The sequence below is a fragment of the Dicentrarchus labrax genome, unplaced genomic scaffold (assembly GCF_905237075.1).
Source record: "Dicentrarchus labrax unplaced genomic scaffold, dlabrax2021, whole genome shotgun sequence".
Taxonomy (NCBI): Eukaryota; Metazoa; Chordata; class Actinopteri; family Moronidae; genus Dicentrarchus; species Dicentrarchus labrax.
In genome coordinates, this window is record NW_026136724.1 from 10,939,075 (window position 1) to 10,996,615 (window position 57,541).

General features: G+C 40.8%; 1 protein-coding gene across 1 annotated transcript; it reads left to right on the forward strand.

The window, feature by feature from the left end:
- The first annotated feature begins 1,174 nt into the window (after positions 1–1,174).
- On the forward strand, positions 1,175–37,890 carry pdzrn4 (PDZ domain containing ring finger 4). The gene is made up of 9 exons (XM_051392866.1): positions 1,175–1,657; positions 22,107–22,378; positions 23,092–23,194; positions 28,950–29,048; positions 30,743–30,805; positions 33,167–33,268; positions 33,459–33,575; positions 34,931–35,998; positions 36,102–37,890. Exons 1-9 carry the CDS (start codon positions 1,589–1,591, stop codon positions 36,672–36,674), a joined length of 2,466 nt encoding a protein of 821 aa, XP_051248826.1. The 5' UTR covers positions 1,175–1,588; the 3' UTR covers positions 36,675–37,890.
- The last annotated feature ends 19,651 nt before the right edge of the window (positions 37,891–57,541 follow it).

Here is a 57,541-nt window from a genome sequence, read left to right on the forward strand (position 1 = left end):
AACCAAATACTGCCACAGGAAACACCTGTGAAGCTTTGACAATGTTTCCACATTCCAAATATTGTATTATCTTCTTTTGAAATATGGAACCTTACACACAGTTATGCATAATTTAAATTTACCTTAGGCTACATAAAATGTGTGGAAAGTAAAAATTTCAGTTGGACTTTAAAGAGTCCGATTTTTCAAGTCACAGTTTACTTTTTTACTATTAAACCAAGACCAGATTCTTTCCCAATCCAAGTGCTGTTAGTGAATAACCATAAAAATTTTCATTTACAACTTTTCCTCATTAAATTGGAATCTGGGCAGTACTGCGTTTCAGCAAATTAGCATACTACTACAATCTACTATGACAGGTTTGTAATACCATCACTGCTCTTTCCGTTTATCTTTGCTGCATCTATTCCATCTTCTTTCCATCACCTTCTCTTTCTTTCACTCCCCCTCTGTCCTCTCACCCTCCTAGAGAGAGGCCAGTTGGGCTGGAAGCTAATTTGAAGCCAATCAATACTAGTCTGTGTTTCTTCCTGTGTGTGTCAGCCCGGTCCGGTGCCCTTGTCTAACTGCCGGCAGAGAGTGAGAGAGCGAGCATCTGTTTGGTGACTATCGCGCTCTGACTGTAAATCTATGGCAGCGACTAAACACCACTCATCCAACCATTGTACTGAGTGCAAAAGGCTATCTGATTGAATCCAAATGAGATTGATTTCTATGCCAAATCCAGTTGTTGAAGGTGTGCACAGACAAACAGCCCTCTCAGTAACTTGATTAACTGTAGGGATGGCATTTTAACTCCTCTTTGGAGTTTGCTGTATTGAATTTTTTTTTGCACTGAAATGTAAGGGAGGTGGGATTTTGCATGTTGGTGGAATGTAAACACACAGATACCAAACAGATGCACTCTTGAGCATACAAATACAGATGCAGCCACTAGCACAAACACACATGCAGCATGTTCTTCACCTCGCCTGCAAATAACAACACTGATGTTCAGATACTGAATCTGCCACTAGATAACACCAGTCTCCTCCCTCCACTTCCAGCCCCTTTCCTTAAACAGCCAATAGGAACGCTGTGTATTCATGAGCCGGAGTAGGAGCAGGCATGTGTAGGCAGCCTGCCACAGGAGGAGGTGTGTCTCCATGAGCCAAAAGTGTGTGTGCGTACGAGTGTGTGCTCACACTGAGAAGAGGAGGTGGTGGAGAGAGGAGTGAGTGTATGTAGGCATGCAAGTGAGAATCAGGGAAAGGAGTGACAGGCAAGAGGGAAAGAGAAGCAAGGTGCTTTTACTCATCTTATCACTGATACACTCCACACAAACACACACACTGAAGGAACTACATCCACAGCCTCTACTATAGCAGTGAGTTGATACACGTGGGTGTGTGTGCGTGTGGTGTGTGTGTGTGTTTTCTGCGCTCGGAGCAACTAGAAGGGATCTCTGAGGATACACGGATGAGAAAGAGGTCTGGGGGAGCCAAGGAAGAGGAGCCCGAGTGTGTTTCGCCCCAGGGGGAGCTCACACACACCGCAGACAGCACACACACTCCAGCGGGCACTCAGCACTGTTTCCCTGACAACTAGAATGGGCTGCAATTTGTGCACCTTGCAGAAACGGGAGGAACACTACAAACTGCTGTATGAGATTGCACAGGTAAGTGAGACTTGGAGGAGAGGGAGGAGGTTTGATGATGGGAATGATCAGCGTGATAAAGTTAATGACAGCAGAGGCAGTGATGAAAAGAATTAAAGAGCAAGAAAGGTGACAGTGAGACAGAATAACAAGGAGGAACTGAGCAAAGTCAGAGTCATTTTGTGAAAGAGAGGTTGAATGTGGAAACAGTAGAAAAATGGGAAAGGGACATGAGAGAAACGTACAAAAATGAGTGACTTCCAAGCAGCAAGGCAGATTTCCAGTGTGTGTGCGTGTGTGAATGTATGTGTGTGAGTGTGTGTTCATTCCTTTCTCCATCAAAGTGAGAGGAGCTAGTTATTTCTCCTCAGCAGTAGGAGATGTGAGAACAAGTTCAGCTCTTTTTCCCGCGCTGGCTCCAGGGGAATTCATCACATCTCCTCTGCCTGCGACTGTCTAGAAGCGCTACAGTTCAAAGAACAACCAGCAAATCTCTTCTGCTGTTTTCTTCTCTGTTGTTTGTCAGAACTGGACTTTTTGTTTTTTCATCCTCTGACCTGAAATGACGGTTTTCACATTGCTTCTGTCATGTAAAAATACGATTCAGCTTCGGCGACATTATGACTTGAACAGTTTCATCGACCTTAAGCCCTTTTATTCATACATTTTCTGCAATATAAGAAATACTTGATTTATTTTAGATGCATTTTTGAGAGACAGAAGCCATACACTCGTCGTTATTACCCCCACAAACGATCATATTGTCATTATGAGCAGTAAAACACTGTGAATGTGTAACTTGTCATCTTGTACAGGGCTTGGCTGGAATGTGTTGATTAGATAGGAAGTGCGAATGTGCTGAGAAAACACATACCTCAAAGATGCCATTCCTTTAGAAATAGGAGAAAAATGATTGCTTTTTAAAAACTGTCGTTGGTATTCTAAAAGGTTTCATCTGTTAAACTGAGTCAGAGCAGAGGAAGATGAATGTGAAGTGTAGCAGGTACAGGGTTTTTACAACAGCGATATGGTTATATGCGTGGAGCTGATTGTGGGGAAACACGTGCTCTGGGTTTTCTCTGTTGTTGAGTAGAGCACAGGCGAATACGAAGCCAGCAGCAGCAAGGATTCATTCATCATTTAGTATCTTACACAGTTACAGACAGCGGGGAAACTGGATACAGCATAATGAGACTGAGCAGGTCTGTTGAATACTTTGTTAGTTTTGTATACTGTTATCGTATACTACCATCCAAAGTGTGTGCATTTATAGCCGTGGTGAGAAATAAACTTTTACTGTGTGCAATAATGATGACAGTAAGGCTTTTGTCAGTTTTTTGTTGTTGATGATGACAATGACAGCCTGTTTTCTGGTCATGGGCTCTGTAAAATGTAAGACATTATCCCTACACAAGCATTCACCGCTGCTTTCATGAACGTTATTCACACTGCTGCAGTCTCAAGCTCATTACGCTCGCTGACTAAATGTGCCCATGCTTTAATGAGACGGTGGATGTCTGTGTTGTCTGCCTGGGTGGAGTGAAAGAAAATTAGCCATGTCAATGAAAAGAAACCCTAGAAGGTCACGGCTCCTTTTGTATTGTTGAGCTGAACTGAATAAACTGCCCGGAACAAAGCAATAAGTATAGCATGTTAACCTGAGCAATTTGCCATTATCTAGTTATTTAAACACATATAGAAAGGAATAGCTTTGACATATTGTTTTTTTAAAGTTAGATCAGAAGACTGATACCACTCTCATGTCTGTACAGTAAAAATGTAGCTGGAGCCAGTGGCTGGTTAGCTTAGCACAAAGACTGGAAAAGGGGAAAAGGCTAGCCTGGCTTTGTTCAAGGGTAACAAAATCCACCTATCAGCACCTCTAAAGCTCACTATCTTGTTTTATTGAAGCTGTACAAAAAGCAAAGTTTAGCTTTCCCTTGTGTTTCCAATCCTCTATACCAACATATATGGTAACTGGTTGCTGCACAGACATAACTGCAGTATCTAATCTTCTCATATAACTCTCGCAAAAGCATGTTTCCCAAAATTCACATTTGGCATCTAAAGCTTTATAACAGCTATAGCACAGGCAATTTCCATTTGGCATAACATAACAGCAGATGTATGATTGTATTATAAAGCATGGTGTTTACAAGGAGATTGGCTGGAACTAATATAAAAATGACCCTTAGGGTTTCCTCCTATTTCCGCATCGCACTCTAGGTGTCCTGGCACTGTGGCAGACGTCCAAGAATACCGTGTGCATATGTGTGTCAGCGAGCACACCTGCTTTACTGTTAAACGCTCTGTGGTGTGTATGTGGCAGTCAGCGAACACCTACAGTTCTCATTACCAGTATGAAAGAAAGCGAGAAAGAGAGAGAAAGAGAGAAAGACGGAAAGAAGGAGAGCTCACCATGCAGTAAGTGTGTCAGTGTGACTTTGTCCCGAAACTCGAGGCTAAGGGGATTCTGCAAATCCAGAGAGACTCCTAGACAATCCCTCTGTCTCTTTTTCTCTTTTATCATCCCAGACTCATTTCTTTTCCTTCCTTTTCCCTACTTTCTCCTTCTCTATAACCTTCATTAGTCTCTCTCCCCCTCTGTCTTTCTCGCTCTCAGCAATCTGTTTCTCCCCTTTCTCATTTTACTTTGGCACACACACAACACTACAGATTCTAAAAGTGTTTTTGTTCTGTGGTACTTCCAACGGTTCTACACAATTGGAAACCACCTGCTCATTAGACCAGTGGAAAACCAAAGGATGCTGATACTGTACTATAAAGCAGGGCTAAAACAGGTGCACAATGGCACTGCACTGGAGGCTTTGGCCGAACTGTAACTGTAACCCACTCCCTTATGTGTTGGTCATTGAGTCCTGACCAATGTGATTTCTTGTTAGAGCAATGAGAAAAACAGTTTAACCTGTCTTTTCAGTTTGCATTTATTTCTCTGCTCTCTGCTTTGACGTCCACCTTAGGGAGGCAGTTGCCTGTGTTTGAACTGTACTGACCCAAATTTTTAGAGCAGCATTTAAACTGCATAAGTTAAATCTAAGTCTTGAAGCCTGATCATACAAACCAGCATTCAAAATAGCAAAATTTTATGCCAAAATCAATTCATTCAAATGGAATCGACATGCTTAGTCAATTCTCTTGTGTGGGCAAAGTAAATCAGTGCAAATGTCTCTCATTGGGTTTAACTTTGATGAACTTTGACCCACTAATTTGTGCCAATGGCAAGTAGCAAGCCATCTTGAAAGTGTTGATCTTTAAAGGGATAGAGATCCAGAGTCTCAAAAATGGAGGATACGATCTTAGCTTATTAGCTGTTGCACCATCCCATTTTTCACCTCCTCCTCTGTTAAAGTTTAAACAGTTTCATAGAAGAGAATTGGTTATGAGACAATGAGTTGATGGTGCAAAAACCTTTTTTGAATGAACTGTGTGAACTTATTGTCCCATTAGCGACTGAGCTAACAAGATTGCTAACTAACAGTAAGCAACTCAGAAAGTGTTTTCCCATTTCAACAAAACTTTTGACTGAAATAACGTACAATTCTGATGGCAAAACCCCAGCGCACAGTAAACAGCATGCATGACTCCCACTAGCTCGGTCCTAGATGGCTAGTGTGTTAGTGACTAGATTGCCATCTACACAAGTTCACCAGCTAGCCTTTCCGGTATAGTCACTATGTCACCAAGCCTCTAAAACCAAACATTGCGCACATTCGATTGATTCTTTTTCTATGCCACATTCAGACGTGACCAGGCCTTTGGGGTGATTTTTCATTTTAAAGATGTTAAATGTCTTTTGTGGATGAAACTATGACAATTCTACAAAAGTGGATTGCAGCTATTTGGGAGTTATGGTAATGACTTTCCCCCCAAAATTGATATATAGTGTTTGGAACAAACCTGCTCAGCACCTTTCATTTCGAAAAAGTAACAGAGCATTTCAGAGGCCAATTCCAGTTTTCAGCCTGCAGGCCTGCCTCGGTGTGTCCTACACCACATTGGCTATCTCTGTTCACACAGCTGCACCATTTTGACAGGACTGCTGGCTGCCCGACCCCAGCTGCCCAGCGGCCACAGAGAGATTTATGACTCTCGTCAGACCATTTACATTCAGCGTTTCATTTGTGATTTTGTGTGTGTGCATCTCTACACCGCGGGGCTCCATTCTGGCTGTGGCAATTGCCATTCCATGTATTTCGCTTGTGGCAGTCTTAAATTGTCCCATAGCCTCTGGCCTCCAGAGCCTCACAGGACACATGTGTTTTGTTCTTTCAGTTGTACCAAATTCAGCATTACTGTATCACACAACAACACTATACAGCCTATATACAACAGCCACTAACTACCCTTTGTATAATCATCCCCTGTATTTCTGCTAAGTAATAGAGAAGTGTTTTTTGTCTATGGAGAAAAAAAATTTAAATTTAAACCAAACAAAAGCATGGTTTGGTGAGTGAGAGCTGCTTGGATCTGGTTAATTTCCTCTTGTTAAAAAGTTCAGCTATTGGATGTTAGTTCATATATATATATATATATATATATATTTATATATAACCTCAAGGTATTATTGTCATTATATCAAATCCCTTACTTAAAGTACAACTATTTATGTCAGCATTTTTTCCAGTAATACCATTCAGTGTATTTGTGTTATGTAGTTGCCTACATGTAGCTTTCATTGTTCACAAATTCAACTTCTGTACCCACGCTCAAGGGATTCAGAGGAAATGATGCATGCATATAGTGGACTTAATGAGGAAGACAAAAGCTAATTCATGCAGGCATTTCACGTAATGTGGAACATAATATTTGAAAATACATTCTGTATTATTGTGTCAGAAGACGTTGTTAACCATTTTCTTTAGTCTTTACTATTTACAATTACAAGTAAGTTGCCCCTCTGCTGCAAGAGTACCCTCTCAAGACATTGGTTGATGCATTGTTAAGGTTAGGGAAAGATCATAGATAATACAAAGGCAAACATGAATTGCAATTATGTAATGGGACGCAAGCGCCAGTCTCATGCACAAAAGTCAGATACACAGCCCCCACACCTTTCTTTCTGCCTCACTTCATTTAGGACACACTGGTTCCCCACTGAATGTTGGCACTGGATGTAAATTGTGAGGTGCTAATGTAGACTTCCTAAAAACACTCGACTGGTCATATCCGATGGAGGCCTGTATTATTAAAAGGCCAGTATCCATGGGTGTGTCAAATGAACAGTTAAGGAAGATATTTCATATACTTTTATATTGTGTCCATTTTAATTCCCATTTGTACATATGTGGGTGTGTATGGTTGTGACCCAGGCCAATCTTTGGTGTGGGCCTGTCCTCCGGAGACAGATGCTGTGCCACATGTCCAGCCTGTTAGACAGCATGGAGGGGGCTAGACTTTCACCCCTTCATCCCGCCACCACCTATGGTGTCCAGAGAGTGCCACACAGAGCAGGGGAAGCTGTGGTTAGACCCACACAGCCGTCACCTCCATATGGCCACCTCAGACCTGGACCATGACTTCATCCAGATAGGGATGTGAAATATGTCGGTGCTATCGGTTACACAAGCTGGAGATGGTTGGGGAGGTTTTTCTTCAGCAGTGGAGAGACCTGGGAAGCAGAACATGAAGTTAAGGAAATGAGAAAAGCACCTGACTGCAGTTATCATGCAACTACAGCAAAGTACTCCTGTGATCCAAGAGTGAGCATGCATGACGGAGAAGTCTGGGATCCGTGGAATGGTGATTAATATAATCTTCTGCTCCCAGATCTCCCCTCAGAATGATGTGTTTGGGTCATAAAATGTGCCACAGATGACCAACAGGGGATGAAGGGAGGTGGTATCACCTGATTCATCAGCTGTCCACTTATCAGAGGGGCACAACACAGGCCTTGAACTCACTGCCTCCTTTTCTCTCTATCTGTCTCTCTCTCTCTGATGGGATTTGGAGGGTTTTCAGAAAGTATTGCATGAAGTGACCTTTCCACTTTTTCATGCATTTTTTGGCCAAACAAGTTGTCTTCCTGTCTGTGTGGGTCAGTGAGTTTGACCTTTTCACCTGTGAGTGTAATTCCACTTGACAAGTTGCACACAGACACACACACACACACACACACACACACACACACACACACACACACACACACACACACACACACACACACACACACATTGTAGTTTTGTATTGCATGTCAGAAAACAGACATCTCTCAAGCTACAATCAAAGCAACGCAGCATCATTCAGTTTCTAAATCTTCAGATTTTTCACATTTCTCAAAACATTCATCTGTACTTGCATTTAAATCTATCTTATTTTACTGTATATACTGTGTTTTCATTCCAAAATATGAAAGTTAAAGTTTAAAATCTAGGGGAAGAAAAGTAACAATTACACTTTAAGGCATAGAGGTACTAAATAATAAACTTGGCTAATGGTTTTTCTCCCTAAAAATGTTAATCTAGCATTATGGAAATGAACTCTGCCGCTGAACACAGATCATCTGGTGTCTTCCATCATGGTTATAGTTGCTCGTTGGAGCACAGCATGGTGATAATACCGCATGATTTAAGGGTGCATATGGCCTCGTCACCAGCGCCGTGGGTAGCACGTCTTCTGGTTGCTGGCCAAGACTGGAAACAGGAAATGGGTGATTATTCAGCGTCAGGTTAATGCCAGGTTAATACGGGCAACAGCACCCTGGTGTTGTGTGTTGGAACAGATTGATTAGGTATTTTTGATCATACTGTAAATGTAAAAACTGCACATTTGCGTGGATGTGTGTGTTTCCTTGCAGTGTGTAATTACGGTACAGAGTGACAGAAAGCTCATTCTGTAGATTGATGTCAATGCTGTGCTTTGTCTTTCTTTGTTTATCCGTCTGTATGCAAGCATACATACACACCACTTTATCGCTGAGTGTCTTTGTGTATGTGTGTGTATGTGGGGGGGTGTCATAAAGTCAGGGGAAGACTGGTTTGGTGTGCAACAGTCGCTGTTTCGCTCCACCAGCCAACAATCTCCCCCTGTGTTGGCTCTGATAAGCCCAGGATGAAAGCCCTTTCTGTGGGCATGAGTGACACTCCTCACCCCACCTCCTGTCTCCCCCACCAGACAAGGCAAAGAAATAATGCATGATGCATGTACACACAACTACATGGCAACATTAAGAGGTAGATATGCCTATTTGGACATACTGTGTACATTCATGTACCACAGAGAAGGAAAATCACACAGGGTCCATTCATTCATCAGCTTTATGGCCTTTTTCCTTTTTTTTACGACTGTGTAAAAATGTCATTCAAGCTCTTAGGACCCGACAAGAGGACTTATCAGTTATTATCAGCCTCTAGCTGATTACCATACTTAACCAATAGGCCAAGTGGCCTGGTCAAGATGATAGGCGGTAGGGAGAGGGAGAAAGATGGGGTTGAGGGGGAAATGGAAAGGTAGAGGAGGGAAAATGGAAAGGTAGAGAAGGGAGAAAAAAGGTGTGAGGAAGAAAGAAAATACAGGAAGAAAGTACACCGGCAAAGCACGAGGGGAGAGAACCAGAGCGAGTAAAGACATCAATAAGTCCTTTAAATCCCCCTATTCTTCTGTTTTTCTCCCCTTCTTAACCTCGCCCTTTCCAAAACAGAAAGTCTCGCCCTCCTCCTCCTCCCATCACTTATCAGTTGCCAGACACTGTGTCAAGTCCGTTCCATTCCACTGCCCCTGTCTGTCTTTCTGCCTGTTTGTCACTGTCTGTCTATCTGACTCATTAATACACTTTGGCACAACCCCATCCTCTGAGGTGCCACGGGTTTTCTCTGCGTGTTGCAAAAACCCTGGAAAGAAAAATATAGTGATGGAGGACACAGAGATGGCCTGTCTGTCATTCATGTGTTGGAGAGAGACACTAATTTTGTCTAGTCTCAGTGTGTGTGCTGTCAGCCAGTGACTGTTATACAGTTTGAAGCCAACCTTGTGCCAGAATAACCCAATAATACACCTTATGGCCACAAGCTGCAGGCTATGTTTTGTCAGCTTAGACAGATGTTACAACGAACCATCTGGAGTTGTTATGGATATGTTGCAGGCATTTGCTGCAACACGCTACTACAAAAATGCACACATACACATTGAATATGTGCACACAAAAAAAGATTCCCCTAGATATTTAGCCGTAGCAGGAGTAAAATGCTGAAAACACAACTTCTGAGACATAAAAAACCTCTAACATCCTTCATATTAGCATAACAATTCTCTCAGTCAGATCTTTGGATGAGTTTTTTGGCAGCGAAGGAGCAATTCTCATCTGAGACCAAATGTCAGTTAAAATATAAAAAGAACCCCCCCCCTGCTCTTCTTTCACTTTGCCAAGAATTTCTCCACCACACATAATCATTTGGGGAAGACAGGGGTATTTGTTACAACCGTTTTCAAAGAACAGTGGCTCTGAGTCGTGAACATTTACAGCTGGTTGCTTGTAATGTCAGTGATGATATTCTTCTCAGCCATCATGACATCTGCTCTACAGTTTGTTTTCAAATCTAAATCATTCTGCATACACTGTGTGTCTTGATCAGGCTGTTACCTAAATGCTTAAAAATGCTAATGCACTGTTGTACTGCCACTGTCAAGTGTGTTTGAACCCACATTGTGGATTCTAGGTCCAGGTGGTCTAAAGGGAGATTGGGTTACAGCAGGGCGCTGGTGTTGGATTCCCACTTAACCAACTTGGGTTTAGGAGTCATTAGGCCCACTCAGAGCCTGGCATCGAGTCCAGTTACAGATAGAATAACACTAAACCATCTGCATAGTAGGGGGGGTGATTACATTTAGAGTGGGGTGTAACCATAAGCCTTGTGTCGATTTGGGAAATGCCCTCAGGATGGAGACTGGCCGAAGCACTGTGGATGGGTTTTTGTTGTTGTTGTTGGTTTGGGGAAATGTATTTGATTGTCCTATCTGTGGTGCAGTTTCATTAAATGTTGTTAGGTTTGGGAAATTATCAGCGTAAAGGCAGAGACCACAGCAGGTGCAGGCAGCGCAAACTCACAGTCTTGCTCCAAGAATTGAGAGGCATGTAACTGGTATACCAAGCACCAGTTTTAGGGTGGCAATGGTGTTTTCCCTGAAGTGCAGGTTACATCTGGAATTGTTCTAGATGTCTTATAGTAAAAAAGAAACCTTAAAGAACAATCAAACAATGTGTGCATTTCCTGATCTAATGGTCCTTTGGTTTTTCTCATGATGGTGTCTTTCTTTCCTCATATGGTTGTCCAATCAGGGACAACTTTTTCCAACCCAGGATTCTTAGGAGTTACTTTCATATTGGATGATTCTGCACCTTTAAGTATCAAGGGGGAAAGTAAGGGGGTGGTGGATGGGCATGTAGCATATGTGACTTTTATGCATGGAGACTGGAGTTTTACATGCTGTCACACATGGCCAATAATGTGCACCTTAACCATACCATTTGCCATGTGCAGATATTGTAGAAAACAAGAATGTAATTCAAACTGTCCAATATCGACATGTCTGGCTATAAGGTTGAATATTTCTCTTTAAAAAGTTCAGATATGGGGCCACAACAAGCATCAGTGCTATCTTTCTGTCATCATTACAAAATGCTTCACAGCCGTGTTACGTGGAGACTCACACAAATTAGGCTTGTGACCCATTTTAAGAAACAACGATTTGGTTTAAAAAGTCAATCTGTGATTTGGTCTGAAAATTACCCAAATGCAGTCACCAATCATCACCTGGCTGATAATACGTTGGTAGCAGATGTGATTACCCATTCACTCAGTCATATTGTAGACTTATGCTCAGCTGCTTGAAACTGTGAATGAAGTCGAAGTCTTGATTGAGGCAGGTCGAATGAGGGGTAAATTGCACCATTTGTGTGTCTCTCACTTAACTAACCAACCATGCTTTTGGATGAAGGTATTTTTCATCGCAAAGAAGCTCTTCTTGCCTGCTCACAGTTAGTGGAGTGTGAAGTCGTTTTTCTTCTCCACCAAAGGGCGGACTGAGGAAGCTTCATGTTATGAATAATGCTAATGTGTTAGGTGCTTCCAGTGAGCATAAACATGCATCACTTCAAAATTAAAACGGCAAAGGTTTGGTGGGAGGAGGGAAAAGATGGTAAGTTCACACTCTAGGCTTCGTAAAAAAAAACCTTAATTTTATGCAAAGAGCATCACATAAATCTTTTATCTTCTGGCTCCCCAGTAAAATGTTTTCACTTTCCAAGCTTTAGCATGTTTTACTAATTATGCCCCTGCATGCAGAGCTGGCTCTTTTTGCCTTCAACCAAATCTGTGCTCATGTGGATAAGATAGATTCAAACCCAAGACGGCATACATCTAAAAAAGATGCTTCCTTTTCTGAGATCAACTGTTCTACATTTAGGATGATCATTATCCCACTGATTTATGGTGAAACTAGTGTACATTCACTCATTCCTGAATGATTTTGGATCCATAGTTTTTTCTCTAAGTTCCTGTTTTATTTCAAAGATTTAAATGGGCTATGCTAATTCCCTTGTGATGTATTCAGTCAGCGTTTATTCCGTCATAGTCAACCTTCCACCTCTGTCCGTCTCTTCACTGGTGTTTGCATGCGGTGGCACTTTAATGACACTGTTAGACCCCTGCTAGTGTGTCTTTACGGTTCACCCTCAGCACTGAGGTTGCTTAGACCCAGAACAATGAAAACAAGGGCAGCAAAACTGAATGGGATCTTGAAAGAGCAGCATTAACTGTAAGTAAAGTTTAAAAAAATGGACAAACTTTTCCACAAAACAACTCCATTTCATCAAAAACACTATAATAATGCATATTAATAAATAAGTAATGTGAAATGTAATGTAAAAAAATCTAAATATAAATGAAATGCTACTACTAAGTCCATCTCAGTACTTTTTCTTCTTTGCCACTGAACTCCATGCCCAGTGGTTCCTACAGAAGGAAATCTTTAAAATAGGTCGCAGGTATGTAGTTTAATATCTAAAAGCCCTTAGAATTTCCTTATACCTGGGCACTGGAGTTTTTAGCACAGATTACTCAAACAGGAGAACTTAGTGCATGTAGGGATTATTTTCAGCAGCGGGTTAATACACATTTGGTGTACTGGTGGGTATTTATGGCATCAGAATGGGGGTTGTGGAATTGACTCAAACAAACTACAATACCCAGATTCTTGGTAACGAAAGATGTGTCCCCAAGGGGATCGCTAATTTGTTTTTAACACTATTTTTTCGACAACAATGGCACATAAAAATGAGCTATATCAGGCCTACTTCATTTGTTAGCAGGATCAACCTGTTTAATTTGCTGACAATAAGAAAAATCTAGAACATCACCAGTCTTGCTCTTTAAACTACATACTGTAAAAGAATAGATGGCATGTATGATGTTCAGCTTTTCCATATAGAGGAGTAACACATAACCTCTTTGTGAACTCAGCCGTCTGGATGAATTATGTGGGTCTAATCGGTGACCCCCGAGAGCCTAATTCAAACTCATTGCAAGTATGTGTCGAGGGGCTGGAGGAAGGGCCCCTGTATTGTTCAGCCCAGCTCACTGGCTGTTGTTTTAATGGCAGATGAGAGATTAATGGCGATCTAATGACTGTGGGGAGGACACAGTGCAACAATAGAGTCCTGGTATAACGCAGGGCAAGTGCATTACTCAGTCAAGACAACTGTCTGCATGGATGCACACAAACACACATACAAGCATACAAGCGTAAAATGTACACACAAACACATTTGGTTAATCCCCAGACTCACAATCACAGACATGTGTACAGATGCACGCAGAGTGAGAACGAAAGTGACTTCTATTGATTTGTCAGTTGAGAAGTTTTGCAGTCATCTGCCATCAGTGCACCCCGTCTCATCACGAGCAAAACAAACTGAGCTAATTCTCAACCCGCCAACCCCCCAGTGTGACAAAAGAAGGCTAATTTATGCATTGGCGACATGGTGTGCGAGGAATAAGAGTGTGGCAGCGGGACTGGATGCTCACTCGTGGATCGCGGTAATTGTGATTTGGTTGCTAGGATGTTGAGGGTAATGAATGTCTTGTTGATGCAGTTTGTCATAACCCGTGCCATCCGTGGCTGCTTGAGGACACAGAGCCTATTAGTTAAACACAGACACATTGGCCATGCCATGATGTATGAGCCCACCAGACAAAAGGCATTAGTCAATTTATGAGAGAAAATGAAGGAAACCGGCAGGCTACGGTAGATGTTGAATAAGATTGTGGATTAGACTAGGCAGTATGAAGCAAACCTCTTGACTTTTGCCACTGGGTTTTTAGTCATTTTATAATAGCATACTGGGGTACGCATTAGAGAAAAGAATGTTTTAATTGGAGTTCATATGCTTCCGATTACCTCAGTTATGATACAGTAGGAGGCTGTTTTTCCCTTGGAAGTATCACTCACTAACACACACGCTGTTGTGGTTGTCTTATGAATAAAAGAAAATACTCATATTGTAATTCCAAAAAGCAGAATACAAGACAAATCATGTTTCATTCCAAGGTTTTACCAGTGGGATGTAGCTGTATTCATGAAGCCTAATTGAAAGGAAGCCCGCCTTGAATATGGAAGTGGTACAAAGAGCAGGAAATGAGATGGTTCTTAATGCGTTCACTGACAGATGATAACCTTTGATTTCCCCCCACTTACATCAGAAATGGCTGCTTGGAATGACAGTCACAAGTCAACAGTCTCTGATGTCTGCCTGTGTGTTTCTACTGCTGGTGTTGGTATGCTGGGTTGTGGAAAGATAGACATGTGAAGAGCGAGGCAGGAGAAAACCCTTGAGACACACATAAAAAACACATAGGTAGAAACAGAAAGCTCTGCCGTCTAGTGCTTTGGCAAAATACAGCCTTTTTACACACTGAATTTAAATGAAATTGACTGACTTACAGTGACAAAGACCGACAAAAAGGGAAAGAAACGCCCAGACAAAGAAAAAACACCTCACATAAAGAAGAATGACAATAAGATTAGATCAAAAATCCATGAGTCATTTTAATGAAAATAGATACATACACATGCTGTGTATCTTTTAAGCAAAGGTGTCCACCATAGCTCACCTTGTTGTGCCAACATTCAACATGTAGACACTCATAGTGACCATCGTTTGGCAGAGTGTACTGACACTGGCTTGCTATGCATGTTTACCAGATAACAGCAAACTGTTCATTTTGTCGTTTAGCCAACTCACAAAATAAATGTTGATGCAGCTTATAAAATGTAAAACACGAGAAGCCTGCTGCAGCATTAAATCCTAGCCTTTGTTTTATGAGGGACAATTAGGAACAGGAAGATCGTAGTTAGGAGACATTTTATGTTTTAAAGGGGTTATTGGCACAATGGTTCAAAATGGCACTCTGGGTATTATGAAGACTGTCTGAAATGATTCTGGGAAATGTAGGAAATAACCTTTTGTTTTAGCCCTCCATAGAGAGGTAGCAGCGTATGATCAGCTGTAGAGCGACAAAGTCGATCTTGTTCAAGGACACTTGAGCAGTGCAGATGCTTCATGTTGAGGGGCTTGGTTGCAGGATAACCAGTTGAAGGACAGTACATCAGCCTGTTACTTTTAGCAGATAATATTGAACAGGGACATGTGGGACGCACTGGTCCCTGCTGTTGCTGCGAGACTATGAAAAAGCATTTGAAGCACGCCACTCTTTTGCTAAAAGTACATACATTTTTAACTTTTAGCACTCCCTCTGAAGCTAAGATCTGACAGCTAAAACAAGCCAGCACTGTGAAGAGCTTTTCCCAGAAAAAAACACAGTCTAATCTACTGCATACAGATACTGTGTGCAGGACTGACCTGAGCGGGCTACTTAACATCCGTCCCGACAGCAGCTATTTAATCCACGTTTCATGTTGTCATGCAGTCTCCCTCCAAGCAAAACTAATTGGTTGTTTTTGCCTGTTGTGCAGGACCCATGTCTGTGAAAAACTGTGAAGGACACTCATTACAACTTGTATACACAATTGCAGGCGTGGACATAGATGCAATCATGAGTGCAGACGAGCACATAAACATAGGCAGCAAGAGCTGAACTGTGTTCCGTGAATAAGGGTCCTAATAAGAGCACTGAGCGGAATCTCCTTGAACCCGTTGCCATAGCTTATCACACACACATAACACACATATGCACACCCCAAGCTGGCACCACTACTACCCACACAAACACACATCTCTCGCAGCCCCTTCCACGCGCTCCTTTCCATCTGATTTGCATTTTGGTTAACACTCTAATTGCCTCTCATTAAATACCTTGTCACTTTGATTAATTGGTGCGATACAGAAATGTAAAACAGCGGAGCATTACAATGCATAATGAACAGTTGCTGATTGGGAAAGACGAACAAGCCGGGCTAAAAATGCAAAACAGAGGTGAAATCTCACTAACTCCTTGTGCACTTTTAAAGTTGAGTCAGGGTTTTTCTATTCCTGAAGTAAATAAGAGAGTAACCTGAATTCAAGATTTTGCATTTTCACTCATATTAATGCTGCATTCACATTGGATCAGGCAGACAGTAGACGACAGACAAACACCTTGCACGGATAAAACAAATATTGGCACAAAAAAGGTGTGATGAAATGTTGCTATGGTGATATCGTATTGTTTACAGAGAATGGAAAAAATATATTAAATACAATTATTTATTTGGGTATGTTATTTTATGGAATTTAATTATTAGCTTCTTCAGATTGCCCATCTTTTCTCCTTGTGTGGGAGATATGTAACATCCGGTTGTAAATTCTGTCACAGAGCACGGCAAAAAGTTACAATATTTCAACTTTAACCGCTTCCGTTGCCAGTATTCTATGCTGGCCTAATTTTACTGTCCTGCTCTCATCCACTAAAATGATAATCAGTTTGCCATCAGCCTGAATCCATGTGAAGGCAGCATTAGGCGTGTGCAATGACGTACTAATGAACTCTCCATGCATGTCACAATTAGTTTCTCCGCCAATCCATTTCTAGTGACAGGGGGAAGATAAATGCCAACGTTGCAATAAACTAAACAACAGATTCAGCCATAAAGGAAGACTATAAGTAGGCTGTGGTTGCTCTGGTCAACTACAACAGCGCTGAATGATTGGGATGCTGCTAAAATAGGACTCAGCTAATCTTTCCTGACTAAATATAGGTTAAAATGAATCAGATCACAGCATAACAGCAGTCATTTACTGCAGTCATCATACTCAGCTTGAAATTGGCTATAATTGTAGTGAATTATATATTTTCCTCTCTCAGCAACATCTTACACAAAGCTCTGGGTTTCTCTATCCATCTGAAATAGCAGTGCTGTAATTGTACAGTGAGTGAGAGGTAATATTAGCGTTGGGATTTTTTCACTCAGAGCACTTCAGAATCATAAAGAAACTAAACTTGACTTATATCTACTGTATTGTGTTAGATGATCTTTGAATGAGAACGGACTGTAAAATATGTAGGACAAACAACGGTGGCTGCAAAACTCAGGAAAAATGTACAGGGCCTGTTCTGGGATACTGTAGAAACATGGTGGTTCAACATGGCGGCTTCCTTGGAAGGCAGACCACAGCGTCTGTAGATAAAAACATCTCATTATAAAGTAATAAAAACACACTGATGAAAACATACCTATGAATATTCTATTCCATTTTTGATACAAGATCCTCCTAAATGTTACACACTGGACCTTAAAAGAGAAACTCTGTCATTTTTTTTAACCTGGGAGAAGTTAGCTAACAATGGGAGATGTTAAATTTGCACTTGCCACCGTTGTTGAGGAGAGTCAGGGAAATGCAAACTCCAGCAAAACGATGCATCAGAGCAAGAAAGCCTCCTAAAGCTTTCAGATAAACTTCAGTTTTAGATAAACCTCTCAAATCTTGTCCAACCGAAAGTAAACACAAAAATGAGCTCCCTGGATTAGTGACTGTAGCTGAGTAGGGAACTACTTAGGGACGACTTTGCTGCTTTCATTTGCCTCAAAATCATTAACTGACCATTTGCAAATAGTTTAGATCAATATAATGTAGAACTTGATAGTATGGTTGATTATTTTACACAGTCTGGAAAGAAAAAAAAAAAAAAAAGATTTTAACCTTTATTCTGTCTTGCTAGCTCGCCGCAGGTGCTTGTCACACAAGCATCAATAACATCACGGTATTCTCATCCCGCACAAGGCAAGGGTCAATGTGATTCAGTTGACCGAGCATGGTCCACCAGTTGCACAGCCTGCCACTCAAATTTATGAAACCATCATCTTCTTTGCCTCCACTGCACTAGGTTATATTGCATGTCAGAGACTTTTATTATGGAAATGAGACATTTATGACAGTGAGCCCTCGCCACATAAGAGCGGCCTCCTGAATCATCTCAATGCCGCTGAAGGAGGGAGAAATGAGATATGGCAGATTATTGGAGCACGCCACCTGCGCTTCGTCACTCATCACAATATGCCTATTTATATGAATGTAAAAACAATCTCACTCGTATTGCTCAAGTTCACAAAAAATCATGATCTGGGGGATTTACGTATGAAAGCTTTCTGGTGGTATTGAGTGCTGTGTCTCCTCTGGGGCAGACGAGGCCTGTGTTGAATAGGCCGAGGGTCCCTCCTCGGCAGCTTGTTGTTTCGTGGTCCATTGTAAGCCTATTCAGTCTGAGATACTGGCATTATTCAGTCAAACATGGTTAATGCAAACAACCTCATTGTAGAGCTGTTTTAAGTCTGTTGGGAGCTGATGTAATGCTTAAACTGTGTGTGTATGTGGCTTGTGTGCGTCTGCTTCCATTTGCTCACAATGACACCATATCTGTCAGATTTAGCTGTGAGGTTGAGTGGTTTCTATCACGCTCTTATCTCTGCACAGCAAGCACACCCATTCACATGTACACACACACACACACACACACACACACACACACACACACACACACACACACACACACACACACACACACATAAACACACACAAACAAAGTCTTATCTCTTGGCTTTCCTTATCGCTCCTGTTTGTATTCAAAAGTGGAAACAACATTTAGCCATCGTAGTGGCCAACTGATTACACCCGGTGACACATTTAAAGGTTGACACAAGCCCTCTCTTGAGCATATTGAAAGCCTCAGACACTGATTGGCTTTCACTGTGCTACTTTCAACCCCGTCTTAAACACATGTAGGCCATATCCGCACCATGGTCCGCTAGTAACCCCTCAAAGTCAATGATGTGTGTAATTGGTGTATCACAGGCAGCTAAATGTTACATTATAAGCTGGTAGCTGAGACTATCTGTGTGACTTTTAAAGTCTGTGTGGAGTTATGTCTGGAAGTGACCTATCAAAACGTATTTTACCAATTCACTGGACTTTTCAGAGCACAAAAGGAGAGAGGATACAGTGCTGTGAATTCAGGATGTCTACCATTATTCTTCTCTACAAAGTCAAAACGCATCTATTTGGTAATTGAGATGCACTCAATTAATTCATATCATTTGATGTGGTTAAGCAACCTTAATCTCACTTAAATGTATTACATGCTGGATTAATTTTGTTTCTTATACTGTGTTCGCGCTGCACCCTTAAGACTGTCCAATAATCAGGTCCTAAGATTGGTAAAATTTTTATACAGCCTAAAATATTTCATTGAATAAAAGGTACCCTTCTAACCCCCTGTTACCTACTGTTCCTGTAGTCAGTGCTTTCTGTCATTGTAGGCCAGTAGATAGAAAAGATAAAATAAAGGACACAAAACATACAGAAGGTGTCTCAAAGAGTAAAAACAAGCATACAAAGTGGGCAGATAACAAGCAAATGACATTTTCACTAAAGGCTGAAGATCGATGATGACACATTGCGCTCCCTGAACGCACAAAGTAAAAACACACACACATAAGCTACGTTATAGTCTTTCCTCCCAAACGGGAGCACACCACTTTGAACCTTGACCTTTTGGAAGAGTGTTTGGACAGACAAGAAGCTTTGGTTTGGGGCAACTGGGAACCATTTTTTATTGGCAATGGTAACCTTTAACTTGAGAGGTATATGAAGGCTGTGCTAGATTGTTGGTTCATTACAGCCCTCCCTATGGACTGCCGTGAACTCTGACTATTTTTAGGGTTCTCGGGGAGCTTTCATAGGTTATATCAGATGATGTAATGACTTGATATTGTTTCTCCGTCAGCTTGGTCACAGGAGCGCTGTTGAGTGATGAGAAAGGGAACTTGTAATCAAAATGGAATTACTGTTTGATATTGATGGAATCCGCACACCTACATGTCTCAGTATAGACTGCATGTATCTCCCATGTGGGTTTGCCCACTCACACCTGCATACATACATACATACATACATACAGATAGAAAAGGAAGACACCATGCTATGACTAAATTAAACTACAATCACTATGGGGAAACAGTCTTTGCAAGAGTAAATAATAATATAACAATAGGAAAATGCAAAGAAAGAGATCAGAAAATGGGAATATGTCAAGGAAAAGTATGGAAAATGTTTAAATATGGATTGCTATGCCACTAATGGAGAACAACTAATACAAATAAGAAGTAATTCATTATTTAAAGCGTATGTAGACATAAAGAAAACAGTAACGATGTTTGTGATTTCAAACCTTTTTGCCCAATTTACATCTCAATTGTCACAATGTTCTAAAAGTCTTCCCTTACTTGTCTGCTTCTCTTTATCTCCTCCTTTGTGGTTTAATTATCCCTAATGCTTTGTAAATTCCGTGTATATGATGTACAAAATGTGTGTTGCACACAAACACGTACACACATAAAACCTGCGCGTTCTGAGCCATTATCCCCGGTCTTTGTCACATCTGCTGGCGATTAATCAGCCCCCAGTTAGCTCATCAACAGGCAGATTGAATAGAGGAACAACAGCAGGTAAACACACTGGCAGGTGTACCCGCACAATCACTTCCTGCCTTACAGAGCATTCCCTCTGATTGGAGATTAATGTGTCCATCTGGACCTCATTACAACTTAAAAATGTTGTGGAACTTTCCCTATACTTTTTCTGAGATGCACATAGGTTCAGGGACGATAAAACGAAGTTAATGCGTGTGGAGGAGAACCTTTATGTGGCAAAAACATGTCGTAACAAGAAATGTCAAAGGTTCAATGCAGTCATGAGTTAATTGCCATCCTAGCTGCAGATGGCAGTAGAATTTATCATGTGTGGGTCCAACATAATGGTATATTAGTTTCCATACCCATGCAAGGTATACAGTGGGCCACTTATACCATAAAGAAAACTATCATCGGCCGGATGTCCAATTTGTTGCTACTACTTCCAACACCAGGCTAAAATGTATAGGAGATAGTCCAGAAGTTATTCTCCCAATAATGATGCTGACATTGGGCATATACTTCCACATTTTAAGCCCTTGACAAACACTCTGACACCATCCAAAATCAATGCAAACAATCAATTTCAGGATGTGACAGGCTGAAAATGAACTTGGCATACAGAGGTTAAACTAATTGGGTTAAACTTGCATGAGCGTGAGAGAGAAAATGTATAGGTGTGGGTGTTTTCACACTGAGAGCTGTCAGTATATGACATCTCTTCTCCACTGATTCCCTTGTGGCAAAACCTTTTCTGAGCTTGCAAATTAAGTAGGTGCTGCTTGCTAAAACTGATATTCCCAATGGAGCAAGGTCTACCCCCACGGCTCCTTCCCCACTTTGCTGCTCATTTGCTTAAATCAGTATTGTTATTATTGTTATTATTCTGCATCTAATGGGCTTAATGGTAGAAATGCAATGAATAAATAATGCATTTGAGTTAGATTAATTTGAAGAAGAATATTGGTGCAACACAGAATGAGATAAAATGAGCTCATTAAATAATTTTTCTCCTTCAGCAAATGCGGCAATCTAGTACATTATACAGTCTCTGTAAATTTGGCTTTAGCCTAAAGGTTGGGAATAGCTGGTCAGCAGTTAAAATGTCTGAACCTGCTGGGAAAGTGTACTGCATAGGTAAAAAAAGGGGGGGAGAATATGTAATGTGCTCCCTCCATCAAGAATTACTGCCAGAGTGCCCTTTATAAAAGCACTTAACTTGTAGTTGCTTTACAGGAAGCTCTTTGGTGCCTAACTGTGGAGACATGTAAAGGTACTAAGGCTCCAAGGTGTGAATGTGAAACAGGTTGTCTCTGGTGGTTGCTCGATACATGTCAGATTGTCCTTGGATAAATGAGGGTTAAAAAAAGGCACTGTGGTCTTTATTAAGATCTCCTCTCACCTTCTACTGACTAGTTTTCAGAGAACATGTATATTGTAATTATTGTCACTGACAAAGGAATTCACAACACAACACGGTTTGCATCTTTTCACCATGACATGCAACATGAAGGAGGACAGGGTATCCTAGTGATTTGGTGTCCTCTTCCCCCAGGTGAATGCGCGTGACTTCTCCAAGGTTGACCATGAGGAGGCAGTGGTGGAGGCCATCAGGCGAGACCCCATCGTTGTCCAGGTTCTCCGTCGAACCCCCACCAGAGCCACGGCCACAGTTGCACATAACCACAGCAGCACGCCACAGGATGTGTGTGTGGTGGATGTTTGCACGCAAACGGACATCACCTTCGAGCACATTATGGCACTGGCGAAACTTCGGCCTGCTACTCCACCCGTCCCTGACATCTGTCCCTTCCTTTTGTCTGACAGGTGAGGGCAAACACTTGTTGTCAAGTTGAAGCCAATGCAAGAAGTTCCATCTACTGAAGGGTGGCTGAATGTTAATGGTACACACTGAGTAGACAATTACTACCCTATATTTTGTTATCTGGAATCAGGGGATAGTTTTTTCTCTCAAATTGAAGTAAAGATTCCCTGAAGCTTTTCTGTTGTTCTCTTTCATTCCATGGTAGGTATTAAGCAGTTGTTCATAGTGTGGAAATCCCCAGCATAGCTAAGTACTTTATCCCTGTGATATCATTATGCAGAGCCAAACCTGCTTGCAATAATTGCTTCTGTGTGCTACATTCATTTTCTTTAATGGGAGCTTTTGCTGGGCGATTAAAAGCCAATGGGCTGATAGAGCAGGCATTCTGGCGCTACGTCAATTTTGTGGCTATTTATAGGGCTTTGCTGGACAGCAGATTAAATCAATTTGTCCTATAAAACTACAAATCTGCCAGTCCTGGTCAATGATTATGGAGAGGCAGTTATCATGGTGACAGTTTACAGAGGTCATGGTTTTTATGGGGGTGAATGGTTGATGTCTATATTGATTGTTCAGAGTTTTGTTGCAACTACTAAGATATGTAACACATACAACTTTTAAGTAAGGAACTTTTGTTTTTTTAATCTCTCAAGAAAGCCATTGATTCATGATCTTTAACTTAATTATCTCTTCAATTCTTCTTTTTTCTCTCAAGTTGCCATTCCATCCACACCATGGAACATGAGTTTTATGAATGTCCAGAGTACCTGTCCAATACCCCAGCTGAGGTTGAGAGGACTGAGGAGTATGAGTATGAGGTAAAGTTCTGCATCTTTCTGTTGTATGAGGGTTCTTTTACTGTACTGAGACAGTACAATATGTTTTTGCCCCTTTTGTCTGTCATTCAATGCATCCACAACTTTGGTCCTGAACAAGATAACTTGACAACAACATTGGTACGAAATTTTGTATAACTTTTCATGGTCCATAGAGGATGAATATTAATCTATTTATCAGCTTAAACATTTTGCTCTTATAGCATAAATATCCACTACTGCATCCTGCACTTGGTGCCCAAGGGTTTTGGATACTGACCATGAGCCGCAGTGTTATTGGTTTGCGTCCTTTGTTGTATCTTGATTACCATCCCTCTCTCCCCTCTTTCCATTTAATTTATCTAGTGTTATCTAACCAATTAAGGCATAGAAAGCTCAAAATAATAATAAAAAATAAAAAAAAACATTATGGGCAAATTTCCATGTAATTTACTAATCATATGTATGCTTCCCAGAGGATGGACCCTTTCAATATTGGACAATGTATTAGGTCTGGAGTATCAAGTCTTCCTGTGAAGATGGTGATAATGTTTTATGAAATGCATATAGAGCTACATGATGTGCACAGGACAATACTTATATAGAAATGTTAATTTTTTAAGCTATTTGTGGCATAATTTCCATGCTATTGGAACTAGATTGAATAGGCTTAATTATTTTTATTCATACAGTCGGTCAGGGCCACCGTTGTGCCAGTAATACACAATCCCTGTAGATAATTCAAGGCTGGCCCTGATGTATGATGCTCACAAGTACCACAACAATAAAATAAAAACTGTACAAGAAAATTGGCTGCCCCTTGTGAAAACTACATCTTGTCCTGATATTGTTTTGTGTAGCATAGCAAAGTCCCTGGGTTTAAGACGGAAGGCCATTCTTCATGTAATTGTAGCAAAAGTAAGGCCTCCTTGAATCACCAGTGTTTTATTCACAGGGCATTTCATCATGCACTGTCCTTCAGAAATGTTTGAGTCCCTTTTCAGACAGCCACTTGAAGCTGAACAGAAATTGTGAGTATGTTATTTGCTAAAAAGCAAACACTCACGGGTATCAGAATGGATATGTTGGGATTTCATCCACAACCAGGCAGTTACAGTAGATTGTGGCAATGCTGACATGTTGGCAGGTAATGTTAACCCTGTTTATCATTTTACTTTAGCATGTAAACACGCTAACATTTGCTCATTAGCACAAAACACAGTATACAGCTTAAGTTGATGCCTATTTGTTTTACCCAAGACATTCATTTTGGCAATAGTGATAAATGCCAGACTTTGTTAAAATGGAGAATAATTTTGTCAGATTATGTGTGCATATAAAATATAACTCAAAACACAATGATTAAATCTGCATGTTATTCAGTCCATTCAATCAGACAATTTCTAATATTTACACAGTTCTTTTCCAGCAATGCTTTGCTACATATTCACATTTAAGTGAGTGAGCAGCTCCAGAGATGTTTGCTGAAGGGGTACTTATGATCAGAAGAGTATATATGTCACACAGTCAATGGTCTATGCCCACAAGTGTCTTCATTGTAACAGATGCATCATGCCACTCAGACAGTGGACCTTGAGGTCATGCAAGGTGACAGTGATGGGTGACGTTTGCTACTGTCAGTGGTCCCCCCCTGGTTTAATAGGCACTTCCTGGTTCAGTGAACTGCATTGTGGGTCATTAGGATTCCTCTGCTGCCAGCTGTGGCCTTACCTTACAGTCTCCAGTGTGTGTCAGTGGTGGGAGCAGGGGGCGAAGGGCTTGTGTGTGTGTGTGTGTGTGTGTGTGTGTGTGTGTGTGTGTGTGTGTGTGTGGTAATAGCAGTAGTATCAGAACAAGGTCAGCTTTAACACACACACACACAGACACATACAGTCAAACTCCAACCCACACCTGCCCGACATACACACACACACCGAATCAACCATCCCCACTTACCTCTGTCCATCCATGTGTGTCTAACTGAAACATGAATGTCTTTCCTTTTGGATGAAACAGACAAGGGCTGCCATTCCCAGGAACATTACTTCTGACAGGTTTAGCTTCACTTCCAACTGATTGTCCACATGGGTACTCCTGCTGCCATAATACTTCTGCAACTTCTGCCAAATCTGCCAAACTATTGCCAGGTAGCAGACAGTAGATGTAGAAAATGAGTTTTATATATGGATGCTTTGATTGTTAGCTTAAAAAGTAAAGTTCACAGTAGAATAGCAAGCTATTCCAATTCCAATTCCCAGAGTTACTAAAATTACTGTTGTGAATATCAGAGTTAATAAGCGTGCTCGCAACATTTACAACCCCTGCTGGATATTAATATCTACTTTCCAGGCAAAGTAATGTTGAAGATGTTATACAGATTTTAATGAATGCTCTGTTTGGTCACCAGGTTACACAGTGCAGTTAATGAAGTGGCAACAGTCTGCCAGAAAGCAGCCAGTTAGCGGTTTGCCAAATTAGTCAAAATAAACATGTCTTAATTATGGATCGTCAACGGGTGCCAAACTTCAAAGGCTGGATTTTTTAATCCTCAAAAACAAAAAAATATTGGTATGCAAAGGGTGGTAGAGGGAAGAATCAAGAGTCTTCCGGAGTTTTGTCAGTGAAAGTACAAAATAAGATCAAACAAAGCAGAAAGACATGTTATCAAGTGACACACTCAGAACTGAGAGAAGGGTACTCCTGTGATTTTAATATTGCAGTGTGTGTGAGTACTTGAGAGAGACAGGTTAAATTAAGAATGGTCAAAATTCTTGAAAAAATCAGAATAGCCAGACTTTTACCCTCTAGTATGTGCCAAGCACCAAAAACTCTGGGTCCTCTAATTACCTTGATGCAACTGGTTTTGTAACCATCCCTGCCTGATAAATGCCAGCATCCTTCAAAATCCAAACCCCCTTTGTAAAGTTCGTAAAGCAGATTTTAGGTTAAAAATGTATAGTCTTTAACCAAATCCAACATAACTCTGATGGCATCATTGTGGTTATTTTGTCAATAAGCTACCGTCCTGCCAACACCACATGTATATGTTGAGGTTGTCTGTGGCACATAATGTCTGCAAAGACCAAGTACCAGAACAGATAAGACATTCGCTAAAAAAATCTGAAAGTAGCTTATAAAAAAGAAGCCCGGTATCAATAGGAAAACCTCTAAGTAAAAATAACTTCTAAGCTTTCCCTGACTGAATGAATTACTGTCACTACACTTTAAAGACTGTTGCTATAAAATAGTGACAGCTGGAAGGGTGTCATCATCTGCAAAGTGGAAACAATGAGCCAATGAACATTAGGCATGGCAATCACTTCTTTTGAATGAAACATGAGGTAACCGATGAGTGCATATCAGGCTGAAATGTTACTAACAGATGTTTAATGTGGCTCTAAAAGGCAGGGCGCCATTTATTGTCATACGTCTCAAGTTCTCATATACCTAAGTCGCATGTGGTTAATGTGATCTCTCCTACTGAAAATTAGGAAACCACATACTAAAAATTAAGAAGATAAATTCCATAAAATTGTCACCATGCATTATAAGCAACATGGAATTCGTTAGATGTCACTGCTGTGCCATAAATTTAAACTCCACAGTGGCACATATTAAGATCCAATCATCACTAATCAAGCCACTCTACAATTTCAGCACCTACGGCTTCAGGCATCTGGAGACCATTCACTGGTGGGCTTCACACAAGCGATAACTGACTCCAGTAATCTAGTAAAACCCAACCTACCACCCAATGTGCTCTGACATTAAAGCGTTAGCGCTGTCTGATCTCACTGTATGCAGCTGTTATTTCACTGTCAGGGTTCGTACAAATCAGCCAGTGTGCTTAACTGTTGAGGAGTGTGGGTAGTCGAGACTAGCTGTTACTATATTATAAACTCCTAACACACCCCAACCTTTGAAGGTCAGAGCTGTCTGCACAGGGGGTTAAATGCCACAGAAATTAATTACTTCCCCTGTCAATCTCTGCTATCGTGGTTTCCCATGACAGAAGAAAAAGAGGGCTGGGGCTTAATTCTTGCCCCCCACCCTCATCCTTTTTTTACCCCACTCCCCTCCTTTCACAACTTCACCAGGCTGAAATGAATTTGGCAGCGTGGGGTTAATAAAGATTACCCCCAGAGTTATCTTTATGTGATTACGTTTATACACAGCAGGGATCAAAAAGAGCCAATTGCTAGTCGGGTTACATTTAGAGAAATTTCCTGTGGGAGGGGACCAGCCAATGGAATACCACCACTATAGCCATCAAATACCTGCCCTGTATGTTGCCACATGCTGGATTCAGTTTGATAGTGACAGGCTTTTATTCCATTGATGTACAGAACACATGGTGGGTCTATGTTTGTGTGTGTGTGTGTGTGGGTGGGTGTGTGTGGGTGGGTGTGTGTGTGTGTGTGTGTGTGTTGTGTGTGTGTGTGTGTGTGTGTGCGTGTGCGTGTGCGTGTGTGTTTAGATTCAGTCATTGTGCTGGGTTGAGTTCTAGTGTGGTGACTTTTACAACTTTAAGTCGTAGCAGTCTGTCAGTGTAGGTGGACCAAGAGATCCAAGAGACCAAACCAGTCTGGAACTGAAAAATTAATCAGTCTGTGTGTGTGTGTGTGTGTGTGTGTGTGTGTGTGTGTGTGTGTGTGTGTGTGTGTGTGTGTGTGTGTGTGTGTGTGTGTGTGTGTGTGTATGTACTGCACAATACAGACATCTTTTTCTTTGATTTCTAAAACTTTCGGATGAATAATGGTTGGTAAAAGGCTAGCGTCATTCCTGACTGGTACCCTGCTTAAATGACAGCAATGAGGGTAGCAGCTTTGTCCTGCTCTTTATTGAAGTTAAGGAAGTTTATTTATTAGTCATCCTTAAAACTCTGTTCAACCCCATTTTCAGACAAAGGAGGTAGCTGTTTTCAGCATAAAAAGGTCTGATCAACCCACTGTACGCTTAAGCGGTTATGAAACAGTCTCAATTTAACATATGAACTTATAATATGCTAATATGTCAGAGCTTATAGCTTGTTGCGCTGCCAAAAACAAAAAAATCTGTTCATGCAGGTTAAAAGCTGTGACATGAAAGAAATAGAGAAAGTCTTTGTTAAATAAACTGAAGAGACATTGAGGCAACATGAATTGAGAACATGTAATTGCATCAATGTCTCATGAAGAAATATCCATTCAGCTAATTTACAATAGCAAGTTTTCCCAGAAACATAATGAAGCTCTAATTATGTTTTTAATCAACATAAAGAGGAAACTTTTATTTGACTTCACCATACATAGTTATTTTGTTTTTCCTCCAGCTCACAGATATATCTTGATTAAAGCTCTTACAGTTTATGTTTAGTGATTAGGCATGTAGTTGTTAAGGTTAGGGTTAGGGGCTTGGGAATGCACTGTGCAACATTCCTCGTAAGTCTGTGTGTGTAAAAGAGAGTTTGATGTTTGATGTTGCTTGGATATTATCACAGAAAATAACATAAATCCTCTTTGCCAAACACAAATTCACTTCTCCCAAAGTGATTAGTAACGGTAATGTAGAGCATAGCAATCAAGTTGGACCTCATCTCCCATGAGTGGTATCATCTCAGCTGTTTCTGTAAAACGGATGAATAAACTCCATGTTTGAACTGATATGCTTTTAGAATCCATTATATCCACCGGGGAAAACGTGAGCTCCTAACAGGTGCACCATGGGAAAACATGTTTGGTTCAAAACATTATTGGTTTGTTTGTGTGTGTTGTAACAGGAGGTGGAACTGTGTAGGCAGAACAGCCAAGAGAAGCTTGGCTTGACGCTGTGCTACAGGACTGACGATGAGGAGGACAGCGGCATCTATGTGAGCCAGGTAGGGACAGATGTTGCCGTTATTTGGTCCTCCTACACTGACACTTAGTGAAAAAATTGTGTTACACCTTGTTACCACATTTAACTGTTTTCTTCTTAGAATTTGCTGGTAATTGCTGCTTCTTGCTGTAAAATAAAATGTCCCAGAGAAGCACTGGAGTATAAACTAGAGCTCCCTGATGAGGTCTGATAGAGACAAGGCTGCGTGTTCGTTAAATCAAACGCAGGGCCCCATCATCAGTTTCCTCTGGAGCAGGAAGTTATTAAAAGATGGCATGAAATCCCATTTGAATTCCCTCTTTACATCCTGAAGCAGGGAGCAAGTCGAACTGAATTAGGGAGGAAAGAGAGAAAAATGTTTGCCAGTCAAATATCTACTCTGAATGAGCCACGCATGGCCAAAGAGGATGTCAGGTTTGAAATGTGATTCCCGTCCTGCCATTCTCATTCCTCCTCCTTTTAACGTGTTTTAATTGAAGGTTTTAATTAGCTCTGAGCGACAACCTGCTCCTTCCCCCCCAGAGTAAGTGAAATGACACATCCTCCCATTTACCGTACCCCATCTGAATACCAAACACACAAAACAAAGAGGAAACATATTACAAAGATTCTTTTTAAAATTCTAATGATTTGCAGCTCAGAAACAAACAAAATGAAAACAAATTATTGCATTATTTGGAATTATGAGGGCTTTAAGCGCTACGAACTGAATTAGAAAAGTGTTTAGTCTGACTGCAGGTGCAGTTTCAATCCCATTATGAACAAAAAAAAAGAGGAGGGTGTGAAAAGTAAGAGCTATTATGAGGATTAGAACGTTGCCATAAGGATATTAATGGCAGAAGTACAAAGACCTCTTGTGTATTTAGCTCGTTTTAGCATTATTTAAATTATGTGTATATAAAACCAAGAGGCCTAGCTGCTATTTCTCTGGTTTCTCACCTGCTCTTCTCGAACCAGACGAAGAATCTGAATATATAACCACAAAGAACATCGGCACCTGCTGAACCTCAACAGATCGTGAAAGCAGTCTCCCACCGACAGAACGCATCTATTTTTGTAAATGGATAAAAATGCAAATTTAGCTCATTAAAATGTATGTATGGATAGTATCAGTGCGACTTTTGAAAGTGCTCCCCCCCCCATTTCTACTATGGTTTGTTTTTTTTCCCACATGTAGCTATGTCTTGATCTTCAATGCAAAAACAACAAAGTTTATGAAATGATTACTAAGGGCTTGTGGTGTTGTTGCATATACACTGGGATGCAGTTAGAAAAGCATGAGGTGTTGATTCATTCAACTACAATAGAATCATCTCTGTGCCATAAACTTGGGACATACATTGTTCTTTTCCCTTTTGTCTCTCACAGTCTTTCTGGCGTGCTTCATTTATAACTCACATGCTCTTTTGTATAATGTCACGGACTTACATGTACATACTTCATTGTCAACAGCTACTAAACGCAAGACGTGAAGCACTAATATAAGCCAGCACCAAGAACCTGTGAAACCCCACATGTATCATATGGAAAATACAAGGTTGTCAGAGAGAAAATAAGCATCTTCGCTTTATAAAAACAGACTTTTATTCCTGACAGCAGACAAGAGAGCCGTGGCAAGAGAGTGGTACATCAGTGGTGTTTCAGAGATACACAATAACCTGCTGTCAGCATTGATTTTCAAGCTCTTTCGTGCAGGTGGAGCCAAACAGTATAGCAGCGAGAGATGGACGCATCAAAGAAGGAGATCGTATTCTACAGGTGCGTATTTTCATCTCAGTGGCCAAAGTACATTCACACCAGGTTATATTATGAACTCACATGGCTTCTAACAAGTCTAGATATAAGCCTTAGTATTCCTCACATCAATGGCAGGATGTTATCTTTGATATCAGCCTCATTTTGTACAAAAAAAATCCCCAATTTACTATTTCGTTTTTCTGTGTTGAACAAATATGCCAAGATAGATTCTTCAACCCGCTTGTAGGGCAGTCTTTTTAGAGGATATCCAAGCTCCGGTGTCTCCAGTCTGGGCAAGCAAATGTATATTTAATCACCTCGTTTTACCAGGGAAATTAAAGTCTCTTGCAGTTATATCAGGCACTACATCATCTCTAGCGCTCCTCTCTGTCTTGGTCTAACTCTGTCTCATTATGCGAGAACACCTATGGGGTCACTGTGGATTGTATCCGTTTACTATAGGTATAAAATAGCTTCAGTGGGCATTGTTTTCACACTACAATACAATTAATTAAGTGTAAAGTTTGCACTGTTGACTCCAGGCTTAGCAATCTGTGGCACAAGGTGTGTGTAGCCAAGGTGAACAGTCCCTCGTTAAGAGAAGAGAAGTTGTCTGTTTCTTGTTAATGTCTTCTGCAGTTCCATGTGAATACAGCTCTCACCTTTAGTGGTTTTCTGCAGGTCCATTCTCATGCTCTCTGTCATGTCGCCAAGTACATAAAGTACATATGATATGTACTTTTATGTGTATGTAGATGTATTGTCTACATTTATTTGATACTCTTGTAGGCATAGTTGACGAGTTCATTGGACACACATTTTCTGCATCTGACTGCTCTCCTTCTGATTGGCTGCTGCTGTTACCCTGAAAGCCTATTTAAGCCTCTAGAGCAGCGTAGTCTGTAAATTGAGCTGATGGTGTACAGAGTTGTACGCATCTAAAGAGACTCTCAGTTCTTTGTGGTTTTTCTTGTCATTCTACCTTTTCAAAGTGAGCCTGTATTTTGCAAAGACCAGCACGTTGCTTTGAAGCCAACGTCACCAAACATGGTGGAAAATTATTCTCAAGTAGGAAATTGTAGGCATGACATAGCATCCTGATATCTCTAATTGCAGTGTACTCAAGGCACTTCACTTGGGCTCCACACTTTTGACTGTCAAGTCAAAACACACAAAGGCTGCATGACTTGGCCCAAATGACATATGTCAGTCTAGAATGACGTAAAAGTGAATTCTGGTATGATCGTTCACACAAAAGTCAAAATGTGACCTGTATCTGATTTGGACCACATATGAAAGTGGCCTGAATGAGAATTGAAAAGATCAGATTCCATATGATTGGTGCTGTTTACACTGTCATGAAAAAATCTGATCTGAGTCATATATGAGCAAAAGAATCAAATTTGGGCCACTTTGGCCTCAGTCTGAACACAGCCAAAATGTCAGTTTTTAATTACAATTTAGACGATGATGGCATGTTGGTCACGGTAGGATTTCACACTGTCCGCTGTTCCTTAAAAGATGAATGGAAAATTGTAATTTATTTTCAAATAGAAGGGTTTATAAAGTAAAAATGTAATGCATAACTAAATTAACAGCACAAACTAAGAAAGTCAATTGGAAAAACATTTTTGTGCTTGTTGTTTGTATAAATTATATTTTTTATGCTTGTTGTTTGTATAAATTATATTTTCCAAGCTATTATTGAAATAATGTGCTAGAATATAGTTTGATGTACACTGACTATATGTCCTCAGTAAGCAATATCTCAGCAGTGTACCAACATTACCTCTCCATATTTATTGTAACACTCTTTGAGTACCTCCATTCTCCCACTGTAGTGTTTCTGTGTCCCAGTAGTGTGAATGATTGTGGGGAACAGGGCCTGCTGTACTACTGGCCCTATTATCTTCTTCTGACAGCCCCATTACTCCAGTGAGGAAAAGATGAACGCCACCTGTCAAAGAACAGTTAATTGTGTGTCTGGATGTGTGGTGAGCTCTCATGAGGTCGGACTATGCACTCGCAATTGACTCCCCTTACCGAGTGTGCAGCCTACCCATGCCTTTCCTTGGGATTGCGTAGAGTTTGAGGAAGTGATGGCAAAAAGGAAGGAAGACAAGTCTGGTTTGGAGATTGGAATGGAGGGAGAAAATGGAAAAAGCATGAGAGAGAAAAAGGGTGTCAGGATGTGATAACTCAAGGTGTATCTTACAAAAATGAGAACAATGGTTAGTTGTATTATACTCATCTTTTCATTCCTGTCAGTTAAATGGATCTGGGTGATAAAAGTACAGATTGTCTTTTTTGAATATATGGTTGAGATGTTCTACAAGTTCATTATTTTTAACATGACCATCTATACTTGTCTTTGATGTACAGATTAATGGCTGTGAAGTGCAAGACAGAGAGAAAGCTGTTGCCTTGCTGTCAAGTGAAGACGCAAGGAGCATCATACTGTTGGTGACAAGACCAGAAATGCAGGTAAACACATACACCCCTACACAGGCTTCCTGCCCTATCTTGACAACCTATGTCATGTCAAATAACAACAACTGCCTGCTAAGTGCCTTTTCCTTTCCTTCGAACTGTCAGCATGATTGTATGGAGTTTCTACACACATACATACACACGCAGAGAGAGACAGAGTTTCTGACAGATGTTGTGATTTCAGCTGGAGGAGGAGGTATGGCTGGATGATGAGCAACAGGAGCTCGTGGAGGAGCTGAAGATGGAGATCCTGGAGGAGAGGAGGAAGCAGAAGGAGCGTAACTTTGACAGGGGGGATGAGGTGAGCGTGTAAGCAAAGTGAAATGCATCAAAACAAGAGACAAAAATGTCCAATAAGTAGAACTGGGTAGAAAGGAAGAAACTAAAAAGGAAGTTAGAGAGCAAGGATTTGATTATGAACCAACCATTATGCAAGCCCCCAAACAGCAAAATCGACAAAACCCTGGATTACATTCAATGCCAACATTTCTATTTCACATGCTTCGGTATGGTTAGGGAAAGATTATGGCTATGTAATATAATAAACTATGATGAAGGTTTAGCAACCAAAGCAACTGGTTAAGGTCATGGTTACAGTAAATATATATAAATATAATATAAATATTAGTGCTGTCAAACGATTAAAATATTTAATCGCGATTAATCGCATTAATGTCATAGTTAACTAAACTAAATGCAATTAATCGCACATTTTTATCTATTCTAAATGTCCCTTGATTTCTTTTGTCCCATTATTTTCTCATTTTTCTCAAATAATCTCTCACACAATGTAACACTGTCCATCAATAAAAGGGTAAAAATACAGACCCTCATCCTCCACAACGTAACAGGCCTACAGCAGTAGCCACCCATTTAGCTATGGCGCAGTAACTTTGTTCTTAGTTGTGGTACCCATGTGCTTCGTCTGAAGTCATCCATTGTCGCCTGGCTTACAGGGGGTGGAGAATTCGCATCAGCTGTGTGCTTGGCCATCAAGTGGTATTTCAGACTGGACGTGCTGCGATGATAGCTCAGTTCACTACGACAAAACACACAGATCACTTTGGTCTTGTCAATGGAACCATTTGGCAACTTTTTAAAAGTAAACTTTCCATTCAGAATATTATTGGCATCCATTTCGGCGTCTCACGCCATCCACTCAAAACGTAACGTCTACTACTCTTAAACAAGTGTGTGCGGCCTGCCTGTTGTTTTGTTTCTGGTCTAGCTAGATCCGGTGTGGTGTTGTAAAATTACAAAGTGTGCTAGGCCAAAAAGAACGCTAATCTCGTGATAAAAAAATTTACGCCGTTAAAATGGGTTCGCATTAACGCCGTTAACAACGCGTTTAACTGACAGCACTAATAAATATACGATGGGACAGAAACTCAGGTCTCCAGCATGAAAGTCAGATGTGCCACACGCCCATCAACCACCCTGGCCTACACTACTTCCTGCATTGGCGCTGAACATTGGTATTTGATGTAAATCTTAAGGTGCACGATTGTCCAATATGGACATAATTCCAAGGCTGATCATTCCTCCTTCACAATGCTCTCTGTAACAAAATCATGATCTGCAACAAACAAGCTCTTGCAAATGACTGAAATTACCTTTGAGGAGGACTAACTATTTTTATCTTTCTTCATACACCAGCATCAAGCTGAAGAAGACATGACAACAGACACAGCTACCTGTTCCTCCAATCAAGACAAAGACAGTGGGTTTGGACGCAGTACAGACAGTCCAGAGCACCAACCCCTGCTAGCTAGACTTCACAGGAGGAACCCAGCCCGTTGCCTGAGGGACCGATGGCGTGCAGAGCATCCACACACAAGACAAGCAACTGTAGTGCCACAGGACACCCAGGGTCCGAGGACATTGTCCAAAGGCCAAAGTCATGAAGGGGTAGTCAGTATTCGCAATGGTGGAGGTGGCGTCCTAGGTTTAGAGAATCGCTTCCAGCAACTCTTGGAGCTCAAGTGTCAAATTCGGAATGGAGGCGAGTGTGGGGTGTACTCCATTCGACACAGTATAGAGTGTAGTCTCACTGAGCAAGGAGGAGGGGATGGAGATGGCGTAGATAGTGTTGGAGGAGAGAATGGAATGGAGCAGGAGTTGAGGATGTTAAATGAGGAACTGCGCAGCATTGAGCTTGAGTGCCAGAGCATTATGCAGGCGCATCAGCTTCGCCAGGCCCACCACCTGGACCCCTCACAACCCACATCCTGCTCACCAGGCCGGAGCCCCAAAGATGGACACAAACGACACGGTAGGTTGGCCGACATCCACGAATATCCAGAGAGGTCGGACAGTGATAAGATCCGAGAGAAGGACAGCTCCAGTGCCTACAATACGGCGGAGAGTGCGCGGTCGACACCGCTAGGTATGGAGAGATCTCCTGATCATTCTCTACAGAGACACATCAGCATCACCAACCAGAAAAACCTCAGACTGGCTTCCTCCACACCGTCCAGCCCCATTCCTATCCCCAAGACCCAGGGTACACCCAGTTGCAGCAGACCAGCAGACCCAGGCTCTGTTATCTCCAGCAGCCCAGACCAGAGCAACCCTTCCCGGTCTGAGTCGGACCCTGCCCTGCCTGCAGATGATGAGAGGTGTGAAAAGAAAGGGAGGACCAGAGATTCCAGAAGGGGGCTTTCCTATGGTTCTTCATATCAGACAACCCCCTATCAAGGCCAGGGAGGATCAAGGCAGCTTCAGGTAGGTCTAATCAAGAAGAGATGAGTCAACATAATGCTGATATACCTTTGAGTGAGACACCTCTGAAGACAGCTCTGTGCTAACAATGTTCTTTGTGTTGCAGAGCTATGTGCAGCTACTGCAACAGCACTCATCCCTGGAATATTCCCAGAGCCAGCTGAGTCTACTCAGTCTCTGTCGAGATCCTGTGCACCGAAGCGGACGCCCTGGGGAACCCCGTCTAGAGTGGAAGGTCAAAGTTCGTGCTGACGGCACACGCTATGTGGCCCGGCGGCCTGCTCGTGATCGTATCCTGAGGGAGCGGGCACTAAGGATCAGAGAAGAGAGGAGCGGAGGCATGACCACAGATGATGATGCTATGAGTGAGATGAAGATGGGTCGCTACTGGAGCAAAGAGGAGAGGAAGCAGCACTTGGCGCGGGCTAGGGAGCAAAGGAAGAGGAGGGAGTTCATGCAAAAGAGCCGCCTTGAGTGTCTAAAGGAGGGGCCCACCAGTGGAGCTGAGGGCAGGAAGGAGATCAATATTTTGGAGCTCAGTCACAAAAAGATGATGAAGAAACGAAACAAAAAGATCCTGGATAACTGGATGACCATCCAGGAGCTGATGAGCCATGGGGCTAGAGTCCCAGAAGGCTCCAAAGTACATAATGCCTTCCTGTCTGTCACAACTGTGTAGTTGACACATACATTACTGCGTATTTTTAAGTACTGAACACTTTAATATCAGGTAGCCTGCATTTCAGGAACTACTGCTTTATGTAAAACAAAAAACAAAAAAATCAGTTTGTGAAATGAAATTAAAAATGTCACTGCTGAGGACTTCTGTAGCAACCCGAAGGCAACTTTGTAACTTTAAGAATGTCTGAATAGTTCTTAACTCTATCATTACAAGACCACACTGTTTTTACTCTGGCTTTTTGGTAATGCACTGGCTTCTGATAGCAAATGATTTTGGTAGCATTGGTTCAAACAGACTCTCACAAAAAACTGAAGAACCAACACATTAACTTCATGTATTCTACATATTGTGTCTGCATATTCTCCACTCTTCTGTTTCATTGGATATGAAGCGACTTCACTTGCCTCGTTCAAGGTGGCATTTTTTTATAATGGGGGAAAATACAATATTTTCACACTTTGTAAGCTCAGTAACTTTTTGTAAGGATTTTTTCTACACTGAATGTCAATGTACTGTAAACATTTTATTGTAATTTATTATTTATGTTTGTATCACCAAACCATCAAGGTCAGAACTGATACCATTTGATTGTATTGTAGCCTGCATTGTATGCAAGACAAACAAAGAAAGATGAGAAACTCTTAAGGGACAACTCCACATTTCAAAACACGCCTTTCATAGTGTTGATACTGTCACTTGAGTCAGTTGTCCTAAAAATGTTAAAGCGCTCAATTTAAAGCACTGGAAATATCATTATGCTATCTCTAAAAGCTCATATTCTTCATGAGTTGGGAGGGATTGAAAGTTTTATCTCAGCTACAATCATAACTCTGATCTATCAAGTGGTTAAATACCTGGTTAATTCAAACACTGACTTAAGAAACCCTTGAGTCAACCCAGAACCATTACTATAACCTATAAATGTGTGAATTATGTTTAAAATGTTAAATAGATTCATATTTATATTGTTTACTGTTATTTTTATTTATTGTAAATTAATTTTTATGGTCCATCTGATAAATGTCTCACATTAAGTGGCGACCCTTGAAAGGCCAAAACGTTTCAAGGCTCCGTCAAGACAATGTATCATATTGCAGCCATTTAACTCAAACCTGCTGCTTTTCACTGTAAAGTTCATTGAAGAGGCCTTGAGTTCAGTATTTGTTGATGGTGATATTTGTAATAAAACAATAATAAAGAAATTTAAGAAATACTTCACTTTCAACAGTAATTACCTTCTGAACATGTTGTCTTAAGTCATTAGTTTTTGGAGTTTACATTCACACATAATGAACATTTTTAGACTGAAGATTTTTAGCATTGTTTGCACTGTGGCTGTGAGGATGTGATCCTTGTTCTGTTACTTTGGTTGTAAATTCAACAATTAGCTGGATTGCCATGAAATTTGGTGTGTGTGTGTGTGTGTGTGTGTGTGTGTGTGTGTGTGTGTGTGTGTGTGTGTGTGTGTGGCATATATATATATATATATATATATATATATTCATGGTGCCCAGAGGATGTATCCTAATGACTTTGGTGATCCCCTGACTTTTCTTCTAGTACCAGCATGGGGTTGACGCATGCAGTTTTGAGTACTGTTTGGTACTGACAATGATGTCCACCCTCAGGATAAATTGTAATACTTTTGGTGATTCCCTGGCTTTTCATTAAGCACTTTCATAAGGTCAAATTTTTCATTAACCCAAATTTGTCCAAGCTTTAGTGTATGACCAAACACTTGCAAAACTAATGACATTCCCATAACTTTGTGTTCAGTGCTAAATAGCAAATGTGAGCATGTTGACATGCTAAACTAAGATGGTGAACATGGTCAACATTGTACCAGCTAAACATCAGCTTGATAGCTGGAGTGGACCCGTGTCTGTGGCTAGTGACCTTCTGGTTGCTTATTTTCTGTGGGGGGAAAAAATCAAACATATTAAATTTCTGCCATCTTCCCCTCTGCTTAGTGACAAACACACAGAGCTTCAAACTTTTTTAGTAATTCCAGTTGAGTGTCTCCATCATACCCACCATGCATTATGCATTCTGTGGTCAGCGGTTTCCATGTTTGGATTTGAGAGGCACAAGAGCAACACTTGCATCTCCCTGATTTGAAAAAAAAGAGGGAAAAAAAGCACTCTTTGTGAGTAAAATGTGTTATTTATTGTAGAGAACCACATGTTCAACCCAGTGTACTTAGGTGTGTGTCAAGGAGCATATGATGGAGGCAGCCAGGTTGTTTATCTAAGATACATAATGTAGGAAAATCTTTGTCAGTGCTGTCCCTGATCGATACTGTGCAGTCAGCTACACTCTAAAAACATTTGTAAGTGATTCATAAAGAAAATGATTGCTAATTGAACACATGAGATAATTAAATAGGATCTTCAATGATTGCTGCACCTGGAAAAGTACCACATCTGCCTCCAGGCTGTTCCAGACCAAGTCTCCTGATCTCCATATTCACACTCACAGGAAGTCATAAAGCATTTTGATGTTTTATGGCTTGATAGCACACAATGTAATTTACCCTGTCGCTACAGTTTACAGTATTCATGTATTCACACTGGGATGACTGACTGACAGTGTGTGTGGGGGTGGGATATGGGTGCACAGGCTGTGTGTGTGTGGGGGGGGGTGCATGTCCATTTAGCGATAGGAGGCATCAAAGCTAAACTATACTCCCATTTCAAAGCATTAAGGAGACGCTGGTGAAGTCTCCTCATCCCCTGTCAATCTGCTGTGTCTGTCCACAGCCCACTGAACTGAAGAATTAATGAGAGACATCAGACTAGCATCCCCATCGCCAGGGCTTTTATGCATAATATTAAATCAGGTAAGCACTGCACCCACTTTTCTCAGAGCTACCCATCTCCCTGTATAATATCCAACCAGTTATATCTGTGTGACAGAAGTGGCACAGGAACTGAGGAATAATTCGATGCAGTCAACCTAGTATTATAAATGATTAATCCCAATGTGCATAGCAAAGATAATTGAATGTATTTGACTGTTGATATGTTACAGTGGTAGCGTGTGGTAGCCTACACTAAAATTGGCTTGGATTTCCATACATGTATGAAGCACAATGGCATGACCAAAATACATGGCTTAATGCGAAGGAGTTTAAGCTTAGGTTGCATGCAAGCTTCAGGCATCAAGACATAAAAAGAGAATATCACCATAACCCCATAAGAATATGGAATTCAGACGAGCACTGCCCTTACTTCAATGTTTCGTAACTATAAAGTTAATACAGAAAACCCAGACTAAAGCTCACTGTATCACCAAAAACTGAGGTGAAGGGTTTGTTCTCGGGTTTAGCTAAGCTAACCGTCTGCAGCTCTAGCTTTGTATTTAATGGACAATACAGTATCAATCTTATTATTTAACTCTCTTAGCAAGAGAACAAATGTATTTCCAAAAATGTCAAACTATTGCTTTTTGGATGCAACTCTCAAGGAATCTTTTGAAGAAAAATGTGAAGAAAAACTCACTAGTGCCTTTACACAAGAACTCAAAGCTAATAACCTTTGGAAATGCAGAGAAACTAGTTAAAAACCTTCAATTCAGGTCATCCATTGATTTTCCTTATGAAAAATAAATGTACACTGGGCAACATCTGGGTGATTTTATTCATTCAGTAATTAGTGTTTGTGGAAGAGTTAGGCCCGCGTTTGTTTCACAGCAGGATGTTGCTCAAAACATACAAACACGAATATGTGGAATCCATATTTCTTGACTCCTCTTCAACCATTCTTCTCATCTAGATCTGTCTCATTCAAATTCCAACAGCTGAACAGCCTAGTGCTGCACTGGAGCACCAAAAAAAGGGAGGGGGGGGAAAGCATGGTATCCAAGCTCTCTTTAATCTAATGATGCCTTTGAAGACGCTGTGAATGAGCAGGACTAGAACAAAGTCAGGTGTTCTTTACTGAGATGCCGTTTTAGAAGATGTGACAGGAAGTAGGTGACGTGTTTGTGTGTGTGTGTGTGTGTGTGTGTGTGTGTGTGTGTGTGTGTGTGTGTGTGTTTTTGGTGGTGACTGTGTGTGTCCTTGAGTGTGATTATACAGAGTGTGTTATCATGGAGAAAAAGGAGATCTTCAGCTGATGTTCAATTTTAAGATGAACAAAGTGTGTAAAATGTGTACATTTCTTTTCTGGTTATTTATGGTTATTTACCAACAATTAATTAACAGTTAATCTAAAAAATGCATTAAGACTTCTTCCATAACTGACCATTTGCTTTACTGTTTCTTTGCCTGTCGAGGTTTTTGTCCCAGCACGGTGCATAGAAGTTTACAATGATAACTGTGGTGGATTTACAGCTTGAAATTTGTAGTCATTTCTGAAACAGTGTGCCATGTATTTCACACAGATTTCAATTGCGTGAGTTGGTTAAAAACTGTGGTGATGACTTTTTTCAGATTAGAAATGTAAGAGAAGGTGGATGACCGATGAATAAAATGTGTCTTTTTGTGACACATAATCTTCTAATTTTGCTCTAGATGATTTAAAGATAAGGGTGTGGGTGGGATATGTCTCCTTTTTCAACTAATTAGTGTGAATGTAGCCTAAAGGTTGCTTAAGCATGCTTCTGTGTGGAAATTTGCTCATTTCAATCTCCACACCATGTAGGAAAAGCCTCAGTGCTGAATGAGTAATGGCCCCTCCTACCTCAGCAGTTACCACTCAGGGGCCCTAGAGCATGGCAATTAACCCCCTATTGCTCCAGTGAAGTTGGTAAGTGGTAAAGAGTGTAAGGCTGTGTGGTAATACCGGGTTGCTCCCAGGTATGAATGTGTCTCACTGTATTACTGTGAAGAAAGACAATGCAGAAAAAAAGCACCCATGCTCAAGAAAATGAAATAAAACAACAGGCGATGCAAACTCTGTCACGCTCGGTGTGTTGTGAGCACCGTTGAATGAACGACCTGCAGATGTAGATTTGACCAATCAGTGTTGTTTATCCAGCCAACAACAGCTAAGTCTGTCATATATAATAACATGCGACACAATCAAGAGTTGTGTCTTATTACGGAATAAATGACTGATTAGGTTGGGGTAATGACAATAATTTTCCATTCGTTAAACCTCTATTCATAGTCTTAATTGTGCGCTAATGGCTTATTCAGACTTCTAATTAATTAAATGGATATTTTTCACTGTCTTTTCCTGAAGGACAACTAACTACTCCAGTTAGTTAGTTGAGAACAGGGAGAACCTGCACGCGCAAGTTTGACCCCTTCTTTGTGTGTGGCTCTGTTCAAATGTTGGTCATTAACAGTTCTTTGTTCACATTTTTAGTCAGTGCCACTCTCATCCAGACTAACTAACAAGTAATAGATGTTTAATGTCTTGCTCAAAGGCCAGTATGCCAGGAAATATGGCACTGATTGAGACACTGGGGGAAACATCTGGGATCAACCCTGTGACCCAGGTGTTACAGAACAGCTTTTTTTTACCACTAGACCACCCCATTTCCCCTGATTGTTCGTCAAACAGTGAGACCATTGTGCGGTTTCAATAGACAAGCTGCTGCTGCTTTATTTTGCCGCCACCACCACAGACAATGCCGCGTAAAGAGCTGCTGTTTTAGAAAGAAAACTCACGCAGAGCTGAAGCAGCAACAGTAAAGGCGGCTCAACTCGTGCTTAATGAGCAATATAAAATATTCAGAGGACCAGCCCCAATGCAGATTTAACACTCGAGATAATTGGAACAGAATATACAGAAGGGGTGGGGTAGCAGGCTGTAAGTGTTCCTCTGTGGGACAGTGGAGGGAGAAGATGTTATATGAATGAGAGGAACCACCAGCTTTCTAGGATTTGAGCCAGGCAAAGTATCTTGGGGAATATTGCATGACTCGTGATTCCTTTTTTTTGGGTTATTTTCATTTCACCTGAAGGATGCCACATTCATCTAAGCAAGACGGATGAACTAGTAAAAATCTGGAAGAAAACATGTAAAATATCAACTGAAAAAATGTTGTTAATGTTTCTAATTTATTTATGATGAGTACATACAACAGCAAATGAAAGGTTAGGTTTGAATATGCGTTGAAACTGATGTGATGAAAGTACAAATATAAAAAAAACATTTAACCTACATTTTAAGCAATTTCTTCCAAATGTTCCAAGACCTGAGAAAAAGATGTATCCTTCCTTCTCCTGTTACTATTATTACTTTGGAATCACCTTAGATATTACAAGACAGATATGTAATATGAGCATAATGCTTTGAAACACTTCTTTACAAGTAGCTCTTCTCTGTCTCAGCAGTGACAATAGCGGTTGGTTGCAGCTGGTTTCATAATCCAGCCGATCTGACACCTGGTTTATCCTGAGAGACAAACATATTCTGTTTCAGTCTCTCCTGGGGTGAAGGCTTTGATTAGCCAGTGATGTGCTCAACTATTGATTTGGCTGACTGCTCCTTATCTTGCTCAGTTATTACTGGTTTTGTGCAGGCGTCCTGGTGGGCTTGGTGGTTTCTAGTGTTGTGCTGGGAATACCATGTCTGCTGTGCTCGGAGGATTCAAAGCTCCCCTGAGCAGAGTGAAGGGTGGGGAAGAAACGCTTTTTACACAAACTAGGTTTATTCAAAATGTTGTATTTTGGATACAAAAGTCTCTTTCTTGCAACAATACAAGAATATCAACTTAAAATATCAAGAAACCTGTGTGTTTTGTCAACCAAAGACTAGAATCCAACCACTTCACTTTAAATGATAAAGCCAGCACAGATTTAGTTTTTTCCTAAAAGCCCTGACGCTCATTTAAACTTAAGTGATGTATTTTCCCCAGCTTTTGTTTCGCCTCTTCATTGCCACCAAAAGAACTCCAAAGTGTGAATTAATGGCAAAGGTAAAAAATAGTTCCATTAAACATGATAATCTGTGTGATGAAGGCGTGTTGGGGGAAACACTACAATAACACATGCTGTTTAACATGATGTATTTCATTAACTGAGGCAGCAGTACGTCTTCACAAGCTATTTTTAATGGATTTGTTAAAACAATGGGAGCCTGTGACTTCCACGAGGTAAGGAACACAAATTAATGGCTTTAGGCTGATGCAAATACAGAAGTAGAATTTCATGACCATAGACAGCGAAGAAAATTCCAATTTTCATGGTATTGTACTTAAAAATGCATCATTTTATAATGCAGGTACCATGATTTTATGGTATCATGTCACAAAATCAGACCTTCAACCAGACTACAATTGAAAGAACTTTGAACACTATCTCGGTTCATGTTTCATCAATGCTATGAACAAGTCAAATAAGTAAGTAAATATATAAATATGCCACTTAAGTCTGCTCTTCTTTTGATCCTTTCAGCAAGTCTATTGACCATATGGATCATTGGATACTGAAGTGTTTTCACCAAGTTACTTCATCCTCCATGAATAGCTCCCTGAATGGCCTACTTGGAAATGGAAGCCCTAACCAAGTGTCATTAGGCCTGATGAAAGCAAATTGATTTCAGTGGCAAGAGGATTTCCAGAAGAACAAGTGCCTCCATGAGATTATCTTAAACACGGAGAGGATGTGATTCTTTTCTTTGTTGGGCAAAGGTGCACAGATGGTGTTGCCTTCTTCTACAGTCCCTGTGAAGCTGTGAAAAATGAGGGCAGGAAATGAGACAAAAATCAGGTCCCACTCGGAGTAATTGATCTGGCTTTATGAGAAGCTGCGCTGTGATGTTGTAGTTAAGTCACTGGGGCCCGTGGGCCAATCATGCTGAGAAAAACTAGGTGAAAGGTTACGTAAAGCTGATGAATTAACAGAAGAACAATAAAAGCTGTTCAGTATGTGTTGCCTTTTTGTTTGTAACTAAATTAGATAAAGAAAAGCATGTATATACACTCATAATTGTACATATATCAACTTACATGATACTCCAAGTTGGCACTGGATGTCAGAAATCCACACGGTCAGTGCTGTGAAACTATGTACCCTGTACACATATAAAGATGTAGGAAGGCATTAAAATGTCTTCTGAATCTCAAACTGTGCCCCTGACAAGAGCCAACACCATAGAAATATCAAATATGATATAAAAGTGAAGCAGAACTCAAGAAGACTCGAGAATCTACAGCTATGCTAACACTGTGAGGAACTCACCACCCCCCCCTGCCTCAACTATCCACCCTGTCAGCTCATCCAGACCTGCTGTCTCCTGTGCCACATCGTGCCCTCTGTCTTGAACCCTCAGCGTGCACCCATGATGATGTCCTTCTGGTGTTATTGGCACACATGGATTAAGTGAGGGAGAACTGAACAGGACAGCGCTGGTGCCTGGTTTGCTGAGGTAATAGGGGTATGCTGGGTAAGGGTTTAAGGTCTCCGACAAGGAAAAAAGTTATACTCCTGGCTACAGACACTAGACATCCCAAAGGAGGTAGACAGCTGCTCTTTTGTATATAGTTTTGTTTTTATTTTGTGTGCAGACAATGCAAAAAATACTAACATAACATATATAGGTTAGGAAACAGCTTACTAATGCTCTAATGTCTTGACAGCTATCTGTTAGGCTGAATGTACAAATCTAACATGGCTAAAAACAACTGTAAAATGTCATTGTAAGGCAGCAGTTACAGAAATTGTTATAATAATAAAGTAAAATGACAACGTGTAAATATGTGAAAGGGGTTGCTCGCAGGGAATTATCAGCTCAATCTGCAGCTCCCCTTGGCTTTACAGAGCTTTATATGTCATTGTTTAGGTGTTTCCCCCACAAAGAAACTGTTTTGGTTCACACTCACCGCTCTCATAGCGTCATTTTCACCCACAGCAGGCAGCTGTTCATCAAAAAAAGCTCTGAGAGACCCACTGTATACCTGCTCAGCACAGCTTAAGAGCAAGATATTTCCTTCTGGAGTTGGTAGATATCATAAACAGAGCTGAAAGAGAGTGAAAACATTTGCCTACTTTGGACTTACATTTGCCAGGTGGCCAGAAATAAGACTCCAAATAAATTTTACTGCTCCCTAACTGCTCGGAATTTTTGCTAACAAGTTATATCGTCTTAAAAGGTGATGATATGTCAATGTGTTCACAACTTGTTTCCGCTGCCCCCAAGTGGCCAAATAAATCTGTGAATGTAGGTTTAAGCAAAAACTTCTTAAAGTCAAATTTAAGTTTCTCATAGTCTCTGTTTTTCATCCATTTGATCATTCATTTATTAGTTATTCAAGAATAGTTCTGAATCGTTTTCCTTTGTCAAACTGGCTTTAGGCCAACTAAAACCTACATGAAAGACTTTAAGGATATATACTGTAGATCCTCTAAATAAGATCTGTCAAATACTGACAAGATGACTGTATGTTTCTGACTCTTGTCTCTATCTTCTGAGTGTATATGACTTATTTATCCATGAAGGTTGAAAACAGGATCTAACTTTTCAAAAGTATACCTCTATACTTTTGCAGCAAAGGAAATACAGCATTTGGAAGGTTGAAATCAATAAAAGATTCATCTGAGCAAAAAAGCAAGTTGGTGCGGGAAAACAAAAAGAAAACACAAGAAACATTGAGGAATATCAATAAAAACAGCTTTAGACCAAAGCAGCTTATTTGACAGCATGACAGAGAAGTGTATGCTTTGGAATCGATTACGCTAATGAACTGTTTCACACAGCAGAGCTCTGTAAATATCAACTGAACAGTCAGTCAATAAAGACAAACTTGTATATTCTGTGTTGCATTTGTCTCCCCCACTGACTTAACAAACTTCCATTTGCTTTGATCGATTGAGTCACTGTTATGAGAGAATTTGTCATGCAAGTCATCACCACTCGACTGCATTGACAGATTACAGTTATTGTTGAGGCAGACCCTCTCATGATCTGATGGAGTAATAGTCTCATAAGTAATTGCCATTTGATAAAGCGAGGCTGAATGGGAAAAGGGACGGAGTTGGTCTCCAGAGCTGCACACGAGCTGCAAAAATGTCTTTGGGCAAAGCACTGTGTAGAAAACCTAGGTTGTAAATGTAGTATATATGTATTTACCAGATGTGTGGACTTAAGTCACAAATCAGACAGGTTTTTGAACCACTTAATGTGAAATTCAAATTCAAATGAACTCACCTGAAATGTCATCCATTGCTATGTAAAACTGGAAGTGGACGGAACTGTAGTAAGAATATCTGGTCATGGTTGGACAAGAAAGAAGCTATGCAAGAGACTTTTTCAGATGTGGTTTTATTACATATAAAGCGTGGACTTGTGTAATGTGTCCATTGTAGTAAACCAGCAGCAAACGATTACCTAACTCAGCTGTACGGAGTATTTTAGGGTCTTCTAACTCAGTGTCTTGATTTATCACCGCTCTATTTAGCCTTAACAGTTATAGCTTAGTGGAGCATTATGTTTCACAAGAGTTGAGATCAAAACCAAGCTAAAAGAAGAGTACATTTTGGAGTTACATTTTGCCAAATAGCCAGTAGACTCCAAATGAATGCTAATGTTGCGTCATGTATTCTGGATGTTAACTGCTGGCTAACAATTTGGACATATCAACTTAATGAAATTATGTCAGTTTTGGGTTTACAGCTTTTTGTGCTGCCCCCAAGTTGCCAAAAATAAATGAATTCAGGTTCAAAGTCTGTTTAAAAGTCTGTCGCAGTGGTTGAGATATTGAGTAAAATAACCAATAGAGATGATGGCAAAAACTACAAAAAAAAGAGGGCGTCGAAGGTTGTAAAAAGTTCCTTTAACTGTCTCTATATAGTGTGCCATTAACACTACAGTACAGTAAAACTGACTTCTACAGTATAGTAAGAATAAATGCCCACAGTAAAGTCTCTTTTTCATCAGTGCACATTCAAGGTGTCCTCCTATCTCTTCGCTTCTGCTTACAGTATTTTCCTGTTTTTCTTTTTCCCCAGCTGGTTGCCTCTACTAACATCCAAGCCTCCCTGCAGGGCTCTTTATAATCATGTAATCCATCCATTCACTAGATGGAACCTCCTTAAACCCCCTTATATTTACCTCCATGTTCTCCTCGGGGTGTGGAGGCCAACTAATAAGAAATAAGCTACAGTGGAGCTAATGCTATGAATCCTCCAATCCTTCATCACTGATAGGGAGAAAGACCTGCGGAAAGCCATGGGGGAGGGAGATAGACATGGCTATTAACACCAGACCACCTCAACCGTGTGTACATGCAAACAGCCACATGTGCATTTATACACGCACACTTAGGGCCCCCAGACGACTTCTATCTCTTGGGCCCTTGCTTCTCTCTCCCTACGTCTGAATCGCGGGCAATATGTCTATATTGTGTGTCAACACACAATCTAAATGCAAATGGTTAATCGTCTCTCCTGTAGCCCACAGCCTCCCAGGAATCAACACACACCCCCAACAGACATTCATGCTATTATTAGGTTAGTAGGGAAGCGATCACAGGTACGATCAAATAATTAAACCTGCATTTTTACAACCCTCCATGGCTGTGCCTTTGCCTCCAAATGGCCAAGGGATTCTGCTGCTGTGTATCTGTGTTAAGACCTTGGCTCCAACAAGGGATGCTGTTGTGCAAGTAGTATTATTTTTTAAAAGCCTATGGTGTCTACGGATATGTAATGTTACATATTGTGATCATTTTCTTGTCTCTATGCCGGCTGTATTACTATATAGAAGGAGAAGCGTGGTGTAGACTATTTAAAAATGTACATTACAAGAGTAATAAGCTGTTTTTGTATGTAATATGCAATGCATGTTTGTATTTCTTCTTTCTTTCCAAGCTGGCAGAAAAGCTTAATTACATTTTAATGTCGGTGTAGGCATTTAACCTTTTCTGACACCAATACATTAGCTACTCTCCTTGCTCAATATGAGCACCGGGGAATACATCCTCAGAGCCAGGCCAATTATTGGTGGGTAGTTTAAGTCTGCACTCACTTCCACATTGTGGGAAGAGGAGAGAGAGGAGAGTAACTCCCACATACTGGAGCCTGTGGTAATAAGGAGGGCAGAATGCTACAGCAGAAGCTCCTTCTAGTGGATTTTATATCGAGTTACATCTGATAATTGAGGTAAAAGTTCCTTTTATTTGCAACCCCGAACACCCTCTACTTTCTCATTGAAAGTATTTTCCATTACACTGGGACTGGGCTGGAGCATGATGAATCCAGCAGTTAATATATAATATATCAATACTTAATATCCTATTTTGGCAGATGTGTCTTGATAACGATGCATTTGACTGTGATATTCACAGATCTTCTCTTAAAGGTTACAGCCATCTACAGCATCTGACTCAGCCTATGAAGTTTTTTGTTAACACATCATGCTAATGATAACCTAATTTTTTCCCAGACAATTTTTTGGCGAGTTGAGGGTTGAGGTGTTCTTTTGGAGGAGGGACAAAAAGGTTTACTATGCAATTATGCAAAAAAAGAAAAATCAGCTCTGGAGCAATCCCTCGTGAGCACTGAACTCAAACTAAAGGCTATGATGTTCAACTTGTGGCTTGCAGCCTTTTCTTTCTGAATAATTCCTCCCTTCATGAATAAATTATTGTCTTAAAAACACACACACACACACACACACACACACACACACACACACCAGGGGTGGGCTATCATAATGCTATTGTGTCAAAAGAAAACCACAATGTGTTGATTTCAGTGCTTGGGGCATTTGACTTCTGATGATGGGAAGCTGTTTTCGAAGCTTTATCAGGATGTATCAGAAAGGCAGGGAGGCCACCTCCTCCTGTGATAGTGTTTTCTAGCGTTTTGGCATGAATCCCTAAAGACTGCGAAAAGTGCTGGCTTAGTTAAGGAGCTACCAGAGGGCATAGAAGTGCTGTAGAGAAAGAGAGAGTGAGAGTTTAATGTACTTTGAAGCGCAAGGGAAACAAACCAGATTGCTGCTGTAAAATTGCTGAGACGCCTCGCCATTAAGCTCCCCGCCGCTTTCTTTAAACAACACGCATCACAAAGACGACTAATTCACCTCCAGGCGCCGCGAGCGTCTTCTAGTCAAAGCCCCGCCCTTTTTTTGCTGTATGGTACACATTCACGCGCAGAGCATCTGTCAAAATACATATTCTCCCCAAAGCATTCCCAGACACCTCCATCCAAGGACAAATCAATTAGCAGTGAAAGACAGGCAGATGGTTTTGAAGGACGTCGGTGCCTGTGCCTCAGGTGAGAGGCATCGGATGGCGGCAAGCAACTGTCAAGTAGGATACTCGTCTGAGTGATTCCCCGATGTCACACACACACACACACACACACACGAACATGCACATATGCATCTCCCTGAGAGCCTCTGCCAATATCAGACACATGCTTCCACAAAGAGGCAGCTCACAGCTTACTGTAGGATGCAAAAATCAACGCTGAGAGGGAGAGGCGAGTGAATATTTCATATACATATTATCAAACTGAATCCTAGATTAGCATTCCTTCAAAATTACCCCAGGTGATGCTAAAGATCGGGGCTCTGTGGAAAGTGGGCTTGTGAATTTGTGTGCTCCTAGAGAGCAAAAATGGGAGATCAGAATGCGAATAACTGAAAAAAAAAAAAATAGCACAGAAATATAGGGGGGGAATCAAAAGCATATTGTTAATGTTGGATTCAGCAGCAGTGTAAGCAAGCTAATCTTTTTACTGATCGTATACTTAAAAAGGGACAATACATCAAAGTGGCTAATTAGGTGATTTCCCAGCGTCTTTCATTTTACCTTCCGACTGATGAGATAACAAGCTAACCGAATTAGCCTAGCCGCTTATCTGCAGGTAACCAGGACGACCGTTCGGTTTGTTAATAATTGAGGTTCGGATGGAGCAGGTACAAAGGCAGCCATTTTTGAGAACCTGTGGTGAGGAATGATAGAGAACCTGGAAGCTGAGAGAAAGGCCTATCAGTTAAAAGAGCCATTGTCTCCTATTCAGCCATAATTAAGGCACACAAAAGGCAAGAGGATACAGTACACAGTGGCTAGCGTGGAGAGACAAAGCGCTACAGACAAAGCAGCAAAGATAGGAAATCATTAATTATAAGACAAAAAGGCAACAACAGCAGCGGCTGAGAAAAACGTTCTGCTTTGAAATGTCACATAAAATACTATACTTTTGAGAGATTTCTGATTCTAAATGAACATCTTCTCATTTCTGTTTTCAAAATATTTCCATATAATAGCGGCATATTAACTCTGGCTGACAAGCAGGCAGGGTCCAATCATGGAAATGGACTGCCAAAAAGATCCTAATGCCTGCTAATTGAGATTCATGGTTTCAAATACCAATCAGATAAAGTGATTAAGTCTTAGCTTGTCCAGATCTTTAAATCATAGCTTCCCCTCCCAGCGCATCATCCTCTGATAGTCCATGTCTCATCATTTCATTATTAATCTTTCTTTGTTTTGGAGCACTGTTGCTCCCTTGAGAGCTCCGACTTGGTTCAATTAGAAGAAGTAATTATTCCTCTGCAGTGCTGTAAATCTAAACAATCTATATCTGTCTGCAGCAATCTTAACACACGTCTTGGTTGCATACTGTACTGTTTTGAGCATGTATAAGATCACAGAATTGAATAAGTATGAATGCTGGCATGTTTTTCACTGAGTGTGGTGTTTGGCTATTGTCACACCGTGCAGTGGGAAATGACAAAGAAGGCACAATTCACAGCTGGTAAAAGAGAATAAACACTTCATAAAATGGAAAACAAAGTAAGCAGTCCTTGAAAAAGGACTATTGTGGAGACTGATCACTGTATGCCTTCTATAATTCCCACTTAATCCAATCCATCCCGATTCACTGTATACACTGCCAGAAGTACTTTGTCAACATTTGCAATATACGGCTATATATAATTGGATACGGTAAAGTGATAGACAATGGATGTGTTGAGCAGTGCTGTGTTTTGTACTTTCCAAAGCACCAACTGGACCACTTGCATTAGGCTATGTACAACAAACAGTAGATATATGAAGCTGAACTTTTAGTTCTTAAAACGCTTTAAACAGAAATTTGAACATCTACAAACCCGTTAAATCTGAGCATCCACTGATGATGACCATGTGATATGATGGAGCTTAGCAAAAGCAACACATTAAGCAGAGCAGCAGTAGTTTCAGTCCCCCATGACGTTACAGGATGGGTTCAGGCACAATATTGTGTGTAGGTCATTCATGTTTTGGCAGTGCTCAGAGCCCAAGACATAGTAACTGTAAAAGCCACTGTGTTAAACAAAAGAAACTAGACTTGAGCAAAAAATAATTGCTACAGATCATGGTAATGTGTGTGTGTGTGTGTGTGTGTGTGTGATAGCGCAACTGAAATGTGAGCCATTATGTGGCCTGCTGGACTAATTAAAATAGAAGTGCGTCTCTTATGTCAGATGCACATGAGACGGACGACTGAAAGTCATATTTTTTTGCAGCCATGTGAGGCTAAATTTAGGCGCAGCAGTGCTTGGGCTAAATGCTAACGTCAGCATGCAAATATGCCCACAATGCCAAATCCAACATAGTGATGTATAATGTTTCACAAAGTATAGCTGAGGCTGATGGGAATGTATGATGGGAAAGTACTGGATACATTTTACTGATTGATTGACCCTCATATCTGGATATTACATTCTCTGCATTTCATCTCTCTTGGATTATAGAGCTGACCAAAGGTAGGACAGATTGCACAGGGATTACATCCAGCGAGGGTTGTGTTCCACGTTTGGACTCCACGTTTTGGATGTCCCTCATATTTTGTACATTCAGCGTATTTCATAGATGTTAAGTCATAAATTGGCTCAAGTTTGTTTCTTTCATTTGCCAGTGTAATTGCCATTAGTTATTGAAAATACGTCAAATCTAAAGAAACGTCGGTATCATTACCAGGAAGTGGAAATGACCTTGCCCCGCAGTGACAGATTAATCCCTGTTGACCGTTATTGAGAGTCTGAATCACCAATGATCAAAATTTAAAGCTTTAATCAGCACTGGCCAATATAACTCTGACGGTAAGCCCGTAGCCGGCCTGACAGCTGAAATAGTGTTCACTTCCACAAAGAGTGTGTCTTTTTATGATGGCACTGAATCAAAAAGAAATTAACCACTTTGCAAACACAACATTACTGTGATGAGCCTGGGATAAATTATGATTAGGAATTGTCATCATGCTGCATACGTGGATCATTTTAGTTGCCATCTGTTTTTATTGCTCCCCGGTGAACAAAGACATGGAGGATTTTTTTGTTTTTTGCGAACAGTACTGACAGTAAGTAAGTCTTCCACCAGCTGTCGAGCGTGAGTTCATATATGTGGCTCAGTCAAATGATATAATAATCTCTAAGTCAAAATCTCTGTGCTTTTCATTTTCAATACACTATATCCATAAATACATCTCAGGCCAGCTGTGCCATTCAAGACATGAGAGTGTCTTTTTGGCTCCAGAATGTTAATTAAACCATAAATTGAATCTGGCAGTGAAAAAAAAGCTACAGCCCATATCTAAGATCAGTATGGGGAAACATGGAGTTCACTGAAGAAGAGAGGGGTCCATTCATTTTGACTTTGAAGAACATTAGGCCGATGGCTGAGCACAGTCCATCCCTCTCACATACACACTTACAGGGAATGTTCCATTGGACGTAAAATTAATTTCACATTTCGAGTCATTAACCTCTTAATGAATGAGTCCTTAGAAAGTGGAATCATTCCATAGGACTGCTAGAGTATTCAGGGCATCAATTTCTCTTCTATTTCACCATCAGAGGAGCAGCACGTAAAGATTCGGAAGTCATCACGCTGTGCTCGACCTTGACAGTTGCGCGACCGTTGTGCTATGTTTTGAAATGCCCAAGACCTCTCCAACCATTCCTCTTCAATTGAGACATTCAATGTTCAAAACCCCACATGTGTCAGTGTCTTTTTATTTTGCTTTGTTACCCCTGTCTTTCTCCCAGTGTGTCTTCCCCGCCTGTGCTCTTGAAAAGGGCGAGCCGTTTCTATCCCCAAAGTGGGGGTGATCTGAGCGACAGACTGGGATCTGCTGGTTACATAAACTGTCAGCACTGAGGACTGTGTATATTCCCAGATCAAAGTGAGGCCTGTCTGAGCTCAGCTGAAGTGTCCTTAATATGTTCGCCTCAGCAGGAGGATCCACAGGCTGGTTCTGCCTGTCTCGCTGCGGAGGCTGGTTCGTGACTCGGAAAAAGAGATGTTTTTTCTCTCAAGAGGGACTGATGAAAGACTGCGACAGCTATGGATATTAAATAGGTAAAACATGGTTGAATTCCAATGAAACAGAGATACTGGCACTTCATATCAATAAAAATTTACTCTTTACTGAGTCGCAGCATGGTGGCTAGCTAGTCTCTAATCTTTCCAGACTGAAGCAACAAAGACATTGTGAAATGTGCAAATGCACACTGATGAGGAGTTATAGGGGGAAATTCATATGATGAGATGAAATGATAAAATTAAATTTAATGTGAAGTTTAAAAAAGAGGGGGGAAAAGCTGTTTTTAATGGGGTGGGGTTGGGTGTTTTTTGGACTTCCTATTTCTAAAATCATCTACGGCTCTGTTTACTATGTATATGTGTATATTTATTTGTATCAATAAATTAAGTAATATTAGTATTATATTAATCAAAATGTGTTCAGTATCATTGAAGTTTTATATTATCTGATAACAGAGTAGGGTTTCAACTGTTGCTGTAGTCTTTCATTACCTTTGCACTGTGTTTTGCTATTGACCTTTTTTTCTCCACATCTCGCCCTCCCTCCTCCCCAAATCTCCCCAGACAGTATAAATCTATCTTTGGTGTAGATGTAATCATGAGCTTTCCCAATTATATCCTTTTCTCCGTGTTCCTTCGTTAGGAGACCTCGTTAGTTCCTGTGATGCTATCAGTGATTGATCACAACCATCAGCCTCATATCCTGTCTCACATCCTTCTGACCATAACATCAAGCGTGCTAAGCCTGATAAACACTGCTGATAAACTCTGAATGCATTTGATTATGTTAAGACTTGGAACCCTGCCAAGATGCCTCACCATTAGTCGCTATGCATTTTACTCACTGAAAAGACTGAGGAGCCACAAAGCAGTCAGTGATAGAGCGTATGTGACTGCAAATTGTCATCATGCTTCACTGCTGTTACCTGGGGAAATAATAGAGCTGTAAACAGATTGAGAGACAATGGAGCATTTAGAGTCTTCCACTTAGTAAGTCACATTACTAAATTAAGGTATTTGCTTGTTTGTGCTTGTATAAGCTCTAATGGCCCACTTTAACCTGTCCATCACACAACACAACGGGAAAGTAAAGGGTTATAATGAACGGAGTGGATCCTTATCGTCATGGGAACAGATGTGATAAGGTGTTAGTGACGTGTTTTGCCACCTTGAGAGGTTTGAGAATTACATGGTGTGAAACACTGCGTGCACAGACACATACACACGTGGAATGCTCCCATCAATTTGGAGCAGACATTGTGCCTTGTATTAACAGAGCGTTCGCGCCTTGTATGTGTGTCCAAGCAGATCAATAGGTACTCACTATAAAATGGACCCAGGCATAAATTAACACACCAGGGAGCTGCCAGAACAAGACACCAGATTCACTAGGGTGTTATTTAGACAAATACACCTCAGCTGCCTGAGAGATCAACAAGTAGTTGGGGGTGGAATTTGCTGTGCTATTTTCATATTTAAGACAGAAAGTGGGATTTTTTTAATGTGATGTGTAAACACTGTATAATCATTATTTACTATATTCAGCCACACAAGTGAATACTGTTACCACAGCCTGTAAAAGAGAAAAATCTTTCCTGGCACAGCTTTACTTTGCATGTATCTATTATACATGAAAAACATAGTTATTATAGGCTGTAAAAACATTTAATACATAGTATATTTTCGAGCATGCTGTCTGATGCTTGCGCTTTGTGCTCTTGGCTAAATGTAATTATGGTAATCTAGTGTGCCATCATCCACATTTTACTTCCACTTGTTATAAACTGCTTTAGATAAAATGTTAAAAATGTATTCTTTGCATTTCATAAAAGGCTTAAACTATATGGATCTAAAGTATGTTCAAAGAAGCCAACACTGATAGTGACGTATTTCACACCAGCTTTGTATTTTAATGTATTGACATCATCAACATAAAAGGAGAACACTTCACAAGCTCTCACTTCTTTCAATTAATGCAAATTAAAACAGCAGGATGTCACTCAGTGGCAACCTCCGTGGCAGAGACATGAAGCAACCACGGAAGTGCCAAAAACTGCAATTCCTCGAATGGCCACTCGAGGCTGGCTACAAAAGCAAGTCGGTCTCCATAAGGCCCCATATGACAAAAAATGTCCAGGGTTGAATTTTTATTCTCATTTAAGGCTTATTTATTAAGGCTCAAAGTTATGCATAATTAAGAATCTGGCCGTTTTGAGTGACTCATTCTTTGATTAACTGGGAGACGATTTTCGACAAAATTGGGATAAAGAAAATGCAAATTAATAGTTATTTCCATGTACTGCCATTATGCAATTTTTTTTTACACTCCGATTTTTTTTTTATGCATAAACTGACACACATAAAACCAGGTGGATGGAAACCACTGACAGTATGTAATAAGTGGACAGTGCTTCCGGGTCTGTGAATGATCTCAACACACAATAGTCTTAAACCTGCATTCTTTCTAATGGCCAGCAGGAGGCAGCTCCATGGGCTGCAAAAAAGAAGTCTGATAGTATTGAGTCTTATGGAGAAATGACCATACTTCTCACTTGATATTACCTCAGTGAACAGTTTCGTAGTAAGTTGATGGTCACAATTGTCACAGTGGCCGTATGGCCAGATATGATTAACAAACTGCAGTGGCAGCTATTTACGGGCCTGCTCAAAGCAGTTTTTGGAAATTGCTCCAGTTTTTGGCCACTCTTCTTATTCCTTACTTTATTCACTGTGAGAGAAAACCCACTCTGGTTCATTCCATAGCAGGGATTAAAATGTTAACGAAGTGTTTAACAACATGGTGAACATGCTGCTCGCAATATCTGAACTCCACCCCCCGAGGCAAAATCACGCTGCTCTGCTTCCACTGCATGCCGCTCATATACCCTGAATGCAGAAGTGGCATTTGCATGTACAGTCCCTATATTCACAATGACAATTAGGTTGATATTGTATTGGTAAACATGAACTTTTTAAATCGCCTTCACTGCTACAGAAAATGATTAAGTGCAACCTCTTCATGCACGCCGTCGGCTCTGACACACACACACACACACACACACACCCACACAATAGACCTTTTAGCACCGAAATGAGTGTGCACACAAACACACCTGCTTGGATGCATATACGGTACAGACACAGTCACTGTTTCACACACACACACACACACACACACACACACACACACACACACACACACACACACACACACACACACAAATATATGCACACAGACAATAGCCTGCAACTCCCCTCCAGCCTGGCAGGTAATTGCTGTCTATGGGGGGACAGGTGCTTTTACAATAGAGCGCCAGTGTCCAGGCAGGCTCTATTCAGCGCCACTGTAATTACCTAATTGAAAAGCTCGCAGGGGAAAGAGAGAGTGTGCGTGTGAGTGACAGAGAATGTGGAGAGTAGGGGTAAAAAGAGAGGAGAAAGGAAAAGATAAGCTCTTGGATTTTGGAATACAATAAAGCTATACACTTCACACCACACACACTCACATATTCATACACAGACACACACTCTCTCTCTCACACACACACACACACACACACACACATATATATATATATATACTTCCATAGCATCATTTTTGCACCCATGAACAAATATTGTATGACCACACACACGAGCACGCGCTGAGGTATTTT

What these genes read in the sequence shown, in the direction of transcription:
- pdzrn4 (XM_051392866.1), top strand. Translation starts at nt 1,589, where the DNA reads ATGGGCTGCAATTTGTGCACCTTGCAGAAACGGGAGGAACACTACAAA. An exon ending in GCGGCATCTATGTGAGCCAG is followed by an intron (nt 29,049 to 30,742) that starts GTAGGGACAGAT and finishes TCTTTCGTGCAG; the next exon opens with GTGGAGCCAAACAGTATAGC. An exon ending in ACTTTGACAGGGGGGATGAG is followed by an intron (nt 33,576 to 34,930) that starts GTGAGCGTGTAA and finishes TTCATACACCAG; the next exon opens with CATCAAGCTGAAGAAGACAT.